A 60,948-nucleotide genomic window follows, 5' to 3' on the forward strand; every position below is an offset into this window, starting at 1 on the left:
TTTGCTTAGTTTTAGGAATATGAAATGGCACACCCTCCAACGTTTCTCTGATGAAAACAGGGACATCCTAAAGACAAGCAGGACATTCTGGGACTTCCCACTAAAGCACAGCCTGGTAGAAATAAACTGAGCTATGGAATATTAATCACCCTTCCAGTTTCCTGGAAGAATATTCCTTTCTTCTCTTATGAGCTGTGACTTTTTGAGGCCAAGCATTGTAAGCAGAATATTCAGTTTTTGAATACCGCTTACTTGAGGCATGCTGGCGGCTCCATCCTTACAAGGAAACATCAGATAAGAAGCGTTCTGCATAAAGTTTTAAAAAGCTGTAGATGAGCTGACTTAATGAAACAAATGCTTTGATGATTTAATGACTCAAAAACCTCCTTCATTTGAGTTTTTTAAGCAGGGGTGGGATGGCCACCAGTCAAGGATGTTTTAGTTAAGATTCCTGTATTTCAGGGGGTGGGACTAGATGACCCCCGGGGTTTGGTCCAACTCTGCAAATCTATGATTGTATGAAAGCATCAAAAGAACGAGGGAGGCTTCCCCCCAACAAACGCAGCGGGGGAATCCAAAGAGTTTCTTCATGGCTGCAAATTAACTCATCATGACTTCCTTGCAACCCCTGATGAAGGCCTTGGCAAAGACAGCATCCTGGTGTCACTAGCAGAAATGTTTATAGATGCTTCAGGCTCTGGTCAAGAGATTCAACAAGCCATTTAGCAAGAGCTCTTTCCAACATTTTGCAGGAGCAAATCTGGTTTTGCTAAAAGAGAGCTGCAGCTCTTTATATTTCTGTGATACAGGCGTATTCTCATACACATCTGTTTTTCACAAATGTGCTTCAGAAAGTTTGCTGTAGATGCCCAGGCACCACAATATTGATAAGCTGGGATGTGTGCAGAGGAGGGAAGCCAAGATGACCAAGGGTCTGGAAACCAAGTGTGGCGTTTGCCCTCCTAGGTGTGTGACATCATACTGGGTCACTTAACTAAGTGTAAAATGATTAACCAATAGGAACCCAAGGGGAGGAGTTAGAGTTAGGGTGGTTGAGAAGTCAGTCTGGAGTTAGAGAAGAGACAGAGAGGATAAGTCTGTGGGTTGGGCTAGTCTGATGTGAGAGAGTGAGAGAATCTGTTAAGAGGAGTCAGTCAAAGAGTTGAGATAATCAGTCAGAAGGTATTAGGAAGGTATAGGCCGGTAAAGAAACTAAAGTTAAGAAACTAACAGGAATATTATCTGAGAAGCCATAAACTTGTTAATGCTTATAAAATAAACTTGTTTATTTGGTTCAGTTTTAACAACTGTCTGTACTCAGTGTTTTACCCGAGAGTAACGGGTTGGTGGCAGCAGGGAAGCGAGCACAGTGGTGGCACAGGGATCAAGAAACCGTTAAACGTCCAGGGACCCTGTGTGATCGCCACACCAAGCCTTATGAGGAATGGTTGAGGGAACTGGCTATGTTTTGCCTGATAAAGAGAAGAGTGGGAGGAGATATGATAGCCATCTTCAAATATCTCAAGGGCTGTCACATGGAGGATGGCGCAAGGTTATTTTCTCCTGCTCCAGAGGGTAGGGCCCATACCAATGGCCTCAAGTTACAAGAAAGGAAATTCCGACTAAACATCAGAAAGAACTTTCTGACAGTAAGAACTGTTTGACAGTGGAACAGTCTCCCTCAGGAGATTGTGGACTCTCCTTCCTTGGAGGTTTTTAAGCAGAAGTTGGATAATCTATCATGTATGTTGGATCATCTATCATGTATGATCTAGTTGAGGTTACTGCCCTGCAGCAGATTGGACAAGATAATCTTCCCATGCTGCAATGCTGTCACTCTGTGATTCTATGTAAAATACTTTATTCTTATCCTAATAATAATAATAATAATAATAATAATAATAATAATAATTTATTTATACCCCGCCCTCCCTGGCCAAGACCAGGCTCAGGGCAGCTAACACTGAATAGAAATACAGTAAAAACATTTAAAAAAACAAAACCAAACAAACAATTGATTAAAATATGTTAGAATGTAGCTTAAAATGCAGCCTCGTTTTAGTGGTAGCCCATAGATCAAAGTCATAAGGGGAGAAAACGGCAAATATTCACTGGGGCCAACTATCCATGCTGGGCCAGCAAAAAGAGCCAAGGAAAAATTTATATACAAAATCCCATATAAGAGGATGCAATGTGTGAAGTGGCCATCAAACAGTCCTGTTAGTTCATCAGATGAGGCAAACCCTATGCTAGGATGAGCACTGTCTTCTGCTTGGAAGTGCAAAGGCCTGTCTGATCCAAGTCGAGTTTAAAAATAAAGAACCATCAGAAGGGAGATCAAGAGTCTTAAAGTTGCCTGCCAACAGTTAGCTGCACCTCAATAACAGACCAAACAGGCACAATCTGCTCTTCTCTGGACAAATACACTGTGTTTCTGTTTAAAGTTATTTCTAGATTTGCATCAACACATATAAATCAGTGCATGCAAATCTTATGCCAATATGCCCTCTCTTTTTGGATGGTGCACAAATCGTAACCTTACAATTGAGGCAGTTATGCTAGAGATATGGACAATCCAGTCTCCAGCAAGACACACACACAAGATCTAGCCAAAAAAGACTCACATTTGTGTGAATTGCAAATAGAGGAATCAGCAATCATCCACCAAGACTCCTGGGAGAGAATTTTCTTGGCCATCTAATGCAAAAGTCTCCTGCCACCTCAAACGTCTTTAATTGTTTCAAACACTGAGGCCCAGAGGGAAGTGAACAGATTGAGAAAGTGACCTATAAATAGTTTAAAATGATGACTGGGTTATGGCAAGACCAAAGCACAACTGCTTATTTAATTTCTGGAGCCAAGGTGATGACATGTAAAATATAAGCAAGAAATATAAATTAGCCCAAGGCTATAATTTTAATGAAACCAATGCTCTTTTGCTGACATTTCCAAAACCTACATGCACATTACAATTGGGGAAAGAATGAAAATTTTGCCCCTGAAGTGCTAGGCTGTATTTTTTACATAAGATAGCTATCTGCTGTGACTATCAAATAGTCCAATTCCTGATGCATGAAACAAACACAGTCATGTGGCATAGGTTGGCACTAAAGTAAGTATCCCAGTGATCTTGCCAAGTTCTATGATTCTACTATCAGTTAAATCTGTAGTGTCACTTAAATTTCAGATTATTCATTTCAGATTATTCAGTGCATGTGTTGTTTCAGCCCTTTTTCCAATAGTGATTGATTCTTTGTGATAAAATAAAAACGTACAAAATACACCACAAGTTAAAATAAGATGCATGTGAATTGGTAATCACAACTCCTCTTATTCATCTCGACTCACCAAAAGTCTAGAAATGCTGATAATCTCTGCTAGACAGCTCCGTCCCACAACAGTGCAAAGCATTATTTAGGAAGCACATCTATGTCTAATCTACCTGCTTGTGTATGCATACAATAAAGAACAGCAAGTGGTATAACTTCCCAGGCATTAAAAAAAAAATTAATCACATATTCTACCAGTGGTTTAGCTTGTACAGACTAGACTCTTCCAGTCAATAGGAGGCATTTTGTATTAAGCAATTCAAAATAATTGGCAGAACATTTCAAAAGAATTACGGTGTGCCTCGGGTCGCGGTGCTGTGGGTTGCTTATTCTTTCTCTCTCAACCTGAAAAGTGCAATCACATTTCAGAAACGTCTTCCTAGGTTGCCAGCAGCTGTGGAGACATTAAAACGGTAGCCTTGCTTATGCCTTGAGCAACTGATAAAAAGATATAAACTCACAAAGCCAAGTTCCCTGTTTCAAAATCATAACAAGATGCCTTCTTTGAGATATGTAGGTTTCCTTAGGTGCACCTGCCTGGGACATTGGCAGGTCTGGAAGCCCCCCTTGCACTATATCAAATGCCCATGAGTCGTATGTTGTCTTCTGTTGTTTCTGGGAAGCCCTGCCCAAGCCCTGAACCTGGGAGGTGGTGTGGTAGCTCCAGTCTACACACAGAGTTCACCTGTGTTGATGAGAAAGCTTGATGTTCCTATTTGGGGAAGGGCCCTAGCTCAGGGGTGAAGAATCTGATGTGCCTGCAGATTGTCCCAAATCCAATCTCAAGTATCTCTAGATCATTCTGGGAAAGATCTCCTTCTGAAACCTAACTGAAAGTTAGTGTGGACAATTTAGGGGGGGGGGACTGCAGCAGATTGTTTACCTTTAAACAGAAATACTCTCTCCGTAAATTTGCACGGAAGGAGGGATATTCTGCAACTCCTAGACTGGCTGATGGGGGAAGCAAATGCCCAAAGGGTGCCTGTTGAGGGTTGGCATTCTCTTTCCCACAACTGCCTCCTTCAACTTGAATAGAGGGTAAACAAAAATGTCTGAGCACAACAGGGAAGACTTTAAGTCAGTAGTTTTCAACCACTGTGCCATGGCACCTTGAAGAAGAGTTTGGATTTGATATCCCGCTTTATCACTACCTGAAGGAGTCTCAAAGTGGTTAACATTCTCCTTTCCCTTCCTCCCCCACAACAAACACTCTGTGAGGTGAGTGGGGCTGAGAGACTTCAGAGAAGTGTGACTGGCCCAAGGTCACCCAGAAGCTGCATGTGGAGGAGCGGAGACACGAACCCGGTTCACCAGATTACGAGTCTACCGCTCTTAACCACTACACCACACTGGCTCTGAATGATGGTCAGGGATGCCACAGGCAACACTGGTCTCTGCCCCTCTTTCCTTCCCTCCCTCCTCTGATGCCCTCTCGTGTCTCTGGCTCCCAAAGACTTGTACAGCTGTTTGTTGCAGCAGCCCTGGCTACAAGCTCCCCAGGCAAATTGTACATTTGGAGCTGGTCAGGGGATACTGGTTGCCAGGAGCTGAGGCAGCCTTGGAGTAAGCAAGCAAGTGGGTGAGGAAGCCCAGCCAACTAGTCTACCAGGACTCCCAAGGAGAGGGGAGAGGAGAGGAAGCTGAGAGTATACTCCACAAGAGAGGGTGTTCAAAAAAGGGTGAGAGACTGTCAGCTCTGCAAGCAAGGGGTGACATAACTGGGCTTCTGAGCCCCACAGGGGTGCTGCAGAAAGAATGTAGTTGGTCAAGGGAGCTGTGGACCGAAAAGGGTTGAAAACTTCTACTTTAAGTGGTTTTTCAAATGCCCCATTAGCATCCAAAAGTAGTACTGATTGTGTGACCCAGGGAAGGCATTGAATGAGTGGCTGGAGATATCTGTGAAGTGAAAGACTGCAGGCCTGATGTCAGGGACAAAACAATCTGGGGCAGGGAAGAAAGCCTCGCCACCCAAGACCAGGAGCCAGTGTGGTGTAGTGGTTAAGAGCAGTGGACTTGTAATCTGGTGAACCGGGTTCGTGTCTCCGCTCCTCCACATGAAGCTGCTGGGTGACCTTGGGCCAGTCACACGTCTCTGAAGTCTCTCAGCCCCACTCACCTCACAGAGTGTTTGTTGTGGGGGAGGAAGGGAAAGGAGAATGTCAGCCACTTTGAGACTCCTTTGGGTAGTGATAAAGCGGGATATCAAATCCAAAGACCCTACATTGCAAGGGGTTGGGCTGGATGACCCTCAGGGTAAGGTTACCAGACGTCCCCGTTTCCCGGGGACAGTCCCCGGATTTACAAATCAGTCCCCTGACAAAATCCGTTGAAGTTGAAAAGTGTCCCCAGATTCGTTGAAAATTTTTTGGTAACCTTACCTCAGGGTCCCTTCCAAGACTACAACTACCTTATATGAGTCAATGAAACAGGAAGCCCACAGTGCCACCATCGCCAAAGACCCTTGATGGGTTGGGCATTTCCCTTCACCCACCCAGTTTCAAGGCTGCAGACTTTTTTCTTTCCTATGCACATCAGCGGACACAGGCTCTTATTTCACTTGCAGAGAGGTCAACGGCTGCTACTCTCGAAATGAATGCTATTCATAAGGCATTATTCAAAATCCTCACTATACTGTAACTGGTGAGGTTTTGGATGCCATTTAAAGCGTAATAAAAAGGTAAAGGGACCCCTGACCATTAGGTTCAGTCCTGTCTGACTCTGGGGTTGAGGCGCTCATCTCGCTTTATTGGCCGAGGGAGCCGGCGTGCAACTTCCGGATCATGTGGCCAGAATGACTAAGCCGCTTCTGGCGAACCAGAGCAGCGCACGGAAACGCTGTGTACCTTCCCGTCGGAGTGGTACCTATTTATCTACTTGCACTTTGATGTGCTTTCAAACTGCTAGGTTGGCAGGAGCAGGGACCGAGCAACGGGAGCTCACCCCGTCACAGGGATTCGAATGGCCGACCTTCTGATCGGCAAGTCCTAGGCTCTCTGGTTTAACCCACAGCACCACCCGCATCTCCTGACCTCTGCTCTCTTCTCCCAATATGCTTCAGTTATAACCCTTATTGTGTTTAGTGTTTTCAGTGTGCTTGCTGATAAGCAGAGTATTTGCGGGGGGGGGGCAGGCCTTTCCCCTGCTGTTTCAATTAAATAAAAAAGGACTGTAGCACCTTTACTCATTCACTCCCCCCCCCTTGTGAAGGTCAAAACATTAAAGTGTTGTTCTGTCAGTGGTTTGAAAGTGCTAAGTTTCTCCTTTAAATCCTCATCACTGCCAAAGTTTGATCAAACATTGCTGGAATTAGCATGTTCCTTGCACTTCTTTTAGAAGTCAAAAACTTGAGGAGATAAAAAGGAAAGCACCCTCATCCATTTTAATGCTGCAATTTAAATAGGTCATTGCTACACCTGAGGCGGCCCGGTGGGTCTCTTGGTGGAGCGAGGAGATTGGTGCACAAAATGTATTGTCACACAGACACACACACACACAATCGGAAGCCAGTCTGTTCTGTCAAGAAAAAAGATTTGATACGGTTTGTGTTTTCCATCCTGCCAGAACCAATCAGGATCATATAGTAGGATTCACACCAATACTGTAATGCTTTCTTGCTGGATTTCTTTCTACTTAGATGACTCTTGGCCATGGGTAGGCAAACTAAGGCCCGGGGCCCGGATCCGGCCCAATCACCTTCTAAATCTGGCCCTTGGACAGTCCAGGAATCAGCGTGTTTTTACATGAGTAGAATGTGTCCTTTTATTTAACATGCATCTCTGGGTTATTTGTGGGGCAAAGGAATTGGTTCATATATATTTTTCAAAATATAGTCCGGCCCCCCACAAGGTCTGAGGGACAGTGGACCGGCCCCCTGCTGAAAAGGTTTGCTGACCCCTGTTCTATGTCCTCTTCTGATTATCTTCAACTTTCATACAGATTGCTCTCATTCCCTTCATTTTGACTCAGTCCATCGAGTGAATATCCAGACAGACAATTAGGGGTGTCATAAAAGTGCAGCAGATTCTTAATTATTGTGGTGGTGCTGGTATCACTGCTGGGGAGGTGTAGCATTTCCTTTCTCAGGTGCCAGAAGAATTTCACTGACTTTGGGTACTACACACCTTGACTTGGAACCGCCTACCAGACAAATATGTGTCACATCCCCCACTGTGTGTATGAGTGTATATAATCTCCCATAAATGCCCCAAATCTGTCCATTTAACCCTTGCACCCCATCTGTCCTTTTTTTAAAAAAAGACACAATAGTTTGTAATATATAAAACAGAATATATGCCTAGGACCCTCATACCTACAGGACCGCCTCTCCTGGTATGCCCCACAGAGGACCTTACGGTCCACAAATAATAACATTTTGGAGGTCCTAAGCTTCAAGGAGATTAGACTGGCCTTGACCAGGGCCAAGGCCTTTTTGGCCATGGCCCCGGCCTGGTGGAACACTCTCTTACAAGAGACCAGGGCCCTGCGTGACATTTTCCATAGGGCCTGCAAGACAGAGCTGTTCCGCCAGGCCTTTGGTCGGGGTTCAGTCTGACTCCCTCTCCCCTTTCATAAGAACTTGCATGAAAGTGGCCTCCTAATTTTTGTCGCAGGCTCATTTAAGTTCAGCACAAACAGTTGGGCTTGGTGAGCATTTAAGGTCCCCAGCCCTAATCTGCAGGTTGCCATCTGATTGGATTTTATTCTGATCCTGATCTGATTTTAGGATGTATTTTAATTGATTGCCGGATTTTATGTTAATGTGTTATACATTTGATGTTAACTGCTCTGAGCCTGGTTTTGGCCGGGGAGGGCGGGGTATAAATTACTACTACTATTATTATTATTATTATTATTATTATTATTAAGGTACAAACACACTGGCAGATGCATTGGGTTGTCTCCACTGGTGCATTTGTATAGTGCTGAATTTCTGCTGCCTTTTGCATTGGGGAAAGGACTGCAGAGTGATTTCATTTCACAAGAAATGATACAGCCTTATAAGGGTATTATATGGTGGAGAAAGGTGATTCCCTTCTCTCTCTCTCTCTCTCTCTCTCTCTCTCTCTCTCTCTCTCTCTCTCTCTCTCTCCTTAAATGAAGGTCATGTGTGTAGGTTTCCAAACTCCCTTCCCAGACTGGGAACTGGGAACATAGCCTGGTTTAACCACTTTTGTTCCAGACGTATTTTAATCCACACTGTCAGCCTGGAGATAAGTGCCACGCGCTTGTAGGCTGGTCCTGTGCAATGGGGCTGCAGGAAATGGACTGCGAGGTTGCAGTAGTAAGGAGTTCTTATCTAGGCAGAAGGAGGGCTAGCTCCCTCAATAATAGGCAATGCCCCAGAGTAGAAATATTCAACGGTACAAAAGTCAGCAGCATCTCCTGTTTGGTTAATGGGTGGCAAACCCAAATGCAAAGTTTCCTAAAAGGGAATGGCAATGTGCCATGCATACTTATTACACAGCTACTTAATTCAGCTCCCCACAGTTCACTGATAAACAGCGCATCTGGGTAGTTGCAGGAATTAGTGCCATTTAGGGAGCGCGAAAAAGCCATTTACCAGCCCTTGGGGACCCTGGTGAAGCCTTTAATCTAAGAGAATCTCTCTCTCTCTCTCTCTCTCTCTCTCTCTCACACACACACACACACACACAGAGAGAGAGAGAGAGAGAGAGAGAGAGAGAGAGAGAGAGAGAGAGAGAGGATGACATTCAATGTCTTGCTATGGCAAAGGTTCCATCTGCACAAGCATTGCAGCTTGCCACATGGAATTACAGGTACCTACCATTTCCTCCCCCTGTGTGCTGTTTGTGGGTTCTCTCTTAACTGCCCCACAACAGCCGGTTGTGGGGAGGGGGTAAAGCCCCATTGCCCAAGTGGAAGTCCTCGCTCAGGGCTTCTGCTGATGGGTCTCATCCGCTGAACCCCTCCCACAGCCCTAAACTGAAATTAAGAACATGTGTCTGAAAGTAGATCACGCCATCATGTTTATGAATCCCTTTTGTGCATCAGTTAGATGGAGAGACTACATTTCAGTGGTGCGAGTGGAATTAAAGCAAATGACAGGCTGAGAAAACAAAAGTGCAAGCCGGCAAGAAGCAAGTTATCACTCCCCACAAAGAGAGGGAGGGAGAGGATTGAGATGTAAAGGATCACAGAGGTCCTTTTCTTGCCATGTCCCACCACACTGTGGGATCTCAAAGAGGTTACACTTTTAACTCCAGCTTCTGTAATCCTAAAACAAGCAAGGAAAACAAACGCAAAATAGCCACCATGTTGCAGCAAAATGAAACATGATACACACCTCTCAAACAAGATGTCTTGAAGAGGAAGAATTTGGCCAAAAACAACTTGTGTGGCATTGCATCTTGAGTATGAGAGGCTGCCATGACTTTGCTTTTAACTGCTGCACCCAAACTATACAATGACAGATATTTTATTAATAATTGCATTTTATCCACCGGCAGCCTAGACTAAGGTCACGCTTAAAGTACCTTTCTTAACAAGTTAAGCATTGAACCCCTGTTACAATCATGAAACGAATGGTTTAAAGACATGCTGGGATAGACTCTTATGGACCGTACCTTTAAAAGAAGAGTGCACAAGCTGACATGCTGGATTTAGGTTGCAAATTCCTCAGATCAGGGAGAACCTGCCTTTATTTGCTTAGAGAACTCTGCAAACATATAAATATCTAATACTTATAATCCTAATCAGGAGCAGGAGCTCTCTAAACAAATGTCCCTTCTCTTGAATGTGGAGAGCTAAGGCAAAGCTCCGTTACTGTAATTGCAAACCTGGAGGTTTGCCGCACAAAACTTTGACACAGCTTTGGCGAGGATCTAACAAAGAACTCTAATTGAGTTCTAAGCATCAGCAGTCAGCAGGGTGGAGGGGCAACACTCACCTGACCATGTGGCTGCTTCTTAAAGGTAAAGGTACCCCTGCCTGTATGGGCCAGTCGTGACCGACTCTAGGGTTGTGCACTCATCTCGCTCAAGAGGCCGGGAGCCGGCGCCGTCCGAAGACACTTCCGGGTCACGTGGCCAGCGTGACGAAGCTGCAACTGGCGAGCCAGCACCAGTGCCGCACACAGAAACGCCGTTTTATCTTCCCGCTATAAAGCAGTACCTGTTTATCTACTTGCACTTAGGGGTGCTTACTAGGAGGTAAAAAGGGGAGGCGGTGGTGAGCTGTGGTGAAAATGCCCTGGCAGAGCAATATGTAGAAAAGAGGAAGAAGAAGAAGAAGAAGAGGAAGAAGAAGAAGAAGAAGAAGAAGAAGAAGAAGAAGAAGAAGAAGAAGAACAACAACAACAACAACAACTTTGCACCCTGCTATTCAGAAGCTACTTTTAGATGTAGATAGGTATTGAAGGTTTAGCTTTTTCAAATGCCGCTTTTATAAATCTAGCATGGGCACACAGTTCCCCTGAAGTCATAATTGGGTTTCCAGGCTTCAAAGCCTAAAGAGGCCCCACACTCCACATATATAAGCGGTTGCAGCCCCAGGCTGGCGATGTGATAAGTGCCTTATTTATTTCATTCACATGGGAACTCACACCTTGCATTCTCCTGCTACCAAAATTAAAATGAAAGGTGATCCAGGGTAAACAGTGACTAATTAAAGAATCTGACGGGTATTCAGGGATCTCCCACAGTTACAGGTTACCCTCCCTCTCCTGCCTGCAAATGCGAAGGCAGCGACACAAAATGGATTCTGGCTCTGTGCAATACTGTATACTTACCCCTTGCTAAGTGTGAAACAGAATTGCAGTTGCCGCAATTGTTTGGCTCAGTGAAGGCAGACAATATGTTAGAAGTAGTTGCGGAGGATCCTTCCCTCAGAGGGATTCTGGCTTGATAACTCGCCATGCAGAAATGGGGACGGCATCACAAAACCAGTGTTTCTGACACGAAACTGCACAAAACTAGCATACTCTTTGTGTGTAAATTTGGAAGTGATATGATAATGTTGGATTCTGGGAGTTTGCTAGGGCCAGCCACGGTATATTTCTCTTGCACACCCTTGAGTTTGTGGCGCAGGACTCACACAAAACTTTGGCACAGGTTTGGAGGGGTAAAATAAAGTTGGGAGAGTTGGACGGAGGGAGCGGGGAGCTAACCTTGATTTGATGCACCAGTAAACGTTTGTGGGTGGTGGCATAAAATGCAGTGTTTGTGATGCAAAACAACACAATACTTGAGGGGATGACAGATTTGGCTGAATGTAGCCAGTCAGATCGCAGGTGGCTGGCAAGAAGGAGCTATGCATGGAGGGCCCCAATGTTCTGTTGCTTTGGGGAAATTAGTGTTATGTTAAACAATCACACTGTTCGGTCTGAGCATGTGTCTGTTTCCCTCCTGCTCAACTGTATACCTGCAAACAAATAGATATTGCAAAATTATTGTTAGCCTGTGAGAGGCTTCACTGAAACCACACACACTGCTGTTTAGGTTGTTTGGGAGATTTCAGATTATGTGCCATGCACAGTGCTGTATACAATGGCTAAAGGTCTTTATGAATTCAAGGAGCTCAGGGTTGTTTTGTTGTTGTTGTTTAGTCGTGTCCGACTCTTTGTGACCCCATGGACCAGAGCACACCAGGCACTCCTGTCTTCCACTGCCTCCCGCAGTTTGGTCAAACTCATGCTGGTAGCTTCGAGAACACTGTCCAGCCATCTCGTCCTCTGTCGTCCCCTTCTCCTTGTGCCCTCCATCTTTCCCAACATCAGGGTCTTTTCCAGGGAGTCTTCTCTTCTCATGAAGTGGCCAGAGTACTGGCGCTTCAGCTTCAGGATCTGTCCTTCCAGAGCTCAGGGTATTAACCCCCAAGTGCTAAAACTTTGGAATTACCAGTTCTAGGCGTGTAAGAATGCAGGAGCCTGGTGAATCAGGCCAATGTCCCATCTAGTCCAGCATCCTATTTTCTCAACAGTCAACCAGATGCCCGTGGAAAGCACACAAGCAGGACCTTCAAACATGGATTTTTGTGCTGTGTAGCACTGGCATTAGTGGAGACAGACTAGGTAGCCAGTTTCTTTCACCGGCGTTGCCAGTTCTGTACAGTGTCTCTAATCACAGAACACACACTGCACGGCCCATATCAAGGGCAATTGCTCACTGCTCTATGGACATCCATTAGTTCTCCAAGGAGCAATGCATCCCATTTTTATAGTTTGGTAATGGTTTTCTGATTCTGTCAGGCACTGTCGTCTGCAACTCAGACCAAGAAACTGCAACAAATCACAAGTGGAAACGGTTACAGAAACCTCTGACCTTCCCTTTCTCACTTGATCCATTTGTAACTGCCAGGCATAAGCCTTGACTGAAAATCAATGCCAGGATGTGTCCATAAGGACCAGAGTTGTGGACATCATTGACTTTGGGATAAGACTTTGCTTCAGTCAGGTTGCAAGCAGCCAGTTGTTTAAGTCTATGCATGAAAGCTCACCGGTTCTTAAAACATGAATGGGTTTTTCAAAAGCCTCTGTGTCAACAAAAGAATACGCAGTACAGTGGTACCTGTACATACGCTTCAGGTTACATACGCTTCAGGCTGCAGACTCTGCTAACCCAGAAATAGTACCTCGGGTTAAGACCTTTGCTTCAGGATGAGAACAGAAATCGCGTGGCAGGAGGCCCCATTAGCTAAAGTGGTACCTCAGGTTAAGAACAGTTTCAGGTTAAGAACGAACCACTGGAACAAATTAAGTTCTTAACCCAAGGTACCACTGTAGACTGCTTTTACTGCTTCACAGATCTTTTGTTTCCTTCACTCCTCCTTGCTGTTGGAGCAAAAATACACTCCGGCTTACTATAGATGGCAGGAAGACAGATTGGTCAAAGGCGGCAAAGTGCAAGTAGATAAATACCGTATTTTTCGCTCTATAGGATGCACCCGAACATAGGATGCACCTTGTTTTAGAGGGGGAGAACAAGGGAAAAAATCTCCCCCTCTCTGCGCAGCGCCCTTTCATCGAAGCGGCAGGAGAAACGGAGCCCCTTCCATTTCTCCTCCCGCTTAGCTGAAGGGGCACTGTGCCTTAGCTGAAGGGGCACCTACCCTTCTGCGAAAGGAACTTGAAGCCTCCGGAGCACAGCGGGAGCTCCCGCTGAGCTCCGGAGGCTTCAGGCAGCTATCTTTGAAGCCTGGAGAGCGAGAGGGGTCGGTGAGCTTGTCGTGGCTGGCTAGGGAAGCCCGGGTTCCCCCCCACCCAGCCCCAGGGACCACACATTCGCTCCATGAGACACACAGACATTTCCCCTTAGATTTTAAGAGGGAAAAGGCGCGTCTTATGGAACAAAAAATACGGTACTGTAGGTACTTCTCCAGCGGGAAGGTAAACGGCATTTCTGTGCGCTGCTCTGGTTCGCCAGAAGCGGCTTAGTCATGCTGGCCACATGACCCGGAAGCTGTACGCCGGCTCCCTCGGCCAATAAAGTGAGATGAGCGCTGCAACCCCAGAGTCAGCCACAACTGGATCTAATGGTCAGGGGTCCCTTTATCTTTACCTTTATCACATTGTAAGAGGAAACTAGTGTTTGAGGGGAAAGGCTACTGAGCTCTCCCTGCCCCCCGCCTCCTGCTTGCAATCTGTTAGTTTGTTTTATATGTAAGGTTCAGGGCTGGGCCAAAGACATTTTGGCACCTGAGGCGAACCACAAAATGGCGCCCCCTTCCCCTCCAGGGAAGAAGTGGGGAGCGAAGAGCGACACCAGGAACAAATGGGGAATAAAGATCTTGAACTGTGGGCACCACAGTTCAAGAAGGACACTGACAAACTGGAACGTCTCCAGAGGAGGGCAACCAAAATGGTCAAAGGCCTGGAAACAATGCCTTATGAGGAACGGCTAAGGGAGCTGGGCATGTTTAGCCTGGAGAAGAGGAGGTTAAGGGGTGATATGATAGCCATGTTCAAATATATAAAAGGATGTCACATAGAGGAGGGAGAAAGGTTGTTTTCTGCTGCTCCAGAGAAGCGGACACGGAGCAATGGATCCAAACTACAAGAAAGAAGATTCCACCTAAACATTAGGAAGAACTTCCTGACAGTAAGAGCTGTTTGACAGTGGAATTTGCTGCCAAGGAGTGTGGTGGAATCTCCTTCTTTGGAGGTCTTTAAGCAGAGGCTTGACAACCATATGTCAGGAGTGCTCTGATGGTGTTTCCTGCTTGGCAGGGGGTTGGACTCGATGGCCCTTGCGGTCTCTTCCAACTCTATGATTCTATGATTCTATGATCTCCACTCTGATCTGCAGCTCCTGAGGATCCTGCTGCCTGAGGCGATTGCCTCATTTTGTCTCATGGGTGCTTTAGTAAGGTTTGTTTTTGCTTTGCTTTTCTTTTGTTTTCGTATGTAGGAGAATTTACCTGCAGTCTGGAGTTGTATTGCCCAGATGCTGGTTTGCCACCTCAGGGGAGGCCTATGTGGCAAAGAGTTCTAGCAAGTTCCAAAATGACAGGCTGCCTCCTTTGCACACCTTCATAATCTGAAGTAAACTAGCTCCAGGCTGTAATAAAAGACATATTGGGTTTTGGCTTCCCTTTAATTTAACATAATCACAAAGCTACAGTTGACTAATTTCAATTGCTTGACTCAACTGCCGCCCTTTTGCCATACACTTAGGCTTTGCTATTGGAAAAAGAATAACCAGATGCTGTAACTGCTTTATAAGCACACACACAAATGGCAGTCCTAGCAGCTTGTGCTGGCATGACCCACCAAAGTCGATTCATCTCCGTCAGCACAGGTGTGCTTTGAATCGAAGCAAATATATACTGTGAAAGGCAAAATCAAACAATTAAGCATTGTTCCTACTTGGCAATGGGATAGTGGATGTTTTTATAAGGGATGGAAGGGGACAATGCTTCCCCCCTCCTCTAAAGAGGTTAATTATGGGCCTGGGTACTTTCAACAGGCTCCCCTGTTAGACTATTTAAATTGCTCCATCTGGTAGCTCAAAACTAGTGCTCTTGACACAGAGAAAAACAAGAAAACTGCACCATGGTAGCCAACTAGGAAGGAGAAAGAGGACTCAGCAGCTTAACACAACAGTTAATTGTCATATTCCTCTGATTTGTGAACAACACAATACGATACAATGGTTCAAGGGCATTTCTCCAAGTGGATACAGCACTGCAGCTTAACATCTTCCTGGTTTTCAGCCTTCTGAAGGGTAGTCAAGGCTTGGCAGCAAGGACATTTGAATGTGTGTGTGTGTGTGTGACTGTGTGTAGAGGTCATCACAGGAAACAGTGGCTTACCTGACAGAAATGAACACCCCCTGAACTAGGAAAGTGATGTTAACTTACTGGAAACTGGGAAGGGGTTTTGTTGGTGTCACAACTGACTGTGGTTTGGGTTAGCAAACAAAAACAAAAAAAGCCAAATGTTGAAGAAAAATTTTTTACATCTATGCAATTCTCTGCACAGCAACCCTTGGAAATAATGTCATTGATTATAACCAATCCGATTTACCTGTTAACCGTCTACTTTTCAACTGTACAGAGATATTCAATTTGGCCAGATGATGGGAGTGCAAATCCAGCTATTTTAAGCATCTCACTTTCAAAGGAATCTTTTTAAAAACTTGTTTGCAGTGTAAAAGCTAATTATGTGAATAACAGAAATTTTGCTGATGGCAATAGCAGGATATATTGATTCACCAAGTGCTAGCAGACAGACTGGAGGTGTCGTACCAGGCTCCTCCAGGGAATTAATCCAATGATTCGTTCAGGAATTTCCAGATGTAATGCTATTTCTGGCTTTCTTCATGCAAGCACCGGGGTGATAGGAAGTGAGGGAGAAACAGCTTGTTATCAGAACCACTTAGCCCTTGCTGCAGCCTGAGTGGGGAGCTGCATTTTGCAACAAACAGGGCAATTAATTCAGCAGATATTCCTATGGGGGTGGGCAGGGAACTCTCTCCCTCTTGCTAGAATTCCTCTTTTAAGAGATAAGGGTATCAGTTCAATAGGCTTGTCTCCCTGTTGCGCTGCTGATATGCCTCCAACATAATGGCGCTGCTGGCCTCTTTAAAGCTACATTTTCCCACTTTCCTAGCGGACGAGGTATTCACTTGCAAAGGTCAGCTGGCCTCAAATTAAGCAGCATTGTCACTGAGTCATTGCCTTACTGATGTAAGGATTTTTTTTAAAAGGATAACGGGTTAAGGGGCACAAGATGAACTTTTTCCCCTAGTAGAGGAGTATGCTAACAATTTGTCAGAAGGTTTCCCGGCTGCTTTGAAGGCTCAGCGTTTCTTTCTGCTAAACGTCGCTGCTGGTTTTGGCATGGAAAAGAGCTCCTGGCTTCTCAGGATAATTTTTTGGGAGGAAAGAAGCATTTCAGCAGAGGGAGCTTCTCCTATCACCGCAACTCCACACCTCCCGTGAAGGTGTTACAAAATTCAGGGGCATCTCCAAGAGAAGGAAAGAAATTGGCAGGTTAATATACTGCCTAAGGCTGTGATCCTAAACTCGCTTACCTAGGAACAAGTCCCTTTGCACCCGAAGGGACTCAGGCTTATGTCTGAATGGACTCATGCAGAAGAATATAAGAGCATACCGCCTCTGATATTGGAGGCAGTGTACATAAGCCATCATAGCTAGTAGAATCATAGAGTTGGAAGGGACCTTGAGAACCATCTAGTCCAACCCCCTGCAATGCTATCTCATACAGGAATCGAACCCGCAACCTTGACATTATCAGCACCACACTCAAACCAACTGAGCTATCCAGGCTGAATAGAGTTGCAGCTGAATCTTTCAAGTGGGAAACCCTTTCTCTGACTTCTGTCAGCCACTGATTTAAAAGCAGAGGAAACAGAAAGAGAATTTTTTTTTCCTTTCCCTTCCTCTCGTGATTCTAGAACCCAGGGACTGACATCCAAGGAAGCTGAACGTTCGAAGATTCAGGTCAGGTGAAAGAAAGGACTCCCTTCACGCAGCATGTAGTTAAACTACGCAACTTGCTCTGACAATAGGTAGTCATGGCCGCCAACTCCGAGTGGCTACTAGCCATGATGCCTATTCTTCCACTTCCACCGTTGCAAGGTTTCCCAAACTTGGGTCTCCAGCTGTTTTTGGCCCTTCATCCCTGACACTGGTCCTGCAAGCTAGGGATGCTAGTAGTCCAACAACATCTGGAGACCCATGTTTGGGAAACCCTGCACTGTTGGATACAGTATGTCTCTAAATACCAGTTGCTAGGGCTCACCAGTTGGGAGAGGGCTGTTGCAACCATGTCCTGCCTGTTTGCTTCCTGTGGACATCTGATTGGCCACTGGGAGAACAGAATGCTGGATTTGATGGGCCTTTCATCTGATGCAGCAATGCGATTCTTACGCTTTTAGCTCATCACCTCAAGATCTGAATCACTAGCAAAAGAGGGGAGAGGACATATCCCCTATTATTGGCCTAAACCAGTTTTTCCTAAACTTTGGGTCTCCAGCTGTTTCAGGACTACAACTCCCACCATCCCTAGCTAGGAAGACCAGTGGTGAGGGGGGATGGGAACTGGAGACCCAGCTGGAGACCCAAGTTTGGGAAACACTGGTCTAAACAAACCACTCACTCTGCCTCACATATTCTCTCATTCCCTTTATTCCGCATTGCTTCTCTTTCTTTAACCTGAAACTTTAACCTGCCTTGACTCCCTAAGACTTGTGTTTTCATTCCTTTCTCCTCCTGCCCTGTTTTGCAGCGGCTCTCTGGGCACACATGTTATAACACTTTCCAGCTGCAGCTGTCATCACAGTTCAATGGACTTATTATGAGGCTTTAATTCACTGTAGCTAAACTGACTTCCCTGTGAGTCATTGCATTGCCTCAGGAGCTCCTTTTGTTTAAGTGCCTGGTAAATACAGAAAATGGAAGGGTGGTTGGTGCAAAGATCACTCCATCTAAGGATGCTGGGCTGGTAACCTGATATCTAAGGCATGTCTCCAGCAGCAGCATATGTGGAGCTGGGGTGGATCTGGTTGCCTGACTCTGGGGTCACTGCTGCATCTTCAACAGGCTGAAGCAGGGCAGTAGCAAGGTTGGAGCTGCATGGTACGTTTCTGAGCACAATTCAAAGTGTTGGTGCTGACCTTTAAAGCCCTAAACGGCCTCAGCCCAGTATACCTGAAGGAGCATCTCCACCTCCATCATTCTTCCCAGACACTGAGGTTCAGCGCCGAGGGCCTTCTGGCAGTTCCCTCACTGTGAGAAGCAAGGCTACAGGGAACCAGGCAGAGGGCCTTCTCGGTAGTGGCACCCGCCCTGTGGAACACCCTCCCATCAGATGTCAAGGAAATAAACAACTACCTGTCATTTAGAAGACATTGGAAGGGAAATTTTTAATGTGTGACATTTTAATGTATCTTTAATCTTTGTTGGAAGCTGCCCAGAGTGGCTGGGGAGACCCAGCCAGATGGGCGGGGTACAAATAATAAATTATTATAAATTATTATTATTGTTATGGTTGCACCAATGAGGTTGCCATTGCTAGAGTGCTGATACAGCAACTACAAGGCCCCAACTTTGCACCAAGCCCATCCTTGTTCATATGAGTAAATAGCGTTTCCATACAACCTGGTTTCCGTCACGGTGTTCCATTGTGCCAGAAGCAGTTTAGACATGCTGGCCACAAGCTGGCCCACATGACCCAAATGCCGGCTCCCTCAGCCTGAAAACGAGATGAGCACCGCAGCCCCATAGTGGCGTTTGACTGGACTTAACCGTCCAGGGCTCTTTTACCCTTTACCATATGAGCAGCAGTAAAGCTGGTGTCAGGAGGGTGGCCCCCACTACAGCAGCAACACCAATTATGGCAGTCCCATTAGTTCCTGCTTGGTGTTGCATGTATCCCATTTTACAGGGGACAGTCCTCTGTTTGAAGCCTGTCCAGTCCATGTTCAATTTGAGACCACTGCAAGAAGGGGCAGTGGAGCTTTGGCATTGCCCAGCACCAGTTGGTGCCTCAATCGCAGGCTGAGCAGGTCACGTGACGACCGTCTACCTCACTGCAGTGAGATGTACCACATTTCTATTTGAACTACGGTCATAATTTCTAACTTTGCTTCTATAGTTATAAATTAGCACATGCAGATTTTGTGCAATTCTGCATCCTCTTTGTGGTGAGGCATTTCCTCTTTTTCCCTTGTCCAATTTTCTGCAAACATGGACATTTTTCTACAGTGAAGAATCTTCCCAGCTTGCTTCCCCTTTACGGACGGACTTCTAATCCACCATTAGAGTGCAAGATGCTCATTTGTTCATTTGTGAGCCCTTGGCACAGAGTGGGTGTCCTAAACTTAAAATACAAGATCAGAATCTGGAATCTTAGAGCTTTAGCAAAATTGATTTGTGCGCTCAGTTCTAAAGATCCCTGATCGTATCTGAGCACCGACAAATACCTTATTGTCTCCTTTCTTGCTCTTTCTGCCTTGATCAAGAACAAAAGTCCTAGATATCTCCTGCAGTAGTTTCACGGGATTTAGAGCTCTGATGCACCCCAGTAGTTCCAGTGATATCTAGGGGTGCTGATGATGCTTTTCCTGAAACCGCATGCAGCATTAGAGCTAAGGCATTTCATAATATCAGGAAAGGGTTTCAGATAGTTTCCCAGAAAACAGCGCTTGGATTTTCTAAAATAAGCAGCACTTGAATTTCTTAAAAGCTGCCTTTGAATAGGAGGAGGCACGATTTAGCTGCTAGAACGTAGGCAGAGATGTCTTACAGAGATGAATACTGCTCCAGGCTTTATTTTGACTGAGTTGATGTTTAATTAAATATCTCCTTTCAGCACTGGAAGCAAGGTAAGTGATTCTTTCACAAGGATGTCTGAGCAAATGAATTTCAAGTGCGCAATAAGGGTCAGAAATAGAAGCAAACTTGATGGTATGGTTTCTGGGTTTTGAAGGAAGCTTTTAATTTAATTTAATTTTTAAAAAAGGAACACCAGGAATGGATGAATTAGCGATTACATATTTTAAAAGCAATCTTGGCAACATCACTGAAGCAATACCAAAATGGAGTTTCAATCATATCAGTTAAGAAATAAAGGGCTAGGCTAATGTTTACTGTCACCACCCATCAGTCTGGCCTTGTGGTTCAGAGTTGCGTAAGCAGAAACAGAACTCCCATGGATGGTGTTGAATGGAGCTGTTCTTGAAGATTTTTATTTTTATTTTTTTATGTCAGCTAATGATAGGAAGATCTCCTAACGGGTATGAGGAGGCAGGGGATAAACATGACTGTCAGAGCCACCCGTCTGGTCCCAGCTCACAAGAGACCCAACTCCAATCCGGTTTATTTACAGAAAGTCTTTATTGAAGATCATGGTTGCGTTTACATTCCATCTTTGTGACTCTACGTCTGTAACGTTAGACCGCTGAAGTCCCCTCTGAATCTGTACCGCCTCGGCACCAATTTAAGAGGCTTGTGCTGGACCACCTCTTCCTCTCCTTCCTTTTCCGCAGGGTCTTTCTGCCCCCCTGGGTTCCCCCTCGCCGGGACTCGCCCGAGGCTGAATCCTCTGATGCCTCTGCCCCCCTCCTTCTCGCTTTGGGGCCGGGCTCCTCCCCAGGGCTCTCCTCACTTCCGCGCGCCTCTACATTTGAACTTGGCGCGCGTACGTTGCTTCTGACCTTTCTCTCGACCGCTACACTGCTCCCGGTGCTACTCTCCACCCCCTCCGGCTGAGCGTCCTGCTCCGATCTCCTTCCCCTGTCTCCTTCTTGCTCTGCTCCCTCTGACACACTGGTAACTCCACCCCCTTCACTCCGTTCCGGCTGAGAAGCCGGCTCCGGTGTCCAACTCCCACTGGGGCTTCTCCCTTCGCTCCCCTGCTCCTCACTGTTTCCCCCTTGGCCTCCCTTTGGTCTGACCAGGGGGGCTCCCTTTTGGGAGTCCTCTGACTCACTGGACAGACTCATGGACGACCTTTGGTCATCGTCATCCTCCTCCTCATCTCTCTGGGATTCTTCCCCCTCGCTCTCTGTCTCCTCCCCCATCTGCTCTTCTCTCCCTGAAACCCTGACAATGACTCTTCTAATAACTTCTGGTTTGTTTCTGGAGCTTTTTACCCAGATTGTTGGGACATGAAGATTCCAGATAAGGTTTGCACCTGTATGAATCCCCACACTTGTTAATGTCAACAGTGTGACAATTCTTATCTGAGTCCCATCTACAAAATGAAGCTAGATCAGCTGTAAGGAAGTGGCTGCATCTTTTCTTCTGTGGTTGTAAAGATGTACAGGGAGTGGCCAAGAGACTGATACTGATGTATTGGAAGAATAGAGATACAATTCCCCTTAAGCAAATGACAACATTGGCAACATATGAATGGACAGCTTATAGACACAGACTTTCTTTGGATAAATACAAATATATTTGGAATGAGTTTACACAGAATATATTAGGCTATTGACAGTTACCTATTTATTAGGATAAAAATAATATACACATCTGTATATTAATGTATGGTAATGTAACAGTATATATTTTTTTCATTCCCTCCCTTCCTTCCTTCCTTCCTTCCTTTTTCCCCTTCACTCTATCTTTTTATAAATGAAATTCTTCTAATATTTTAAAGGGGGGAATATGTACAAGGAGTTCTCTGGTGTGCCAGTGGCAATCTCTTTCAGTGCCTGGGAAGTGAGAAGAGAGCAAAACCAGCTGTTTTAAAACTGAAGGCCAAACTAGGTAAGACACCATCCACACATTTTTTTTTTTTTTAAGTGAGCTGCAAGCACAAAGGGGACTGATCTTGATCAAGGTAGTGCAGTGCAGTTTCAGTTCCTGCAGCACTCCTGACCCAGATTGGGCAACTCACTACTATTTGCAGTGGAAGTAATGATCCCATTCAATGCCTGCGAAGGCTCCCCACCCAAAGTCCCAAAGTCAACACTATCCTCCATATTCCCTGCTGCTCCTGCTATCGGGTATCCAATAAGTGATGAATGCCTCGAGAGCAGGCAAAGCAAGAAGGAAACCGAGGGAGCAGAGAGATAGCCCTGTGAGGTAAAGGAAAATGAGTCTTTTTCAAAGTTAAAGGAAGGATTTGCATAAGAATACTGAGGTTGGTAAAGGAACTGTACTGAAGATTTACTCTCAGTTATCAATAGCTGTCATAACATGAAAAGGATGCATTACAGACATCCAAGTGTCCCTCAAAGTTTCCAGGGACAGTCCCAGATTTACAGAAGCCATCCCGGTTTCTGATTTGATCCCAGAATGTCTTGCTTTTCCTTAGGATGTCCCTATTTTCATCAAAGAAATGTTGGAGGGTATGGAGTGATGCGACCCTTGAGCCAAGGAGATAAGTACAGTGGTACCTCGCAAGACGAATGCCTCGCAAGACGAAAAACGCGCAAGACGAAAGAGTTTTCCGTTTTTTGAGTCGTTCCGCAAGCCGAATTTCCCTATGGGCTTGCTTCGCAAGATGAAACATCTTGCGAGTTCTTGCAAGTTTGTTTCCTTTTTCTTAAAGCCACTAAGCCGTTAATAGCCGCTAAGCCACTAAGCCGTTAATAGCCGCTAAGCCGCTAAGCCGCTAATAGCCACTAAGCCACTAATAGCCGTGCTTCGCAAGAAGAAAAAACCGCAAGACGAAGAGACTCGAGGAACGGATTAATTTCGTCTTGCGAGGCACCACTGTAACTATAGAACCTTTAGAAGACATGCGAAGGCAGCCCTTTTGGGGGAAGTTTTTAAATGTTTAATGTTTCCTTATGTTTTTATATCTGTTGGAAGCTGCCCAGAGTGGTTGGGGCAAAGCAGTCAAATGAGGGGGGTATAAATAATAAAATTATTATTATTATTATTATTATTATTATTATTATTATTATTATTAAACAGAAGGTCCTATTTTCATGAGAGAAATGTTGGAGGGCATGTGCATAGTGTGCAATTCAGTATGAGCCAGCATAGTTAGCATGTTGGACTAGGCCCTCATAGGCCTGGGTTCAAATCCCTACTCAGCCATGAAGCTCATGGGATAACCTTGAGCCACGAACAAATAACCTTAGCAAATGGTAGGGACATCGATCGCAAAAGTTCTACTGACAGCCCGAGTTGCTGTACTTTCTTGTTAAACTGTTGTAGCCCTGGGGAAAGAAAGGGGTCTAACAAAACTTCACTGAGGAGAGGATCTTTATCTGATGTAAGGCAGATGTTTAACCAGCATAGAAGAATTCTCGCCCAGGCGACAGTCTCTACCTTGTGTTGACCTCCCTGTAGACACAAGGCTGCATAGGGTACACAGCGCGAAATGAACAAATAGTCTCTTGGGGTGGGGGGTTGTGTTGTAAGGATAAAGGGGGGGTGAACCATGTATACCACCTCAAGCTCTTTGGAGAAAAAGTGGGAGATAAATGTAATAGCAAGCCAGAGTGCAATATTGTCTTCGAAACAGAACTGCTGGGCTGTTGCTTTGGCTGCTCCCTGCCCACACTCTTGCTTGCTAAAAATGACTCCAATACTCCTCTGGCAGGGAAAAGTTAACTATCCCCTCTTCTTTCAGATTCCAGCGTCTTGAAAGATGCTCTGACAGTTCCTCTGGGCTCGCAATGTGGCTGCGGAATATGCATCGGGATTGTTTTACATAGCATTTGTATCTGCCATCAGTTGTCACCCCTCTCTGGATGATTCACAACTCTGAAATATGTTGAGACAAATGTGTGTGTGTTGTTGTTTTTTTAAAAAATCCTAGATGTCCATGCCTTTTTCATTGTTCCACTTTAGAGAGCTTTGTATTTGTCACAGGTAACTGGATCATTAATATATAGCGATAAATCAGAGCAAGAGTGGTGTAATTGGAGATAGATAGATGATAGATGATAGATAGATGATAGATGCTAGATAGATAGACAGATAGATGATAGATAGATAGATAGAAGATGATAGATAGATAGATAGATAGATAGATAGATAGATAGATGATAGATAGATAGATAGATGATAGATAGATAGATAGACAGACAGATGATAGATAGATAGATGATAGATAGATGATAGATAGATAGATAGATAGATAGATAGATAGATAGATAGATAGATAGATAGATAGATAGATAGATGATATGGATAGATAGATGATAGATAGATGATAGATAGATAGATAGATAGATAGATAGATAGATAGATAGATAGATATAGAGAGAGATAGATGATAGATAGATGATAGATAGATAGATAGATAGAGAGAGATAGATAGATAGAGAGAGATAGATGATAGATAGATAGATAGATGATAGATAGATAGATGATAGATAGATAGATAGATAGATAGATAGATAGATGATAGATAGATGATAGATAGATAGATAGATAGATAGATAGATAGATAGATAGATAGATATAGATAGATAGATGATCGATAGATGATAGATAGATGATAGATAGATAGATAGATGATAGATAGATAGATAGATAGATAGATATAGATGATAGATAGATAGATGATAGATAGATGATAGATAGATAGATAGATAGATAGATGATAGATAGATAGATAGATGATTGATAGATATATATAATCTGTTTCCACAGAAGCAGACAAACATACTCAGACGCAGTCACATACAATCGCTGATTCTCTTCCTTCCTTCCGTATCTCCCTCTCTCTCTTCCTCTCTTTTTCACTGTTTTATTTGGATATTTTGCATTGTTCAATTTGATGTTTTAAGATAGGTTACAGAAGAACCGCCTAGAGATTTCTTTAAAAAATAAATATAAAAATGATTCAAATTAAAAAATAAAATAACAATGTAAAGTGGCATGCAAGCCTTATCTAGATTCCATTGGAAAGCTAAAAAGCCCAAAGTTTAAAAATCCCAAAAATAACAATCAAATTCTTCATTAAAGCTGGGCTACCTTCTTTTGTTTGGTCAGCTGTGTTCAGCAGCACTTGGTGGTGGGCAGGCAGAGATTGCTATAAGAGTGTAGATCTGGGCTGAATGTTAGGAGAACCTTCCTGATAGTAAAGGTAAAGGTAAAGGACCCCTGGACGGTTAAGTCCAGTCAAAGGCGACGATGGGGTTGGGATGTTCAACTCACTTTCAGACCGAGGGAGCCAGTGTTTGTCCGCAGACAGCTTTCTGGATCATGTGGCCAGCATGACTAAACCACTTCTGGTGCAACGAGAACACAAAAATGCCGTTTACCTTCCCACTGCAGCGATACCTATTTATCTACTTGCACTGGTGTGCTTTCAAACTGCTAGGTTGGCAGGAGCTGGGACTAAGCAACAGGAGCTCAACCCGTCATGGGGATTTGAACTGCCGACCTTCTGATCGGCAAGCCTAAGAGACTCAGTGATTTAGACCACAGTGCCACCCACATAGTAGTGGCAGTTCAATAATAGAACCCATGTACCTAGATTTGTGGTGCATCGGTTAGGGATTCTCTAGTTCTGAGTTGCCTGCATAGAGCCAGGAGTCGGACTAACAAGTCCCCTTCCAGCTCTGTGATTTGGGAGGAAGGATGTAAACCGAAACCTTCTGCCCCACTAATTTTACTTTAAGTATCAGCTGCAAGGGTCAGTTTCCTTGTTTACATCAAGCGAAACCAAACCAAAGGCTTTTTCTGCTCTGCTTTATATTCTCCCATCAAGGGCTCTACATTATTTAAGCATTTCGTGAGCAGCCTTTAGCTAAGACTTGGATTCGTTGAAAGCACTTCATTAGCTGAGCAACACTCCTCACTGTGAGCTACCAAAGCAGGAAGAAAATTACTTTAGTAAATATCAAAGGGTTTGGCATTAATCCATCCATTCTAGAAGGTGCAAGTGTTTTGTTTTGTTTTTTGTTTCTGATTTGAAAACAATTATTTGCAGCATTTGCTGCAAAGCAATTTATTGTTGCAAATCAGAAGACTATCTTAGGAGATGGCATGCAAGAAGTATATATTTTCCGGTTCCTACCTCTGTTCAGCAAATGTTGCACCAGAGAAATACAGTAGATGTTGGTAGCAGCAGATATAGATGTTTACCACACATGATGGAAAGGAGATTAGGACAAGGAGATAATTCCTGCTTTCATCAATAGCAATTTAACTCAAATGCATAGCTATGTAGAGGATAGACCCATGGTTAGCCTTAGCAGTGGTAGTCCAGAATGAAACCTTGCTGAGGCCATAGACTGAAGCCTATGAGGAAAATGTCATACCTCTCAACATTTTGGGAGGGCAATTCAGGGCACCACCCCCTGCACCGTCCCACTGACCTAGGGTCGGATTTAGATTTGATGGGGCCCTAAGCTACTGAAGGTAATGGGGCCCTTTATATGTCCTTTGTCTTTTATATGTCCAGCTGTCCTTTGTCAACAACAAATTTTGCTGTTTTTTGTGTTGAATATATGCTGCATGGTAATTTATGGACCTAATAGGTATCTAAAGCCATTTGCACATAACAAAATATGTATTTTATCAAAGTAATTGTTGAACTGAAATACAATTAAGAAGAAGTATATTAACAGTAAAATACAATTAAGAAGAAGTATATTAATAGTGAAATAATTATTAAGCTCTAACTTAAAATGATTTTTTATTCATAACAAACTTAATAATGCAAACACATTGGCATTTGGCAATAACAAAAGTTCCTTTAGAAACACAATTTACAAAGACTCATAATGAGCAAACCATTTTAGGGAGCAGGCTAGCAGCTGGGGCCCATTACTTACATCATAGGAGCCTACACAACACAAAACACTGTTACTGTATGTTGGTTTTATTTTATTTTTTATCTTATATTTTGGAAATGTACATCCAGTTTTTCCACCCTTTCAACTTTTTTGGGGGCCCCCAAGAGAGTGGGGCCCTTAGCTATAGCTTGTTAGCTTATACGTAAATCCAGTACTGCACTAACTCCTGCCACTCGCCTGTCCACTCTCCCCTCCCTTTGTCCACTATCATCCTCCTCCGCAGCCTTGGAGGAGTGTCAGGAGTTGCCATGGGGACCAGCATGGCCTAGCGGAAGGCTGCACAGCCTCCTCTTCCTCCTCCGGTGTCACATACATTCATATTTCCAGAAGCCAGCTTTCTCAGTTTTCCAGCTTAAGGGGGCTGTCAATGGATTATTATTTTTCTGGAATGAACTAACACAGAATGCTAAGTGTGCTCTTTATGCCATTAGTTTTCTGGAAGTGGCTCTTATGTGACATGAAAGCTCAAATATAATGTGGAAATTAACAGTTAGGGAAACGGAACAAACTGCTCTGGAAAATTGAGGGAGTAAAGTGATGAAGTTTGGGCTGGCATAAAGGTAAGGTAAAGGTGACCCCTGACCATTAGGTCCAGTCGTGACCGACTCTGGGGTTCCGACGCTCATCTCGCTTTATTGGCCGAGGGAGCCAGCGTGCAGCTTCCGGGTCATGTGGCCAGCATGACTAAGTCACTTCTGGCGGACCAGAGCAGTGCACTGAAACACCGTTTACCTTCTCGCCAGAGGGAAGGTATTTATCTACTTGCACTTTGACGTGCTTTTGAACTGCTAGGTTGGCAGGATTGGGCTGGCATACTTGCATACAATTCTTTCCCGCCATTTTCACAGGGAAAGAAAAGTGCAGATGTACGGAAAGGGTGACGGAGTAGCAATGTTGTCCCATGACATTCATATTTGTGTCACACCACACCCACTGGAGTGAATGGAATTGAGCATGGCATGCCACTATATTAGTCAAAAAACCACAGTTCCCAAATGCATCAGGTACTGTAGTGTGAAAGGAACACTGGAGACTGAGGCAGAAGTGCTAGTGTTATAATCAGGAAACTTAACAAAGTATTCCCCACAAAATATTCCGACTGCACCCCTAGTCAATAAAGTGAGACATACTTCTAAGTAAACCATGCATAGGATCAGTGCTTGTGAATATAGTGAGACTAACTTCTTCGCAAGACATTTTCAATTTTGTTCAGGACTAATAAAAGTGTTTCCAGACTAGAAACGTTTGTGGGCTTATTTACAAGGCCAATATACACACGTGGGGGCAAACTTGATGAAGGGAATTATGAAAATGGGGCAGGGGGAAGAAACCTCCTCTCCCTTTCATTATAATGCACATACTGTAGCTCATAACATTGTGTATAATAAACATTGAAGTTAAACTGAGCATTCTTTTTCTTTTCTTTTTAGTAAACTGATATCTCGGATAGCAATGTTTATGTGCCGGTGATGTCATTCACTGAAATAGCTTGCCTTTCTAATGAAGAGCAATATTTTGAATGAATGCATTATTCATACAATGGCTCTATAGTTTTCATCATTTTTCTACTATAGTTACCATCTTCCAATGTGTCACTTTATTCTTCACCTTGACAAATGGTAATAAATGAAGAAAAATTGTTTCCATGGTCTAAAATGGTGTTTGCATAATAAATGGGAGATATTTCTCAGCCTCTAACAGTTCTGTCACTAATTAAATGGTGTCTGCATGACATTTTTGGAAGTATGCTTGTAGTATAAATGTTCCTGTTGGAGAACATCTATTGTTATTGTGCATGCCACAACAGGAGATCCTTTGGAAAACCCACTACCCAAATTCACATTCTGCTTACTCAACATGCCCTTCTGTTCTTCATGCTTTTCAGATTTTACTTTTTTAAAAATTTGTATCCACAGAAGTATTTATGCATGTGCTTTGTTTGGCACATGATCACTGGGCTTTATGGTCACAATACAACACAAAATTAGGTCTGCATATCACATTGAAATCCATGGATTTACAGAATGTCTAAGTCTGTGGCAAATGCCTACACTTTGATTTTTTGGCAAATGCTTAGTTGCTTTCATACATTGATTCATGTGATAAACAGTTCAGCCACAGTGGTTTAGGCACAGGTAACCATGAGGGTAGATCACTGCAATGCACTCTATGTGGGACTACCCTTAAGGCTGATCTGGAAGCTGTAGCAGGTCCAGAATCTAGCAGCTAAGCTGCTAACCAGTGTTGGTGTACCGCGCTGGGCTTCGTGACCCACTTGGGAAAACGCCAGGCAGCTGCGTTCTTTCCCCTCAAGTGTCTCTCAGGATCATCCACCACTTCTCCGTCCCAATGTGCTTCTCCGACACATATCCAATGATGATTGTTGTTGTTGTTTAGTCATGTCTGACTCTTTGTGGCCCCATGGACCAGAGCACGCCAGATACGTGCACACAATACTGTAGCAGAGTCCAAGCAGAAAATAGACATAGAGGTGTGGAATCTAAGCCAATTTATTAGTACAAGATCAAGTGTTACAGAACAAAGGAATCATGGCTCCTGTCTCCTTCTTCTCTGAGACAGAGAACAGAAAAAAAGCAAAAGTACAACATAACGGAACAGTGTAACTGAACTTCCATTCTCATGACTCCAATAGTAGGGAATGTCAACACAGATATGCGATGAAAGCAATCACACATCAGCAGTGGAGAGAATGAAATCCCAACAACCAGAGTAGCCTACTGCCAGCATAGAATGCCTTCCCTGAAAGAACTACACTGGCTTCCATTGCAGATGGTGGAGCTCTTCTGACTCTATGATTCTATGTCAGCATCATGCAGGGCCTTTTGTTGCCCCACCCAGCCAATGACACGAAGAGTGGGGACGCAATGGCACACATTGTTCCTCTATTATATTTTTTGGGGGGGGGGGGCAGTTTATCTTTCTCTGTGTTTGTTCTCTATAAGTTCAGACACCTCTCCAGATAGCATTGCCAAACTTCGGCATGGTTTAAGACCGTGCTGTTAGATTGATGTCGTGAAGTCTTCCTCTCTTTCTTGTTGTTGAAACGGCAACCACAAAATTCAGTATACAGTGGTACCTCAAGTTAAGAACTTGATTCGTTATGGAGGTCTGTTCTTAACCTGAAACTGTTCTTAACCTCAGGTACCACTTTAGCTAATGGGGCCTCCCGCCGCCACCGCACAATTTCTGTTCTCATTCTGAAGCAAAGTTCTTAACCCGAGGTACTATTTCTGGGTTAGCAGAGTCTGCAGCCTGAAGCGTCTGTAACCTGAAGCGTCTGTAACCTGAAGCGTCTGTAACCTGAGGTACCACTGTATGCATTTCATTTTTTTAAAAATGGCATATGTGATACAACATTCCTTCATGTAATAGCTGCACTCCTGATTTCCCAAGTCCTCTCCTCTGGGATCACTGTTTTCAGATTATCTCGCAAGTTCGCCAAGTTCTTCAGCTGCTCATAATCTGTTCTGGTCCTGCTGCTAACATTGGCAGCATAACCATTAAGCACAGTCGGACCTAAAAGCTCACAATATGGTATGTAATGTAACATTATTTAATTTCACCAGCTGCTGTGACAAGAAGGCTGCTCTTCCGATCGCTATCTTTTATCACTTTTTTTAAAAAATGCCTATGCTGCCCAATAATCATATTCTGCAAGTGTTATATCACAGAATCGTAGGGTCATGTAGTCCAACCTGCTGCAATGCAAAAATCTCAGCTAAATCTCAGCCTATGTCTTAGGTCTGAGGCTATGCAAACCCATGTTGCTTGTTTGAATTCGTGGTTGCATTCAGTGCCACATGCTATCCTTTACAGGTTATTTTCTAGGCAACTTTTGGCAACCAAGAACCCTCCAGTTTGGGACTACAATTCCCATCATCCCCAGTCTGTGCACAGAGCTGTGCACAGAGGCCAGTGCAGTCCAACTTCATTGCATCAACCCATGAATGACTTAACTCCACTCTGTGAACAGGCAGACTCTTTTTTAGAAATGTTGAGTTTGCCTGTTGCTCTTCATCATGCTTGCTTGTGGATAAAAGCCACCACACATGTTTATCTGTGTGACTCTTTTACTCCAGATTTTCACGCAGCTCTTCATAGTGTCTTTAGCATATTTATAACGACACCATTTCCCAAAGTGGGCTGGACAACCTGACAGTGCATTAAAATGTGCATTCCTCAAACAAATAACTATTTTGTCTGTCATATAGATGTCATTGATTCTACCACACTCTATTGTGACATGAGGCACACAAACAAACAAAAAATCTCTGTGGGTTTTGCCTGTCTCTCCATTTACATACTTAGCACTGGACCTCTGAGAGCCAGAAAGCAATCCTGGATCAGTCAAGGCTATGACAAACTGAACATTTTTTCCAAAGCCTATGCACCTTGTTCCTAACTTATCCGATGCATGCCGAAAACTCCCATTATCACTGCAAAGAGTAATAACTTCGGCCGAATAAATTTTATCTGATTTCAATCAGTAGGTGGAGATGCAAGGAGATGCTTCATTAAGAAGTAATGTGCAGAAGAGGGATGCGGGTGGCACTGTGGGTTAAACCACAGAGCCTAGGACTTGCCAATCAGAAGATCGGCGGTTCGAATCCCCGCGATGGGGTGAGCTCCCGTTGCTCAGTCCCTGCTCCTGCGAACCTAGCAGTTTGAAAGCACATCAAAGTGCAAGTAGATAAATAGGTACCGCTCTGGCGGAAAGGTAAACAGTGTTTCCGTGCACTGCTCTGGTTTGCCAGAAGCGGCTTAGTCATGCTGGCCACATGACCTGGAAGCTGTATGCAGGCTCCCTCGGCCAGTAAAGCAAGATGCGCGCCGCAACCCCAGAGTCGGTCATGACTGGACCTAATGGTCAGGGGTCCCTGTACCCTTTACCTTTAATGTGCAGAAACAACTGACTCCAACATGAACAATAAAAGAGTTGCCATTAATCATAGGTAGCTACAATATATTTTATTTTATTTTATTTTATTTATTGAATTTATATACCACCCTATACCCAGAGGTCTCAGGGTGGTTCACATAAATGATCACAATATATAAAATCAAAATAAGAACAATAACCCAATAACACACACACACACACACACACACACACACACACACACACACTTCTCCGGTCGTATATTTACAGAACAAAAGAGCAGGATCCCATGGTGTTCCTATTATATGGAATAATAGGAGAAGGGGCAAGTAAAAGTAATTGGCGAATACCGTTCTGGAGTAATCGCCTATATATGCCATGTATTTTTACATAGGCGCCAACTCTGTGGCGCCCTGGCACCCCCACATTTCCTGAAAGTTGGTACCTCCCGCCCTTGGGCAGCCTGCACCCAGTTACACAGGAAGGTGTGTTCTACAAAAGTGTAGGGAAGCAGGAAGAAGAATTCCTCCCTGCTGTAACAGTCATATCCACACTCGAGCAGCTTTCCTGAACTTTCATTCAATTCATCACTTACTGCTCAGGTTCTTCTCTCAGTCCACCTTCAGCAATATTCACCTACAGCAGGCTTTCCCAGACTTGGGTCTTCAACTGTTTTTGGACTACAACTCCCATCATCATTAGCTATCAGGAGCAGTGGTCAGGGATAATGGGAATTGTGGTTCGAAAACAGCTGGAGACCCAAGTTGGGGAAACTCTGATCTAGAGCAAACAACCAGTGGCTCTTGTTGGAATGTCCATACATGCCTGCATCTTCCAGCCAGGTCCAGATGAACATTGCAATTCAGACGACCACCTGGATGCACAAACAGAAGTCTGCTTCCAGAGCGCCATCTATTTTGTCAGATTTCCACTGTGGCTAATCATTTTGTATATGCCTGGTTTTACGTGCTGAGGGAAATCTTCCTTTTCCCAGTAAACATGCCAACAGTGTATGGCGCCTGTGGAAAGGGCAAAAGTGAGCCCAACTTGCCAGAAGTTAAGCAACAGGTTTTTCCAGAAATGCTTCTTTTCATTTTGAAGGGCAGCTTCGCTCACGAAACAAGTGGCTTAGCAGCTTTTTGAAGCCTGTTTTATTCTAGGATTTAGATATCTTTGACCACATGGTTGCACTGTAGTCCTCGATTGCCTCCTGGAATTGAAAGCCTTGGAGCAGAGATGGGAAGCTGTGCTATGCTATGCTAATTTCAATGCCTACTACAGACACGTTCTCATTGTCAAGAATTCCCTGCAGATAAGAGCAAATGAGATACCAGGGGAATTGTGCTTGCCATATTCTTCTGGTCCTGAAATAATGCTGTTTTGCAAATGTCCAAGGCATTTCACTTCATAATGTGAGAGCATAAAAAAGAGATATGCAATGACTTCTACTTGGTTGGAATGAGAGATTAGCCTGAAATCAAAACTGTCTGTGCTGATATATTCTGGTTAGATGTAATTACCTCATGTGCTGTAGGGAGATTAGAAAAATTCTTGTAGAGTGAAGGCAGGAAAGGGGGGGGGGAGCTGCTTTGGGAGCTCAAATCCAGTGCCATGTTTTAGAATAAATACAGGCTTAATAGTTTGTTAAAGAGTACATTTTTTACACTGCGCTTTTTAAAAGTTCCACCCTTAACCAGATGATTTTCTTGCCTTTTCTTTCTTTTCTTCTGCAGAAAATATTGGCTTCCTGAATTACAAACATATATTATATGCACTGGATTTGAGCTTTATTTGAAGAAGAAATGTTTTATGCCTCCCACTCACCCCCCCAGACACCTGCACTTCTCATTAGCTTAGTCTTCTTCATTTTGTATCTCGGCTTCCACTAAATTGGCTCCGACAATCTGGTGGTTTTGAAAACCAAGCGGAGCAAGCAGGGGGGACTTGTCTGAAAGTGAGAGATAATTTCTGAGGTTATGAGGAAGCTCCATGCTTGGGGAATTTAGCATTGCTGAAACATTGATCTTCCATAATCAGCTGGAAGTGCAATTATCGTTGTGGTTAAATGTGCAACAATTTGGCAGGCATTTCCTCTTAATGTCCTGAAATGCACGCATGGGCAGCCAGTGGGCCACGGGAAACCCTTGATCACTCTGAGTGAGGTCTACCATGTGCCAGGCAGCCCAGCCCACCTCTTCTCTGCTGCCCCGAGAAGAGATTGCTGGAGAGTGGTGGCTTTAACCTGTCCCACCCAGCAATTCTAATGCAGCAAAGATTGCACTGCTAATGGCACAGAGACAGCAATCCTTTGTACACTGTGATCGCTGTGGGAGCCCGGTTAACTCCTCCAGCACTTCTGATCGCTGTCCCTGCACTGCTATTGGCTGTGTGAGGATAGGAAATGTGGTTGCACTGGGAGGAAGAAGTGTGTGTGTGTGTGTGTCTGAGAGAGATGGAAGAATGTTGTGTGTATATTCAAGAGAGATGGAGGGCAGGAGTGGAGAAGGTTGTGTGTGTAAGAGAGTGGTTGTGAGGCATGGCCAATCCAATACATATAGTGTCCTGGGCAAAGGACAAGATGGTGTCCCTCATTCCATATACAGAAGTAGACCAAACAGTCTGTTGACAATGGCAAACTTCGGGCACTCAAATATCAGTGGCACCCTGTGCAATGCCAAAATTTGGCGCCCCTTTGCCTCTCACACTCCATTCTACAGCATTGTTGTGGTGCCCCCTGCAGTGCAGGGTCCAGTGTGACCAAAACCAGTTCCGCTACCCTAAAACCACCTCTGCTGTTGATTCTTCCCTTTAGCAGTGGCAACAGGGTAGTACCGTCCAGTGAACCTAAGGGCAGCTGCCTAGTTTAGGGGGGCCGACATAGCACATGTGATGCCCTGATGTCACGCGTGTGACATTAGGATGTGGCGAAGAGCTGGGGGTGGAGCCAAACAGGGCAACCGTGCAACTCGATGACTGGCAGGAGGCTGCTTCAATCCTCCTTCCTCTCCAGGACTGGAGGAGGAGGAGAAGGAACCAGCCACTGGAGGCTCCACACTTTTGGGACATTGGGGGGTGCCCCCTACCCAAAAACATAGAGCCCCCCAAAAAAGGCTTGTCCCCTAGCAGCCTGTGCCCCTGGCAGTGCCTTATCTGAGGAATGCCATTGCTGGACAGGGATATATGGGACAAGATGGCTTCTTGGCTATCCCTGGTCCAAGTCCACAGGCCGCTGATATCCTTGTCAGTGGGATATGCCGTGAAGGCCTGGCACATGTACCAGGTATTTCTTGGGCTCCCATGATCTTTTGGTCCACCCCATCTCACAGGACGAGGCTAGAATGTGGGTGCATGCCATGCGTGCTGCCTCAGGAAACACAGAAGGAGGTAGGAAACACAAATGTGATTAACACAAAGAGCAGCTAAGTGAATTTTCGGCTTGAGATCTGAAGCGGGGAACCTTTCCCCTCAAACAGGAAAGTTGCCCCGAACTTCCTGCCTGAGGGAAGGGCACAGAGGTGAGGAATCTGTATGCTGTTGAATCCTCAGCCAACTCAGCATGGATTATGGGAGCTGTGAAGTAGGAACCTCTAGAGGGCCTCAGGCTTGCTGCTCCTGGTTTAACATGCTGAGGCAAACCACATGCACACTGTGTGGATGCTTTTTGGACAACTTTGTGTAGAGGTCCCATATTTACTGCCCTTTCATTGTGATTAAAAAACAAAGTCCCTATGGCAGTGTTGTTCTGGCAGAGTTACTGGCTGACACGAAACAGACCAGCAGAGTGCAGTAGCAGCCTTTCTAGGAGCCGGTGCTTAAATCTCCTAACATGGCATTCTTCCTCCTACTTAGATGTGTGATCCATATCTCCATGGAGAGGAAACCAGTCACTTTCTAAGTTTAGACTTTTCCCCTGCTTAGTATTCCCTGCATGCCCTGCAGTGAAGGCATAGAGAATTGCAAAACTTGCTGATGCCCCTCTCAGAGGTCTAATGAGACTGGCCTCATGAACTGAAGGTAAGTTCCATTGTTCGGGGGGAAGGTAAGTTCCATTGTTTAGGGGGGAAACCCCAAACTTTGGTGATTACACTGAATGCATTGAAGACTCATGTCTTGAAACATCTGAGGAGGATGAGGGTCACGGTCAACAAATGATGTGGTCTGGGATTGGGGGCCAAGTAGAGTCCCAAGGGCCAGATATTTGGCATCAGAGACAGAGGTTCTCCACACACACACACACACACAATAGCCTTACAGAGCAATCCTAAGCATGTCTACTCAGAAGTGTCCCATTCCGTTCAGTACGTATAGGATTGCCGTCTTATACATCATTCATTTATTATTACAAATGTTGCAGGGTCATTGAAGAGGAGAGCATGTGCAAACTTCCCTTTCTCTACCAAGAAGCCGCAGCCTGCTTCGAATGCAGAGTTGCGCTTTCCCAACAGATTTGATCCTCTGCTCACACTCTCCCCACAACTGCAATTGCTTTTCAAAATAAAGATCCATATAGATGCAAGTTCAGGTTTTTGTTGATGCAATCGTAGCTTCCTTACTGAAAAATAGATGTCGTTTAAATAACAATTCCCCACATATAAAGGTTCTTTCCAGTCATCTGGGCGCTAATTCCGATTTTTATCAGGTTGGTGGGCAGAAATCCTGATCTTATAAGGGCAAGTTGGGCAGAAACAGGTTTGACTTTCTCTGGGCAAATCCCTGCTTTGGACCTGCACCTGATAAATGCAAGGTCCAAGTGGGCAATTGCTACTCTCATCACAAAATCCTAGTTAAGTTAACTCAGAAGTAGTTCAGATTTGCATATACATAGGACTGCAGCCTACAGTGCTTTCTGTTTTCTCTTCAGAGGGAATTCGAATCCATGCATTTCCTAAACACACACCAAATGGAGCAGACTGGGAGAGAGGTTAGGTGATGTTCCCATGTAACACGATCCAGAACTCATGGCAGTGAATGAACATCTCTGTATTAGGGCCATTTATTTTTATTAACAGCAGCAACAACATACCCTTTAAACATCTTTTCATTCAGACTATTCAAAGCATTTAGATTAGTAATTCGGTTCTTTCCTATGCATGACCGAAACTCATTTTTCTCCAAAATTAGGCAATCATAGCGAACACAAAGTGCAGATGATGTAAATTAATATTTGTACAGTATCAGATCATCTGGCATTAAATCAATCCGAAGCTATAAAGGTCAGGTGCTTGTTGAACACTATAGCTGGATTTCTCGCTCACAATTAAAACAGTAAAGCAAAGTTTTGAATCATATTAGATTGATATTTAGTTTAACTCTGTACCAAAGGCCTTAGCCAACAGCCAGGGTCTCAGCAAAGATCCCTCTAACACCCATCTACACCCATTCTAATTAGAGATTAGTGTTTGGTGTCTTCTAGATGCAAAGTGTATAATTAATAAGTGATAATAATAATAATAATAATAATAATAATAATAATAATAATAATAATATATTATTTATACCCTGCCCAGCTGAATGGGTTTCCCCAGCCATTCCAGGCAGCTCCCAACAGAATATTAAAAACACTATAAAACATTAAAAACTTCCCTAAACAGGGCTACCTTTAGATGTCTTCTAAAAGTCAGTAGTTGTTTATTTCCTTGAAATCTGATGGGAGGGCGTTCCACAGGGCAGTCGCCGCTACCAAGAAGGCCCTCTGCACTGGACCTCACCCCTGACTGAACGATGGGAGTGGAGACACTCCTTCAGGTATACTGGGCCAAGGCCATTTAGGGCTTTAAAGGTCTGTACCAACACTTTGAATTGTGCTCGGAAATGTACTGGGAGCCAATGTAGGTCTTTCAGGACCAGTGTTATATGGTCTCAGCAGCCACTCCCAGTCAGCAGTCTAGCTGCCGCATTCTGGATTAGTTGCAGTTTCTGGGTCACCTTCAAAGGTAGCCCCACATATACTATATGAAAGCCAGCACAAACCATTCTATAACCAATGTGGTCTCCAAATCACTGGCGTCGCTGCATGCATCTCTTCACTTTCTCTCATATATCTGAATGGTTGTCATTATTACCTCCAGGGAAAAGTATCTCTGTACTTGGAGACACTTTTGCAGCAATACAAAAGCTGCCCTGCAAATGGAACGACCCTCAGCTGACGCGGTGAGATGTGTAATGCACCTCAGTACACAAGGCACACAAAGATACACTAGGATGCCACCACACACACACCTTGAAATTCCCAGTGTCTATTTGCAACATACAAACAGTTCCTCCATAAGCAACTGCCCTCCCCACATCAGGGACTTGAGTTGGTATTAGCTGAAAGAGAGCATTCCATTTCAGCATTAATTGGCTGGCTTGCTTGCTTGTTGACATTTATGGCACTCCATATGGCTCCAAGGGATCCCTTAGGGTGGCCAACAACATGCCATAGAGCAATAATAAAACCCATTAAAAAGTAATAACATTAATCAAGGTAAGCAAGGCAGGGGGAGGTGAACACGGCAATGCTAAAAACCAATAACAAAGCCAATGAAATAACCAAACCGATTTTGTATATTCTTGATACAGTAAGAAAAACTAAGGATGCCCCAGAGGAGGGTGGAATAAAATGATGTTTACCAGTTTTCTTTAAAAGGGGGGACAGAAGGGGGCCCATCAAACACCCTTGGGAGGAGAGATCCATAAGAAGGCTGGTGCCATGCAAATGGACAGCCTAGTATCAGACAATGTCAGAAATCAGAGCAAGTCTCTAATGGCCGTTTTGCAAGGATGGGGAACCTGTGGCTCTTCATGTGTTGGTTAGGGATGATGGGATTTGTAGTCCAGTAACATCTGGAAGGTCACGGCTTCTGCCCCTCTGTTGGGAGGAGGAATACCACACCTCTGTGGAAGACCACAAAAAGTAACACTCTCACACTTTGAGCTGGCAGCGTTTGCCGACTCTTAACACAGCTCTGTCATAGCCATGTTTTCCAAAGAACTCACAGTTTGACCTCTCTGAGAGGCCCTCTTTGTACATTGTCTAAGGAAGGACATTCAGAACAGAATCAGGAACAGATTCAGTAAGAGTGAATTTGCAAACCCTCTTTCCAACCTACATAATTTTGGGAAAGGACACAGTCTAGTGAAATTTCAGCTCCATTTATAGTGCCAAGTTCTTTCGGGTGGGGTTTGAAAACAACAGGGAGTTGTGAAGTTTTAATTTAAGGCCAAATACAGATTGTAGCATACAGAGAATAAATCAAAAACCAAGGACACCTTTCCCCTCTCTCTGATCAAAAAATACCACCTTTGATCTGAGTGGAAGACAAAGAGATGTATGAAACTGTAAACAAAGGTCTATGCCAATCCTAGACTTAACAACACTTCAAGTAAGAAAAGCATCTAACGATACACTTTTTTGTACCTTTGACACCTTGTTTTCTGGGCTTTTGTCACTGTGTCACCCAGGACAAACAGTGTTTCCATTTATTCTCTCTCTCCAAGAAGAGAATAAACCATTTTTGTCATTTAAGTACGAAAGCAAGTTGCTTGGTGAAGCCAGGATGTAGTATGGAAATCAATGTGACACACTTGCTATTTTTCTAGAACCAAACATATCCCCTTCCTCTTGAACTAAACTAGAATGAGGTAGGTAGCCGTGTTGGTCTAATGCAGTAGAAATATAGATTTTTAAAAATTAAAAAAAGTTGTCAAGTAGCACCTTAGAGACCAACTAAGTTTGTTCTTGGTATGAGCTTTCGTGTGCATGCACACTTCTTCAGATACCTCTGAAGAGACCTCATTCTAAACTAGATGTTTCCCAACCTTGTGCCTCCAGCTGTTTTTGAACTACAACTCCCATCATCCCTGACTAGCAAGACCAGTGGCAAGGGATGATGGGAATTGTAGTCCAAAAACAGCTGGAGGCACAAGGTTGGGAAACACTGAAATGATTAATAAAACAAATATACAGCCAGGCTTTCTCGAAATGTTCACCTGTCTGATCCAGTTAGGAGGGGGAAAGTCGATTTAATCTGTGCTGTTAAGCAGTTACCATGTGTACTCAAATCTCCAAAATGCCAGGAAATTGAGGCATTTAAGGGTCTCGCGGCTACGTGGGGTTTTAATCCCAATCTCCTCAGTTCATACCCAATTCTAACCACTGCGCCATACCGAACCTCTTCCTACATACCACGCTTCCCTATTGGCTAATGCCAGTTAAAACTGGCTAATGCCAGTTAAAACTTGGGTGGTGCATTAAGAGCTCTACTCCCTGCCTTAGTTAGGTACATTAATGGATGCCATCCCTCTTTGAACAAGCCCCACTTCTGTGTTCAGTCTCCTGTGCCTGGCCAAGGCTCCTACTTTGTAGGAGGAGCCTGTTGTTAAACATACAGGATCTCTTTCACATGGCTGCCAAACACAGGGCTGCCAAGGTATATAGCCCTGTAGTACATGCAGCTTGTCACGCTGGCCACGTGAACCGGAAGTGTCTCCGGACAGCGCTGGCTCCCGGCCTATAGAGTGAGATTGGATGGCCACTGGGGGTCTGCTTCAAGATGAGCGCACAACCCTAGAGTCTGTCAAGACTGGCCCGTACGGGCAGGGGTACCTTTACCTTTTACATTAGTGCTGGGGGTGCCAGCATGGTTTGTAAGAGCAATCCTGCATCTCCCTCCCATAACTGCTGAATGGAGAGGGTATCTGGAGGCTATCAATGGCTGCTAACACTGATGGTTATGTCTTACTTCCACTGGCAGAGGTAATATGCTTTTGAACGCCAGTTGTTGAAAACTACAGGAAGGAGAGTGCGAGACGTCTGGCTGGCCACTGTGTGAACAGGTGAAGAGAGGGGGGAAAATGAGAAAAAAATTGCTGAGGGAGAGAAAAAAGAAAGGAACAGAAACAAATTTACATACATATTCTTGGGGAGGAGGGAATGGATTCTAGGCCGAATTTAATTTGAAGCAAAGCCTGTACCCATAAATCACCCCCTAATTCGAAATAAGGGGGTGAGGGCCCTAGGCGGAATGCCCCCGTGTGGACCTCGGTTCTCCTGGACGCTGTCTCTGATCGCGCACTAGTTGCAGCAATTTGGAATAATTAATTACAAAAGAAGCAAATGCACATATTTCAAGTGAAGAAGGGGAGTGAAGTCTGCTAATTTAAGTGACCTCTGCGAAAGAAGACGACAGGCTGGAGAAACAGGAATATTTTACGATGAAGATACACCAAAGGTGGGGTATGTTGACAACGGGGCTGAATGGGAGGGGGGAACCTTTTTTACTTTCCTTCTATGTGAGCTTACAAGAACCCCTCCTCATTAGAACCGTTGGTTGAACTGACACAAGCAGGATGATTAAGGTCTGTGTGGAGATAAGCTTTAACCAAAAGTATGCTTTATGGAGAGAAAGGGGAGAAGGGAAGTCCAGAAGATTCTTTGGCATCCTGTTTTTATGATGTATATTGGATATGTGATTGTAAAACTTTAATTTGAAAAACCAAATAAATAAATTTATTTTAAAAAATTAAAAATAAAATCTGCCCGTGCTGATTTATATTTGTGTGAGCAAATAAAAAAAATAATTTCTATAATTTTAAGTAGAAACACAGTGTGTCTCTCACCATAGTGGGAAAGGCTATGACCCAGAGACCTGGATGCCCTCTCTGTTTGTTTCCCAGGTGCGCACAGTGTAGTGCAAGGTCTCTGCTCTCTCTCCATGTGGCTCTTTATCTTTAAGCCTCAGCACCTCAGCTGGGCAGCCTTTCAAATACCAGGCTCTTGGAACTTTGCTGCACATTTTAAACAAGAGAGCTTATTGCCTGCTGAATTGTGCTTTTAAAGGTTGCTTCTGATCTGTGGATAACTTGAATTAAAGTCTTGTGATCCTGGTCTTGTGCTTTGTGGCTACGGCTGTTAGCTGCTCTGGGTTCCAGCATGTGGAAGGATGGAATTTAAGAACAAGAAACGAAGAAAGCACAGCTGCAAATAGAGGACTTCTCCATGTAAAATCAAAGGCAAAGCCACCCTCAGAGGAAAGGAACACTCCTAACCATTTGGGCAATGTTGTGCAAATGCTTTCCCTCCATTTGTAGGCACTGTCCCAGCGTCATCACCGCTATAAAATGGAAAAGGAGGTGTGCCAATGCCAACAAAAGACCAGGGCACTTTATAAAGGCCATTCTATGATGCTAAGACTGTCACTAGTTCTCAGGAGGGATTCAGACACACACCAGAACTTTTGGTTTGTACGGTTTAAGTGGGTTAAAACACACTGGCTGCATTCACTTAACAGTTTATTCCATTTTCATGATGTTACCTCCCACATTATATTTGATTCACTTCTGGAATGATAGTGGAGTATAGCACAAGTTCAGCTCTCATTCAGTGGCATACCAGGGGTTGCCAGCACCCAGGTCTGCATGGAGGGGTTGGGAGGGAGAGAAATGGATGGAGTATACATACATTCAACTGCGTAATGGTGTCCACATCACCCAGAAGATTGCAGTCGCAGAGATAAGAAAAGAAGAGTCGTTCCATTGTCTGGAGAGGTCGCTTCCTGGTTCGTATGGAGAATCGATTTTTAATGGTGCCCAGTGACGGAAGGGAAAAGCTGTATTGAGGCAACACTGAGTGTCAAATTTTTTTGCCCCCTACCAATTTTCTGTCAGGGGCAACTGCACCTGTCCCCTCCCATGCTACACCCCTGCTCTCATTTTCATATTATTTGCAAAGATAAATAGGTACCACTCCGGCAGGAAGGTAAACGGCGTTTCTGTGTGATGCTCTGGTTCGCCAGAAGCAGCTTAGCCATGCTGGCCACATGACCCAGAAGCTGTACGCCAGCTCCCTCGGCCAATAAAGCGAGATGAGTGCCACAACCCCAGAGTCGGTCACGACTGGACCTAATGGTCAGGGGTCCCTTTACCTTTACCCACCCACCTTGCCCTGGAAGCAAAAAACATGGAAATGAGCACACAGCTTGCACTATATTCCACTATAGTTCCATAAGTGTATTTTAAGCTGTGCAAAAGCTCAAATATAATGCAGAACACTTAGGACTTGGCTACATTAGCAAAGAAAAAGTGTTTTATATGCATTATAACACCATGGCAACAGATGGCGCTGTGGAGTCCCGTCTTTCACCAACGTGATTTCCCATAATGAAGTTTACAGTGTGTTTTTCTGAAACACTTTTTATGTGTCTAGATCCAGCCTTAGAGGAAAGATGTGAAAAGAAAATAAACTGCCATGTGAACGTAGTCTCAGTTGTCCTAACATAGCAAATCTGCTTTAAGAAAAAAAACAAAATGGACTTTGTGTAGTTAAGAAACCGACAGTGAAAAGCACCCAAAAGCATGGAATGGAGAAATGATTCATGGGAAGACGTTTAAACACTCCAGTAGCAAATCTGGATGAGTGCTCATTGCCTTATAACTGCCTAGCAAACAAATCAGAATGAAAGCTCACTAAAGACTGGGCAACTAGCGTTTAAGCTTTGCACAAGTAACTCAGGATAAGTGCTAACTAAACATGTTGTCATGTGGAGAAGCCTTAACACATATGGTTGTGCATCATGAGCAGGTTATGAGAGAATGCAGGATCTCACCCAGTGGTGAAGCTGCATGCTCCACTACCAGGGGCGGAGAGCAGGCGGAGGTGTGGCTGGTGGCCCCCGTGGGCGTGGTGCACATTCCGGGGGGGCATGGTGTGCATCCCATGGCGTGGTGCGTGTTCTGGGGCCATGGCGCACTGCCTGTGGGGGTATGGCTCCTGGCGTGCGTGGGGTGTGCAGCGCATGTTCTCCTACCTGAATAGTGGTGCCGGAGGCAGTCCACTCCCTCCGCACTCCCGTTCCTCTCCCAGGGATCTCACCCCATGCGGAAAAATTTGTTAGATCTGTTCATGCATAACTGTCTCTGGATCAAGGTAATGGCCGAGCAGTATACATATCGTAAATCATTTCGCTTTGTTATTTTTAGAGTGTTCAGAAACTGATAAATGTTAATAAATGGATGAGTTTGACTAACACTTGATGAACACGTAAGGCTCTTATATTTTATTTTTCTTTAGAGGAACTGTGCACCACAATTTTCACTTTGGGAGATTTTCTTCTTCCTCCGTTACTCCTGAAAGATAATAAGCTTTTATCAACTTTTTTAAAACCATGAAAAAAACAGTTTCAAAACTCACCTAGTCAAACTGGTTTTCAGTGAAGCCATTTATCATCTTAGCGCTCAGTAAATTGGACTGGACCTCTTAGCAGAAGTTGAGCTTTCATCACATTGGAAAAGGGGAAGGCGGCAACCCCCGAGTGTTCCAGAAGATCAAAGCCTACATCTTTGCTTCCGCTATCCAGCCTACAGCCATTTAATGCTATGATCATATCAGTTCCTGAGTTTCACTAACTTCAGATACCTGCTTCATTTTGACTGCTGACCACAGGATATCATACAGACGAGAGCGATGGAGCAGAATTCAACATACCTGGTAATAACCGTACATCCAAGGACATTCCCCCCCCCCAAAGTCTATCAGTAGTAATGCAATGCATCTCTCATAGTGTGCAGGTGACCTGGGTGCTGGATTGGGTCTGCTGTAGTCCCTCTGCTACAAGGCCCCTCCTCTCCCATCTTTGTGTTCATTGTTTTCATTAGTTCCATGATAAAAGCAAATTCCTAGTACAGTGGTACCTCAGGTTACATACGCTTCAGGTTATACATGTTTCAGGTTACAGACTCTGCTAAGCCAGAAATAGTGCTTCAGGTTAAGAACTTTGCTTCAGGATGAGAACAGAAATCGTGCTCTGGTGGCGCGGCAGCAGCAGGAGGCCCCATTAGCTGAAGTGGTGCTTCAGGTTGAGAACAGTTTCAGGTTAAGTACGGACCTCCGGAACGAATTAAGTACTTAACCCGAGGTACCACTGTATTTGTCCTGTTCCATTTCTCAGCTACAAACAGTTAAGGGCAGCCTCCCAGAATGTGTTTAATAGTGGCTTGTTATGAAAAATGAGAGGATCAATGAAACCAGCATCCCATCTCAATGGGAACTGGCACTCGCAAAGGGAAGCCAAGAGGCCCCTGGAAATTCCAGACCCCTCAAGAAATAAGAATTAGAAAATGGAACAATCAATATATGTTCATTTCAAAACACACTGCTTTAAAATTAAGAAAGCAAGAGTAGCTTCCTAGACTTCAAATGAGAAAGTGAAATCCACCTAAAAACCATCAAAGGCCATTCCTGCAGGTGTTTTATATCTGTTTATGAAGAGATAGATGATAAATAGATAGATAGATAGATAGATAGATAGATAGATAGATAGATAGATAGATAGATATAGATGATAGATAGATAGATAGATAGATAGATAGATAGATAGATAGATAGATAGATAGATAGATAGATGATAGATAGATAGATAGATAGATAGATGATAGATAGATGATAGATAGATAGATGATAGATTGATGATAGATAGATAGATGATAGATGATAGATAGATGATAGATAGATAGATAGATAGATGATAGATAGATAGATAGATAGATAGATAGATAGATAGATAGATAGATGATAGATAGATAGATAGATGATAGATAGATAGATAGATAGATAGATAGATAGATAGATAGATAGATAGATATAGATGATAGATAGATAGATAGATAGATAGATGATAAATAGATGATAGATAGATAGATGATAGATTGATGATAGATAGATAGATGATAGATGATAGATAGATGATAGATAGATGATAGATAGATAGATAGATAGATGATAGATAGATAGATAGATAGATAGATAGATAGATAGATAGATAGATGATAGATAGATAGATAGATGATAGATAGATAGATGATAGATAGATAGATAGATAGATAGATAGATAGATAGATAGATAGATGATAGATAGACAGATAGATAGATGATAGATAGATAGATAGATAGATAGATAGATAGATGATAGATAGATAGATAGATAGATGATAGATGATAGATGATAGATGATAGATAGATAGATGATAGATGATAGATGATAGATAGATAGATGATAGATAGATAGATGATAGATAGATAGATAGATATAGATAGATGATGATGATGATGATAGATAGATAGATAGATAGATAGATAGATGATAGATAGATAGATGAGAGATAGATAGATAGATATAGATAGATGATAGATAGATAGATGATAGATAGATAGATAGATAGATAGATAGATAGATAGATAGATAGATAGATAGATGATAGATAGATAGAGATAGATAGATAGATAGATAGATAGATAGATTAGATAGATAGATGATAGATGATAGATAGATAGATAGATAGATAGATAGATAGATAGATGATAGATAAAGATAGATGATGATGATGATGATGATGATAGATAGATAGATAGATAGATGATAGATAGATAGATGATAGATAGATAGATAGATAGATGATAGATAGATAGATAGATAGATAGATGATAGATAGATAGATAGATAGATAGATGATAGATAGATAGATAGATAGATAGATAGATAGATAGATAGATAGATAGATGATAGATAGATGATAGATAGATAGATAGATAATAGATAGATAGATAGATAGATAGATAGATAGATGATAGATAGATAGATAGATAGATAGATAGATAGATAGATAGATAGATAGATGATAGCTAGATAGATAGACAGGCAGACAGACATATAGATATGGTAGATAGAAGCTTGCTGGGGACATCTAAAGCAAATGCCAAACCATTATTTTCTGTCTGGTAACAAAGGGATAACCCGTTTTTTATTCCGCTCACACAGAAAGGGAACTCTTGTGACACATTCTCTTAATGAAGAGCCCTGTTACTGCAAGGATCCTTAGATCTCTACCGAACGTCTTTGCCATCTCAAGATATTCCGCAAATGAGCGAACTTGGAAAGCCAGTCAATAGCAGCAAAGCTTGCAGCCCTTATCAGCACTGTGGTGAATGAATTGGCAGTTGTACTGTAGCCCAGCCATTATCTTGAGGGTGAAATTTAATACAGAACGTAGAAATACCGTTTCCATCCACCCTGAGCACAGCTGAAAAAATGAACGAGACCAAAACTTTTATTTTATGGAGGTTATATGGAAAGGAACTTTGAGTACCAAAACACAAAGCAAAAATCATTCTAGTGCTTGAGAACCATTTCACATATGCCTAGAGATGTAAAAATTCCGGAAATTTTGAAGCCATGAAATTTTGAAATTTTGAAGCCACTGAAGCAGTCCTCCATAACTTCCAACAATTCTCCCTTGAAAATAGGGACATCCTATTCTATTCTTACTACTACTACTACTACTACTACTACTACTACTACTACCCTGTTCATCTGTCTGGGTTGCCCCAGCCACTCTGGGCAGCTTTCAACAAAGATAAAAACATAACAAAATATTAAACATTAAAAACCTTCCCTATACAGGGCTACCTTCAGATGTCTTCTAAAGTTTGTATACTTATCTCTTTGGCATAACTCCATACCCTCCAACATTTCTCCGATGAACATAGGGCTGTTCTAAGAAAAGCAGGGTATTCTGGGATCAAATCAGAAACTGGGACAGCTTCTGTAAATCCGGGACTGTCCCTGGAAAATAGAGACACTTGGAGGGTTTGGTCTTCTATGTACCGCTATTCAACTTCATCTACTTCAGGTAACAGGAGCAATCGAAACCTCCTAAACCAGGCTGGGTGGGTGTGTTGCATTAAGCAGAAGCTTCCCTCCACCCAGCTGTCCCGTGGCTAAGCTGGCATGTGCATGTTGAGGGATCTCCACAGCAGCCAGTGGAAGACTCTGAAATGGGGCGCTCTGAGGTCAGGGATTGGCTGATCTATCAGATTCCACAGCACTTTCACTACTGTCATGTTATGGCATGGGGCTTGATCTGGGCCCAATTGCTGCACCAGCTCCAGGCTGCTGGATGTGACAGGGCTGTACATGTGGCAGTGGGCACTGTTAGAATTCCTGCTCCGTGATTGCAGTCATGGGATTTTTGTCTATCACATGACGGGGTATGTTTTGACTCCACAAAGTGTGGGAAGTGACGGAGACAGGATGTTTGTGTTACTGTGTTCCGTGAAGTATTGTCCTTTGTTCCTTTTCTCTTTGCCGTCTGATGCTAGAGAGAGAGGGAGCCATGTTGCAGTGCTCCGTGTGTGTTTATATGTAAATAAAGTAGATTAGCCAAAATGCTGAGTTGCTGAGGTCTGTCACACAAGCTGCGAAGACTCTGCAGATCCCTAAGTGTGCCGATGTCTGTTGGCATCAGTCGCTGTGATGTTCAGGCAGAAGAAAGGTTTTGAAGCTCCTGAACGATCGACCAGGAGGGAGGGAACATGCCAGTGGGGCATGTGTCTCTACCAGGGTCCTATTTGAGTGTAGGATGAGCTCCTAACAGGCACATCACTTTGTGCAGCCCCACTGACAGGAAAAGAGGGCTTGGGTTAAGTCCTGCTCTGCACATAAACAAGTGCTGTTGCAACTCCACAGCTTGATATATGCTGACCTTCAACATCGTGTGCTCAAGAACTTCAAGGTGAAGATTGGTTATTCCCAGGACATCATCTGAAGGTGCATGATGTGTCAACCTTGCTGTGGTCAAGGAGGTCTGGGTCTCTTCAGTGTCTGGGTGGAAGGCGGCTTGCCGACCACCTTGAGTTCCCTCACAGAAGATACGCTGGCTGCAAATGCAATAATTTAATATTGCCAGAATGGTTTTCAAAATCTTCATGCCTATAACAAAGAAGGGTCACTCTGCCTTTCATTACACTCAGTATCGTTAGGGCTGTGCAACAGCTTTTCCCAACGGCATCCTAAATAAAAACGCAACATATCCCAGAAAAAGTCTGGAATAGGAAAAGAGAAAAGAAGAACAAAGTTGAACTTTGCCTTCCACCGCCTGACTTAATTAAGCAACTGCAGTAGCTGTGCACACAAACAAAAATCAGAAGCCTATTCCCATTTCCCCTTAGCCTTCTAAGTGAATTTGGCATGGATTTTGGGGGTGGCAGAGGCAAGTTTATCAGAAGGCATAAGGGAATTGTTTCTATTTTCTCCTGGCGCTTTTCTCTCTTTTTTTGCATATGTTTTGAAAAGTGACTGGTGAATCGATCAAAAAGCCCCCAAAGGGAATAGGAATGGTTTCATTTTGGCAGTAATTAACTGATTATCATTTTAGGTCCTGATTCCCTTTGACAGCTGAGTCTTGCAGGGCATTCTCCAGTGGTTTAGGAGAAGTAACGGATGATATAACCAGTCTTGAACTTAATGCAAGAAAAAGTGATTTTCTTATATTGTAATGGCAGATGGCGGAAATCACAGAAAGGTACATGGGAGAGAATCCAGAAACAATTAGGTCACAAGCAATCTAACCCTTGCAGCACATATTCTAAAGTTGGCAGCCACTATTTGGCTGCCTAATGCAGCAATTGCTCCTTGTGGAGGTGGTAGCATGGAAAGTGCCACCCACCTGTAGGATCTTCTGGCAGTAGGCATGGAGACTCATTGTGACATGGTTAATTGGTCTGACTCTACACTTAATGGCTCCACACTCTTCATAGTTTTAATGGTTCTACACTTTTCCTGTTGCCCTCTTTTTGTTATATCCAAATCATTTTGGGACTAATTGGCCAGAGTATCTGCAATGCCCAGCCAGACACCACCCACCCATGCTGATCTTTGGAGCCACTTGGTCAGGACAGAGAAAAGAGGGCTTCCTATTTCAGCTAAGTCTTGCTTGAACAACAAGGTCTTCCTTTACTGAATAGCCCAGGGGTGGGGAAGTGGATCTGACCACTTACCAGTCCATCACCTGATTTCTCCATCAGGTGGAGTGCTGGCAATCAGCTGGTGAGTGGGACTTCAAAGCACAGCACAAGGTTCTTTGCAGAGTGCTTTGAAGTCCTGCCAGGCAGCTGATCGTCGGCGCTTCGGAAGCCCATCGGTTCTGAAACACCACCAATCAATTGATCTAAGGGGCTTCAGAAGCACTGCACGTGAAGTGCTGACAAACAGCCAATCAGCAGTGCTTCAGAAGACTCTTTTTGGCCCAGTCCAGCCACCGTTGTACTTTTTTTTTACAGGTCATATACAGCATGCTGGCATGATTTGGCCAAAATTGCCTGATGGTCCAAATTAGGCCCACGGACTGGAGGTAAACTTCACCCCTGATGTAGCCTTTGTTCTTTGGTCCTGATTTCCAGCTTGCTTCATGATCCTTGTTAAGTTGTGGGTGAACATATCAGACGACACAGCAATTCTTCAAACAGCTCTTGTTTATTCACAGGCCAGAACAGAACTGAGCTGAAGGGTTCAGCCAGCCTGCTTATATAGAGCTCCACTAGAACACAACAGTAACCATTTTCTGTAACTATCCAATCACTGAACGTCACTTTCAATCCCTTATTTGCATATGTGGGCCTGAACCATCTACAGTATCCCCCTGCTGGATACTGGATACAGGGTGAGAACTTCAGTACATAACAATCCTGCCTTACAGTTTGCTCCTTCTGTCCTGGTTTTTAAGTCATAAAATCTGGTTTGTTCCTCAATTCATCCTCCTGTGTCTTGGTCTCTAAGGACATCTCAAACTTCTACCCACATCCCAGCCCAGTGGCATAGCATGGGTTGTCAGCACCTGGGACAAGGCAAGTAATTTGCGCCCCTTAAGCCGTGGATTTGCGCCCCCTAACCCTACCCCCCAGATGTTGCGGCCGGTGCGGCCGGCCCCCCTGCACCCCCCACGCTACGCCACTGTCCCAGCCTTGGCGATCAGTTATCCTAACCAGCACATAGGCCCAATCCAAACCCATAATCCAAGTGGTAATTTTCAAGCATTGCTTCCATCCGTATGCATTTCTACAGGTAATGTCAGAGTTAATTAAGCCACATCCAACCTCCTACCATCCCTCCTGTCAGCCTTTACAATGCTCATTAATCATGAAGCTCAGATAACTAGGCTCTCTCCTATGGCGTGGTGCCGCTGGGAATGTGATGCTGAACTACCACTCTGACCTTGGCTTGAAAGCTGTTTGGGGCAAGAGCCAAGGTGGAAGGAAGCTAACAGAGCAATGTGTTAATTTGGGCAGGAGTCAGCATTAAAGAACCGCATGACTGTGTTGCTCAGTTACCTTTACATGTCACATCTCTCCCATCTAAGTAGACAGTATTGTGCCTTAAGCAGGTTGGAGCAAATTTATTCTGAGAACTCAAATTCACACACCAGAAAATCTATGATTTTCACTGGGGAACCTTTCTCTGTCCAAAGTCCGCAGACGTTTGCAGACAACCCTTCTTGGCATGATGGTATATAATTTTTTGATGGAATCTAGTAACAATGGAAAACAAGCAATATATATTTACTTATATCCAAACCAAAAGAATACAAACACAGTGTATACTGACAAAATATCAACCATCTAAACCTGATATAGCGCACACAAGTTGTTGTTGTTGTTGATGATGATGATGATGATTTTATATTCTACCTTTTTCTCTGACATGACTCAAGCCGGCTTACAGATTAAAAACAAGAATCACTAAAAACATAGAAAAAAAGCATCATTTAAAAAATAATGAAACATCAATAGAATTAGAACTATAAAAGGTAAAGGTAAAGGTACCCCTGCCCGTACGGGCCAGTCTTGACAGACTCTGGGGTTGTGCGCCCATCTCACTTAAGAGGCCAGGGGCCAGCGCTGTCCGGAGACACTTCCGGGTCACGTGGCCAGCGTGACAAAGCTGCATCTGGCGAGCCAGAGCCGCACACGGAAACGCCGTTTACCTTCCCGCTGGTAAGCGGTCCCTATTTATCTACTTGCACCCGGAGGTGCTTTCGAACTGCTAGGTTGGCAGGCGCTGGGACCGAGCAGCGGGAGCGCACCCCGCCGCAGGGATTCGAACCGCCGACCTTTCGATCGGCAAGTCCTAGGCGCTGAGGCTTTAACCCACAGCGCCACCTGCGTATATACACATATAAAATCTGTTTTAAACACACAAATAATTACAATACCAGCAAATACAAAACGAAAACAAAAAACAGTAAAATGGTGGCTCCCCTTTACTTTTCATATTTATTTATTTGTTTGTTTGTTAATTAAATTTGTACGCTGCTCTATACCCATAGATCTCAGGATGATTCACAACATAAAAACACAATAAATAAGAAAACAGAAAATACATAAGAAAAACAAAAACAACCGCAACATTCCCTGCTTCCGCAAGACATTCTAAAAGGGCATCGGGTGTCAATCAGCCAAAGACCATACGAGTCAGATCAGAGCTATAATTAGGAAACACTGGCATTTAGTGTAGAACCATGCCTAGCCCTGGTGGGTGGAAAATTGAGAGGTAATTTTCTAAATAATAATAATAATAATAGTCATATCTCGGTTTACAGACGCTTCAGGTTGTGTTTTGTTGGGTTACCTACCTGCCGAAACCCGGAAGTACCGGAACAGGTTACTTACGCTTTGCACATGCGCAGAAGCACCGAATTGCAACCCGTGCATGTGCAGACACGCCGCTGCAGGTTGCGAACGCTTTGGGTTGCAACCTGCATCCCGCACAGATTATGTTCGCAACCCGAGCGTCCACTGTAATAATAATAATAATATTTATACCCTTCCCATTTGGCTGGGTATAATAGGTATTGCAATGTTGGTGGTGAGATTGTTGATCTGAAGGAGAATTTGTCTAGACTGGCTTTTCAGTCAATGGTCTAAAATGTGTTCAAAGAGCAGAAAGCGTTGATCTCCGAACCACAATGGAGCGACATGGCTTACATCGACTATAAGGCAGTGACTTTTCATGCTTGCCGTTTGAAATAAAGAAAACTTTTGATGATACAAGTTATGGCTTGATCAATATTAGCACTCTCAACTGATGGTAATTGCACTCTGATTGATATTAGAATTACTAACCAAAAGGCTTCAGATAGATTAAAATTAATCAGGACATGTATTCTTTTTCTTCACAAAGGGGGGGGGGGAGAAACAAGGCCTGGGAAACCCTTGCAGCCTTCCAGTGGATGAAATATGAATGCACAGGATATATTTTCTGTCTAAAGCTGTGTGGTCAGAAGATGGCAATTATCGAGATATGTGCAGAGCAAAGTAACAGTCAGTGAATCATAAGGACATTTCCCACAACTGAATTATATCCTGCTCCAGGACACAGCGAAGTATTGGAGACAAAGCTGAACAAACTATCTTTTTATATAATAATAGATTGGATCATAAAATCCGAAGAGTGTCAGTATCTTTAAACGCCCTGTGGCCTTTTCTCCAAACTTTGGAGCAGTATCTCAGAATCAGTAATGGAAGTTGTGCTGAACAACCGAGGAGAGGGAAGGAGGGGAATTCGTATCGCTGCACTTTAGGCACCCTCCTGAACGGAACCAGTGGCGGCTGGTTCACTGACCCACCAACCTCAGCCTGCCCTCAGCTAGTGCCCTACTTGCCAGCCTTCTTACATATAGTAAGTCAGGGGGTGAAGGGTGCAGGAAGTGCCTGCCATTGGTTCTGTCATTACCTACTGTTGATCTCACTGAATTCTGCCCTACCAATCCCAATGCACGCCCTCCAAGTTGTTGGAAAAACACACAGGAAGGCCACCACCTTCCCCCCAAGACACCGGGGCATCTTTCCAGTGGCCACCCTCTGGCTGTAAATCTTCCTCAGTCCAGAGAGACCGGTGATAAGAGATCCCTCCCTCCTGAGAGGAGCACGCTCATCTCCTCGCATCTCATAGCAGAAGAAGAGTTAATCAGTATCTCTAAAACTACTTTTAAAAGGTAAAGGGACCCCTGACAATTCGGTCCAGTCGTGGTCGACTCTGTGGTCGACTCTGTGGCGCTCATCTCGCTTTATTGGCCGAGGGAGCCGGCGTACAGCTTCCGGGTCATGTGGCCAGCATGACTAAGCCACTTCTGACGAACCAGAGCAGCACACGGAAACGCCATTTACCTTCCCGCCAGAGCGGTACCTATTTATCTACTTGCACTTTGACGTGCTTTCGAACTGCTAGGTTGGCAGGAGCAGGGACCGAGCAACGGGAGGTCACCCCGTCACCCCGTTTAACCCACAGCGCCACCTGCATCCCTTTATTCACACACACACACACACACACACACACACACATATATATATACTTTATTAACAGTCTATATACAAAGAACACACCAGCATGACTGTGCTCTCTCAGCATCAGTACAGAACAGCCTAACACACAGAAGTGAAACTAAACTCACCAGCAATACTCCAACAGTCCTGAGACTTCCTGTCTCATGCTCTCAGGCACTCACATGATATAAACAACATAGTGCTATTTCCTGAGCAAGCTTGGGTGGATAAAAATCCTAATACGTGTCCCTATTTTCCTGGGGAAATCCTGTCCTGGTTTCTGATTTGATTCCAGAATGTCCCACTTTTCCTTAGGAAGTCTCTTAGGAAGAGAAATGTTGGAGGGTATGGTGTTATGCGACCCCAAGCCAAGGAGATAAGTAACTATACAACTTTCAGAAGACAGGCAGTCCTACAAAATGAAGTTTTTTAAAAAAATAAAATAAAAAATAATGTTTTATTATGTTTTTATATAAGTTGGAAGCTGCCCAGATGGAATAATAATAATAATAATAATAATAATAATAATAATAATAATAATAATAATAATAGAATAGGATGTCCCCATTTCCATCGGAGAAATGTTGGAGGGTATGCCAATGGGCACCAGCCACCACTGAACAGAACTATCTACGACACCTGGGCCAGCTGGGAAATACTTCATCTACATTAAATCAGTTTTCCTAGAAAGTGAGACCACCGGAAGAGCTGTCTCGAATCAGACAAAGGGTCCCAAGTCCAACATTCTGTTTCCCACGGTATCTGACCACATGCCTCTTGGAAGCCCAAAAGCAAGGCATGGAGGCAATAATCCTCTCCTATTATTTTTCTCCAGCAACTGGAGCCTGCAAATGGCTATCATGACTAATGGTCACTCATTGACTTTTTCTCCATGGGTCACCTCAAGAGAAGGAAGAGGTGCCACCATGACCCACCAGGGACTTCTCTTCCTTTTCTTTCTCCATGGAGTTGGTAAGTGGAGCAAACAGGGAGGCACTCCCTAGTATTATAGAATACAGTACGCAATAGCAGAATGTTAAATCTATTCTATTCCTCTGGTAAATGCTCTCAGCTGCTTGTGATTCTGAAAGTTTCCCCACACTAAAATGAATCAACAAGCTTCCCAATTTGAAGGTAAAGCGAGCACTGAAAGAGGCAAACGCAGAATCGCAAAGAATATTTAAAGGCCTTTCCTAGGGTTTCAGCACAACTCAATATCGTCCCCTATCAAATTGTGTTAATTAATGACATTGACTCAACTGAGATTTATTACTCCCCAACCAAGAGATGTATAATTAATAGTCCTTGCCTATATATAGCTCGTTGTCACTACATTTAGGAATATAAGCCTCATTTATTCTAAGGTTATAATGAAAAAAATTGACTCGTGCAATTTTAATTGCTGTAATATTTTCCCCGATTTTTGCAGAGTTTCTTGGAATTTGTTGGAGCCACTAGCTCCTCAGAAACCTTTCTACAACGTTCATTTAGCTCCTGTCATTTCTTACACTAAACATAGTGGGGGCTTGATGGCTTATTTGATACCTGCATCAATCTTAATTTATTTCCATAATTTCCTCTGACAAATCTGTTGATGCCATTGACATCCTCTGCGGCAATCATTCTCACAGACTCAAGGTTATTTTGACATTTCCCATGCCCATAACTCACACATCTAGGACGTAGCCCAATTCTGCTGTCTTTTACCCTTCATCATGTTCAATACCTGTCCTTTACTTACCAGCCTGTAGGCTGATAGTCTTCATTATATGCTGCTTTGACTAATGTAGCATATTGCTTTCTCCCTTTGCAGGCCTGTGTACCGTGCTACTCCACATCAAATATATTGCAGCCAAAGCATTCATCTTCCTGGTTCAATCCATTTGTCATTTTGCCCTGTCCTTTACATCTACGAAAGCCTGCATTTACCAGGTGACAATAGTTAAGATTCATGGAATCATACAATTGGAAAGATCATAAGCCCCAAAAGGGATGCATGCATACATTATTTATTTTTAGAATATTTACCCCACTTTTTGACTTTAAAATAAGGTGGCCATATGACCAACTTTAGGGACGCGGGTGGTGCTGTGGTGCAAACCACTGAGCCTAGAGCTTGCCGATCAGAAGGTCGGTGGTTCAAATCCCCGCGGCGGGGTGAGCTCCCGTTGTTCGGACCCTGCTCCTGCCAACCTAGCAGTTCAAAAGCACGTCAAAATGCAAGTAAATAAATAGGTACCGCTCTGGCGGAAAGGTAAACGGTGTTTCTGTGCGCTGCTCTGATTCGCCAGAAGTGGCTTAGTCATGCTGGCCACATGACCCGGAAGCTGTCTGCGGACAAACGTCGGCTCCTTCGGCCTATAGAGAGCGAGATGAGCGCCGCAACCCCAGAGTCTTCTGCGACTGAACCCAACGGTCAGGGCTACCTTTACCTTTACTATGACCAACTTTATGGAGGAGACCCCTCTGTTTGAAGGTCTGTCCCATCCAAGTCTACCTAAAGATAAGGGAGACAGCAAGAGGGGCCTTAAAGTTGCCCATGAATGGTGAACAACGCCTAGATTGCAGACTGAGCAGGCATACAGGTCATCATTGTCTTCCCCAGTATGGTGATATGTATTGTATTTCTATTTGAATTGAATATACACTTAATTCAAATAGAAATACAATACATATCATAGAGTTGGAAGGGACCTTGAGGATCACATATGTCCAACCCCCTGTAAAGCAGGGATATGCAGCTGTCCCATATGGGGATCAAACCTGCAACATTTGTGTTATAAGCACCATGTTCTAACCAACTGAGTGTCATCCTTCCTTAATTTGCATCTATACATACAAATTAGTGTGTGCACATTTTATGGAAATCCGTGTCCTTTCTGGGTGTGTGAAGCGTTTCCTCTTTTTCAGTATTATATACATGGCCACACTACCTCCAAGGCCCTACAGGTGGCTGATAAAAGTCACATCCAACTCAGATCTGCACTGCTTTCTTCAACCACCAACAAAGAGCCAAATGGCCATTGGCCGTAGACAGACCAGCGGAGGATTCCTTGATGTGTTGCCTGATCTTCTGATGCCAACTGAAGGGGGCCTCTGAGGAAGCCAGGCGTAAAGGCTGCCAGTGATGACTGTTCTTGGGAGGGAGGAGCAGAATGGCAGATGGTCCTAGCCAGGCTAACGGATGAGGCGTTGCTCTCTTGCCCTTCTCTCTGGTCCTGAACATGTGGGAAACCAAAAGGGCTATTTCCAACAGGAGACTTTGCAGTTGACTGGGGTGACCTAAAAGAAAGGAAAAGGCAGCAATTGAAATGTACTTTGTGAAATGAACGTTACCAGAAGACATTTTCCCAATCATTTTCTGCCAGTATTTCTAATTAAAAATAGTGAGTCATGTTTGATGTAAATGTGCTCCTACGAATGTAATTTTACTGACATTGGATATGATGAAAAGGAAAAGAAGCCCATTAAATGAAAAGCTAAAGCTATTATTCTCCTGCCTGCTGTCTAAATCCCAAATGAATTACCGTATCTCAAGGAGTCATGAAACATGGAAAACACAAGTCTGCAACGCTGCTGGTTTGCAGTGACGCTCATGCTTTGGGCCTCTGTAGCTAAGAAAACTGGGATGGGAATTATTGAACAATAAAGTCATCATTTAAGAACTTTGCCTCCAGTGACCATTACTCATACTTGCATGATCAGAAAGCGCTGATGGCTATTTCATCCAGCGAAGCTCTCAAAACACACAAGCTGTTATCTTGAAATGAACATTTTCAATGTCCCTCACTGTTGAACTTACAAGATAGCTCTGGGAAAGGTGCCACAACATTTTAAATTATCCCTTCCTAAAGTTGCCTTGAACACCCTGAGTTTCAGTCAAAATCCAGTCCTGAGCAATCTTTTGTTTAATTCAGTAGGCAGAGTCCCAAGACTATGCTGTGGAGAACCAAGCTTGAAATCTGGGTTTACAAGATACTCCTCTATTGGCAGCCACTGGACCCACCTTGACTCTGCAATTAGGAATACATATTCATGTTTCCTGATGTAATGGAGTTTTTCAAAAGCTCTGAGAAGCCTGGAAACTTGAGGCTCATTTGATCCTCCTCTTCTCAGTTGGCATGCACCACCATTGTCCATTTCAAACTTAAAAGTGGGTTGCCTTGGACTATGCATCACAAGCATGAGAACAATGAAGCATTCCTAAATGAATTATTGACATGCCACTTCAGCATGTGCAAAAACCGCCTTCTTGACTGTTGGACCCACGATTGGTCACATCTGCTCAATCTGCCAGAACCTAGCTTCACATGCAGGAGAAGTCCCTAACTCACTGATGGTTTGAGACCCATCAGCTATCCTCACCTGGTTTAGTCAACCCAACAAGGCCATTCCCAAGGTGTGGCTGCTGTCATATGCTGGCAGCTTCTAGAAATCACAGGTGAGAGCTGAGTGCAAGGTGGGGACCAAAGGCAGATAAACTACTCTTCTCCAGAAGAGAAGAGCAGGTGGAAGAGGACTGGAAGAAGTTTAAAGCTTATCTACAAAAACATTGTAAAATTTATGAATGTTGAGGGCATTGAAAATGAAATGAAGGGGTTCTAGTGATTAAGATAAATAAGAGTATAAATGGGAGGGATAAAGGATGAAAATGAATAATGAATGATCTTGCTGAACTAATTTTTAAAGTGGAATACAAGAAAGGAAGGCGGGTGGAAGTAAGAAAAATAAGGTTTTGAAGATTATTAAATTGAAAGAGAGTTTTTCTTTTTTCATGCTAAGTTTTCTTTTTTTATGTTTTCCTTTTTTCTGCTTTTTCTGTTTTGTTTGTATTTTTGATGTTTGTTGTTTGTTGTTTTAGTGACTTTTGTTGATTTTTGTTGGTTGTTAATCTTTTGTAAAATTTAATAAAATATTATTGTAAAAAAAAAAACAAAGGCAGATAAACTACCCCAGAAGGAACACTGCATTTTCTCCAGCCAGTGATGTAGCATGGGTTGCCAGTGCCCAGGGCTACACGGAAGGGAGGTAGAAAGGAGGGAAATGGACGATGTAACATTCAACTGCCTAATGGTGTCCATGTCATTCAGGAGATCAGAGCCACAGAGATAAGAAAAGAAGAGTTGTTCTGTTCTCTAGAGAGGTCACTTCCTGGTTCGTATGGGGAAGTCACTTTCAACAGAACCCAACAACGGCAGCGCCCAGCATTATTGAGGCAGCCCCAGGTGTTGAAATTTTGTGCCCCCTAACAATTTTGCACCCAGGGCAACTGTCCCTGTGCCCCCATGCTACACTATTGTCCCCACCAGAGGCACTACCCCCCCCCCAACTCCCATAAAATAAACAAGGAAGCAGACAAACCAATCCGGTCCTCTAACACCTCATACACTATATAATACACCATATACCATACAATGTAGTGAAAGAGCAATAAAATGTTACGTGTAACAAGCCAAAACACAGAAGCAGAGCAATTTTAAGCACTGCAAGGGAACATGACTAGGGCCATAGGCATCAAGACTCAAGTCCAATCTTCACATTTACTTCACAACATAACCTTGTCACATTTTCTTATCTTTTGCAAGGTAATGGCAGGGGGAAAGAGGTGAAATTCAACTAGCATTTACCACATCAGGGGAAAGACTTGAGAATTGCCAGAGCCCTTGATATGCAGGTTTCACTTCCAGCATGAACTCACTTGAGTAGTCTTAGGGAAGCTTCCAGTCAGCTCCTCATTTGCAATATGGGTGTAATAATAGTAATGCCAGTCTCAGGGTTACTGAGATAATGCACACACCATGTTCAGAGCACTCAAAAAGCGCTAAGTGTTATTATTCTAGGGCAAGTGCCAGCTATCCCTACATGGGGGGACATTCATAAGTAAATATTTTCCACATTAAACTGAAGAGGCGTAATCATCTCTTTCCTACTGTAAACCTGCTAGAAGTAAACATAGAACTCAGGCCCTAATCACGCCTGTGTTATTATTATAGAGCTGAGAAGCCGCAAATGGAGCCAAAGCACATTTTATTTATTTATTTTGGCCTCTTTACTGCAAAGGCAGGCCAAGGCTGCCATACCCTATAGGCAGAACCCCCAAGTCTTGCTTATTTGCTTTCATTACATAATTGTTTTTCATAATTTATACAGAAATGAAACATTCTCATATTACACATTCATTTCATAGATGTCTTTCTTTCCAAAACTACACACAAAGCTCACCACATAAGGGACTAGGGTCTGCTTTTCCAAACATCAGCTGCCACTGGCAGAAGGGGAAGCTCTATGATTTGGGTTTCTCTCCAGTCTCAAGTTCAGTTTTCCATGTTTCCACATTAGTTTGTATTAATTATTTATTTTTACAAAGTCCATATGAAAATCTACCATATTAGTGCAAATTTCTCCTACTACTTTTTGCAAAGCAGTTTTCCATAATGTGGCACATTTTTGTGCGTTGCTTTTATTAATGTGTGCATTTTCTGCATTTTCCTCTAAAGATGTACTTCCGCACATATTACTCAGCCGGAAAATTGCATTTTGAAATTTAGAGAACAAATTTCTAAAGACGGCTGTGTTTTGGGTTCTCATATTGCTTCAATTTCAGTAAATCTACCTTCAGATGTGAGATGAATTGCATTTCTGCCCCAACTACTTACTTACTTATTTATAGCTGCTTATTTCCAGTGCCAGGGAAGGAATACATTTTAAGAGAAATCACTCTTTACCTCTACGTTCTCAATTTCAGTGTTGGCCTTCTCCTTCTGGTTTCTAACGACAGATTACTCTGGAAATGGTTTGATCTGCTGGCATCAAACACTTCATATCAAGTATTATTAACTGACATTTGGAACAGGAAATTCCCCTCCAAAGCTGTCACTGATTCATTCAGTTTCTATT

The 60,948-nt window shown here is 43.7% G+C and overlaps 2 long non-coding RNA genes across 2 annotated transcripts; one reads left to right on the plus strand and one right to left on the minus strand.

Moving 5' to 3' along the window:
• The first annotated feature begins 35,881 nt into the window (after positions 1-35,881).
• On the plus strand, positions 35,882-57,716 carry LOC309367298. The gene is made up of 4 exons (XR_014167004.1): positions 35,882-35,936; positions 54,609-55,023; positions 55,865-55,983; positions 56,962-57,716. It is a non-coding gene; the product is annotated as an uncharacterized lncRNA (long non-coding RNA).
• LOC309367428 lies at positions 42,970-51,211 on the minus strand. Its single transcript, XR_014167164.1, has 2 exons — positions 51,153-51,211; positions 42,970-44,027 (listed from the first exon to the last, which is right to left on the minus strand). It is a non-coding gene; the product is annotated as an uncharacterized lncRNA (long non-coding RNA).
• Positions 57,717-60,948: the final 3,232 nt, after the last annotated feature.

This window comes from Podarcis melisellensis (assembly GCF_964234715.1).
Source record: "Podarcis melisellensis genome assembly, chromosome: 3".
Lineage (NCBI taxonomy): Eukaryota > Metazoa > Chordata > Lepidosauria > Squamata > Lacertidae > Podarcis > Podarcis melisellensis.